The sequence below is a fragment of the Etheostoma cragini genome, chromosome 8 (genome assembly GCF_013103735.1).
Source record: "Etheostoma cragini isolate CJK2018 chromosome 8, CSU_Ecrag_1.0, whole genome shotgun sequence".
In the NCBI taxonomy this organism is placed as follows: Eukaryota; Metazoa; Chordata; class Actinopteri; order Perciformes; family Percidae; genus Etheostoma; species Etheostoma cragini.
The window spans coordinates 9398339-9468212 of NC_048414.1; the positions used below are offsets into that span (position 1 = coordinate 9398339).

A 69874-nucleotide genomic window follows, 5' to 3' on the forward strand; every position below is an offset into this window, starting at 1 on the left:
GTATATTCTTTTTAAATGTTCCATGAAGAAAATGGCAGATTAGAGCAACCACAAAAGTGTAAATGTATAAGAAAGCCTCTCCACGTTTCTGTGTCACTCAGATACACACACACACACACACACACACACACACACACACACACACACACACACCACACACACAAACAACTACTACAATATAACACAATATAAAAGATAAAAAGGAAACACCTACCCAGAAGGAAAAGTTGAATACAAACATGAGATATTTCACACACTTGATTCCACCAGCGACAGCCATGTTGATTCACTCTAAACAATGCACCGCTTTGAGTATTTAATAACTAAACTCTTCCCAAGAGGAAGTGAAACATAATGGTGTCAGTTGAAAAAGGTGGTGCAAAGAGAATGCCTTTTCCTTACCACGCCTTCGTACAATCACATGATTATTCAGTTAGGGAGTGGCAAGAGTTACCTTAAAAACTGACCTCCATTGTGTTATGCTATTTGAATTCCTGGCAGTGTTCCTGCCTCTTTTCTCCCATTCTCATGGATGTACAGTTTGTGTCTGTAACTACTGCATTTGTGCAGGTTGTGGGTTAGAGGGTTTTATGAACTGGGTGGTAGCAGCACAGAGGTCTCTGTCGAGGCATGTTGACATAAAATGCTGCCTAGCAGCATATTTACTGCTCTGGTGTCTGAACTGTGTAATTACAATCAATGGACTGCTTCCACATATGACCACTTCCCATTTCTACTCCCAGAAGCTGTTTTTACTGAAAGCAAGGTCCATGGACTCTGCTCTTGATGCACTGACAAAAAGCTGCACATGGGGTGAGATCAGATATCTGTGTCATGTAGTGTGTGGCTGCATGAACAGGGTTATGACCAGATTACTGTGTGTATTGACTCTTAATGACAGACATGTTACAGAGTTACATGTTATAGTCATCTTCCTGCTTGCTTAAATTGATGTTCCGCACTGACACTGTTGATTTTCTACAAATCAACTTAGTGAGATTCTGCATCTTTCAATCTTTTGAATACCCAACATTGGTTCTGTTGCTTGGATAATTTTGTATCTCTCTCTTTCTCTCTCTCTCTCTCTCTCTCTCTCTCTCTCTCTCTCTCTCTTTAACACACACACACACACACACACATTGGGAAAGCCCTGTAGTTGAGGGTTATCCTTGGCTCTATCTATAGCTGCACATATTTTAAACGTTTATAGAAGGTCAAAGCACTCATCTGAAACCACACACACGGCAAACAAACGGACACAACAAGACACACCCTGCAGGCTTAGGAGGACAGAAATAGCCAATGGGATATCCAGGATTCACTCACACATACACACAGTATGGCTCGCCGACATCCGCAACTTTTCACATCACGTGAGGGAGCAGAAGTCTTAATTATTATCAGTCCCAAGCTCCACCACAATAAAGCGTACCCTCCCCCTCTCCCCCATTACAATTATTAGAATGCCGTGCGCGCAAACTCCAAAGTGTAGTCTGCTCTGTGGATCTGGGTCACTTGGCCACTGGGGATTATTCTTCCTGCCCGCTTGCTCTCTGCGCGTGCACTTTGTGTTTAGTGGTGGCCATGCAGTGCCACAAATAATTCTGGGGGTTCCTTAGAATATACAGTAATAAGTAACCGAGGCTGTGAACGCTTGGAAAGATTCTGCATCTGGGACTCCGTATAATTTCATTCACTATCCTGCTCACACACGAATGCGCATGCACGCAAAGCTCTCTTACTCACTCACTCCCTCACACACACACACACACACACACACACACACACACACACACACACACACAACACACACGTACATATGTAGTTATCTATGAAACACAGACAGGATGTATATTTTTCTATGATAACAATACCTTGTCTCGCTTCAAACTCACCCAGAATACCAGGTTGAAGGCAAACATCAGGTATTTGATGCACATCTCTCCTCCCGACAGTGCAGCCATGGCGGTACTTCAGCTTTAGATCTCACTATTTCTGGTATCACCTCAAACCCACGGTGGAATAGAAGACCTTCTAAATAACAGCCAGTATGCAGAATGAGGTTATTTGCAGACGCGCCGGCACTGATACGCGCGCCGTGCTGTGCGCGCCTGTAGTGGACCGCCCCCACACATAACTGCAAAGGCAAGACCTCCTGTAGATTTTCTCTTTATTTCTTACAAATTCTTACTTTATTTAGTTTCCCCTCCGCTTTCAAAAATATCTCTAAATTTAAAAAACAAATATGTAGCCTGCTATTCCTTCAGATAAGGTTACAAAGTACTTTCATTTATTGGTAGCTCTCATCGGGAACCTCTTTCCATCATCTGTGCTCAGCGTGTGTCTTTTTCCTGCATACAACGGTACAACAATGCCCTGAAAAGCAACCTGAGGTGGATTTTTCGACCGCGAATTCCTGCAGCACCCCGGGCTGTGCGATGACGTAATTTTGCCAGTATAAGAACGGCGCGTTCACGGATTGAATCTACTGTACATGAATGAACACGGTGCACGAGCTTCTCTCTCCCAGACAGGCAGCACACACAGACATACAAACACAAAGTGGCCAACCTCTTATTATTCAAAACATCATTTTGACTATTTGTTTATTTGAAGATATTTTAGTATGTGTATTGTGTGCATGTTGTCTGAATCAAGCTTTCTATCCATTACTGCTGAAGTGTGGGCTACATCACATTTTACATCCACAGACAATCTAAATGAACTGGCACTACTTTCTGATAATATTACCTATAATAAAGGCTTTATAAGTTGTAACCAATAGCTTTATTAATTATGAAAACAAGATTATTAATAGTTCAGGTCAATATTAAGAATTTCACCAGAAAGAACAGTCCTTTGACCACTTATCTCTTGAAAAAGAGTTGCAGAGGATCTGGACCAAATATTCATTATCCAAAATGTATTAAAATTTAAAACTGCCATCTTGATAGAATTGTAAATTTAAAAAATTAGACTTATTAGTACTAGAGCCTTGTTGGGTGTAAAGTGGTTGTGCCAGTGGCCCCTTCCCTACTGCCTACCCCCTAACTTCTTCGCCCTTGCTTGGACCCCGCCCATCTTCGAGTTCAGCCTTCATTTTGGTCTAAACTACACACCTGTAAAATTTCTTAACTGTATCTTGCACAGTTATCGGACCAGGGGCGTAAAGTTCCCTACTCTACCTCCCTACTTCCAGGGCCCTTGCTTGGACCCCACCCAACTTTTAATTCAACCTTCGTTTTAATCTTAACGACACACCTGTGAAGTTTTGTCTTCACAGTGCCTTCTTTCACGGTTGTGGTGTTATTGCGGTGAGAAAATCGGGTCACAGAGAGACAAAGAAACACCTTTGAGTACTCAAAACTGGCTCTGTGGTAGTCCTGCTACTGTAGGTGTCTCCAGGAACACGTTGTTCCATAGCGACACACACAGTCTCGCAAGGTAAAAACAATACCATTGCACTGTTGCTGTAAAAAAACGATTAGGTGAGCTAGTTCCAGGGTCTTGGTATCTTGCGTACTTGCTCACTGGCATCTGCTACTGGGACATTTAATGGAACTGAGCCATCGTCACCTTTTCAAGTCAAATTTCGGTTGTAAAAAAGGTCTACACATAGACTGTATTTATATTGATATTAACGGTCTATGGGTCTACAAGGCTTTTAATAGAAGATATTGTGACACGTCACAGTAAAACTGCTGAATTCATATACATAGCTGCTTCAGTTCCAGGGACCTGGTATTGTGCATGCTGACTCACTGTCAAACTGTCATGGCTTATTGGGTACACCTGAATACAGTGTTAATGTTACTAATAACACCTACACACAAGCACCTATACACCCGTAGCCCACCCCCACAGGTGTTTCCATGTAAGATGCCTGACTAGACCCTCAGGACTATGTGGACTTGTACAGTGTGCTGGCCTGACAGCTTAGTTATCAGAATACCAAGTCCATTTCCAGCACAGCCGCTGCATTCAACATCAACCTGAAGAAAGGTCCAATGAAAACACCTGTAAGGGTATACAAGGCTTTAAAAAACATTTAAAAACAGAGTACAGTGTTGCAGAGTGGTACCAGCATTGGATAGGCGTATGTTTAGATGCACAATACTGTCTTTTTGCCAGATGATGGGGGAAGTTTGCACCTGGGAGTGTTGATTCATACACGTTCCCAGAGTGTGTGTGTGTGTGTGTGTGTGTTTTTTGTGTGTGTTTGATTTGGGGCAGCTTAGTCTTATGTTATTGCGTGTGATAGCTCCAGTAAATGTGTTTTCCACAAAAGTTGTTTGGGTTGGCGCCGATACAGATACGTTTGTGTAGACCTATCACTCAGCCAGGCCATCAGTGGGCATATCCTGGTATTGTCCTGCTGAGTGTGTTTGACGGTGTTAGTCTGCTGGCACTGAGCTTTGGACAGAGTGATATTCTATCGTTTTTGACATAACCTGGCGAGGGGAGGGGTCTCAAAGAAAAGCCAGTGGCAGCGAGGTGGGGTTACGTTCTTTGCTATAAAATAGATTCCAGGGTGGTTGAGCATTTTACCAACTTTCAGTTGAGCCTATGTTTGACACAGACCATCACACTGCATCATTATGCCTTGACTGTGTGAGGTCTAAAATTGCAACATTTGGATTTTCTGACTTTGGTTTGTGTTTGCCTTTTCCTTGCAACTCTTTGGATTAACTGGAGCCATGGAGGTAGGACTAACTGGAGTTTTTGAACTAAATAAAGATTTGTTTTTTAAATAGGCAGTGGACAGCAGACATCAATGTGATATTTAGATATGAGAGAATGATGCTGGCATAGGTTATAGTGATGATAATGGAGGGAATATTAATCTGTTTCAGGTGTGTATGGGGAAGTACTTGCGAGAAATTTGGGTTCTCCTGTATCTGACAGGTGAGGGGGACATCAGAGGATGTGCAAATTATTTTTAGTCCTCAAAAGTATGTCAAATGTTTTGCATAAGATCACTACTTCTCCTACGGTCAATCTTATAAGTGTAATATGCGTGTGTCCAGCTTGTGTGGCAGGTATGACCGGGAGATGCAGTCTATTTGGACGACACCACGTACACACGTTTGACGGTGTTCTGTATGAGTTTCCTGGAGACTGCAGCTACCTGCTGGCTGGAGACTGCAGCCATCACTCCTTCACACTGATGGGTGAGTCACACTCAGACAATTCTATAAAGAAACATAAAGATTTGAATTCTAATTACATCTAATGCTCATCCAGTGCAGCTCAGTGGCTTGTGCCTAGCCACTGCCTTGGGTTTGATCAAAAAAAATAACAGTGTATGTACTTGTACTGATGTTTGAAATAGCTTACTCATTTATCCTCCCTTTTAATTTCTTTTAAGATTCAATGATCGTTGTTGTTAATTCAGACATATTAGCCAGTCTAAGATTTGATAATAAAATAAATGTGTGATTCTATCCCCAGCGGATTTTGTCAATGGCAAAAGAACTGGAGTCACTCTGTTTCTGGGGGACGCCTTTGAGCTGCACCTGTCTGTGGACGGACGGCTTTCACAAGGAGGAAATAGGTTGAGTAATACAAATAAGATGGCATGCAATAATCATAATGTATGTGTGAATTAATGTTGACTTATTGTAGAAAAACTGACACCGTAGTTTGATTATGATGACGAGGAGGCTTGATGTGTATCTTATCTCCATTTCTGCAGACTATCTGTTCCCTACGCATCTCATGCTGTGTTTGTGGGCTCAGAGCTTGGCTTTTATAAGCTCTGGAGTGAGGAGTTTGGCTTTACTGTTACCATTGATAATGCTGCCAACATCGCCTTGACACTGACCAAACACCATGCAAACTGCACCTGTGGCCTCTGTGGCAACTTCAACTCTGTTACGGCAGATGAATATACTGCTCAAGAGGGTAAGCTCAGGCGGGCGAATGGTGTCAAAGTCTATTACTGTGTGCGTATGTGGGATATGTGTATGTTGGAGAGTGAAACAAGGGAGAGTTCATTATGAGTGGAATCTAGGAAATGATTGGAGTCACCAGCACTCACAACAGGAAGAGTAGCAGGTCAGTACAGGAAAAGATAACAAGGTAAAAGAAATCAAGAGGAACAGTAGTGGTAGGATGAGATTAAGGAGAAATCCTTCAACTCGTTTATGTGTGTGTTTTCAGGATTTCCGACAGAAGACAGTTATGATTTTGCAAATTCGTGGGCAGTGAAGGGAGCTGATCAGTCATGTCGACGTGTCTCAAGTCCCAACCAGTCCTGTAACAGCACGAAAGAGACTACAGCGGTGAGAGGACACTTTACACACACATATGCATGCTCACATACATGTATGAGGACATCTGTAAGGATTTCACACATACATAAATAGTATATTATGACATATTTCCTCTGTCTCTGAAGGAAATGCTTTTTCAGTGTGTAGCTGGGCTTTGTGCAGTAACACCCAAAGTCTGACTGAGTTAGAATATTAGTTTAAGAGTTTAATATTTCCTCTTCAATATGTTGCATAAGTAATTTGTAATTTCAACTGGTACTTAGTGACTTTAATCTCTTTCTGTGCCTAGGACCCCCCTTTTGTAATATTTAAAATATTTGTAGTCATGATAACACTAGTAGCTCATCTGAAAACGCACCCAGTGTCATTGTTAGAAGCCATTGCCCCTTTTTTTACTGCTTACAAGACAACAACGCACGCATGACAAGACAAGAATACTAATGTTTTAAGTCACAAAAAACTGGGGTCTTGGAACTATTCTTAATTTAACCACGTCAATCGTTTGAACTTAATTTTGCGCGTGTGGGTGTGTGAAGATTTTGTCCAGTTGCAGCGTGTTGCGGACATCTGGCGTGTTTCTGCACTGCGCCCACCTGGTCTCTCCTGAGGCGTTCCTTTTGCTGTGTCAGAAGGAGGCATGCCATTGTGACCAGAGGGAGGAGGAGGACTGTTACTGTCCTTTCCTGTTGGAATATGCTCGCACGTGCCACGCCCATGGGATACTCCTTCGTGGCTGGCTGGAGGAGAGTCAGTGCTGTAAGTTTTTGTCAGGACAGCACAACTCATTTTACATACGTGAAGAAGGTTTGGGAGACTTTGATGAATAACAGAGGAGAATAAAATGAATTCTCAATTGAGGAGAGTTTAGGATTACACAGTATAGTGTAGGTGCCATCCTTACTTTTGAAGTTCCTGTTTTCCTGAAGGTGTTTTTTTTTTTAGATTCTTTTTGGCCACTTTTAGGCTTTTATTTGACAGGATAGCTGTAGACATGAAGGAGGAAAGAGAGAGAGAGAGAGAGTGTAATGACATGCAGCAATGGGCCACAGGTTAGAGTCAAACCCCGGCCTGCTGCGTCGAGGAGTAAACCTCAGAATTTTGATGCCGGCTCTACCTACTGAGCTATCCAGGCGCCCCCGGGAGGCATTAAGTTTAGCTGAACCTTCAATGTAAACAAACATATTGCAGGCACCTAAAACAAAGATGCTAAAGCCTAGTTAAGTCTACCTCTCTCGGTTATGGAAGTATCCAAAAGTGTGGCAGTCCCACCGACCTCCATAAGGATATCTGAAACAAAACATTAATTCATCTTTTATGAATCTCTGCCTGCATAGGTTATGAGATTATATGTTGGACACTGACCTGAATGAGACCTGGGGTACTACTGTCTCAATTTACAGAGCATGAGGTCATAAGCTGGAGATTCTACCACAAGAAAGTAGTTGCAAGCTATGAAGTCACATTAATGATTTCAATGTGTGTGCTTGTGTTTTCAGTCCCCAGATGTCCAATTGGGATGCAGTACAGTGAATGCACCAAGTCCTGCTCTACAACATGCCATAGTCTTAACATCCAGGAGATCTGCAAGGAAGAGTGTGTGGATGGCTGTACATGTCCTGGTAACGTCCCACTCACTGTATCGCCTTCTTTCACTCTCTGTTGCTCTATTACTAGTAGTTTTAACATGCTGTGTGTTTGTTTCTAAGTCGGTAAGGTTTTGGATGGTATTCGCTGTGTGGAGGTATCTCAGTGTTCCTGTGTGCACATGGGACGACATTTTCCACCAGGATCCACTATCTCTCAGGACTGCAACACCTGGTGAGGGAACAATATGCATGCTGGAACACGTAAACAGTTGATACACCAATACAGAAATATTGCTATATAAAAAAAAAAAAAGGCTCCCTGACTAAATTGTCTCTTTCCTGCAGTGTGTGCCGTCACGGTTCCTGGGAATGCACCAATGAAGGCTGCCCTGGTGAGAGAGATGTACAGTAGCAGTCAATGCACTGACTTACACATTTGTTGCTAATTTCTGGTGTTATGTCTTCATTGTTTGTGTGTAGGTGAGTGCTTGGTGGTGGGCCAATCTCACTTCAAGACCTTTGACAACAAGTTCTTCACTTTCACTGGTCACTGTCAGTATCTGCTGGCAAGAGATTGCACAGATAACGGGTTTTCTATCATTATTGAGAACGTACAGGTAATGGATGTTTGGGCTTTATTTTCTGTCACTTTCATGCCTCTAGATGCTTATAATCTACAGTATTTGTGTTTTTTGTATTGTGTTTCAGTGTGCAGATGATCAGGATGCTGTTTGCACACGCTCAGTGACGCTTAGCCTGTCCTCTCTGGAGGACATGACAGTGAAGCTGAAGCACGGAGGAATTGTCTCTGTCAACAGCATGGACATCCAGACCCCAATGCATCATGGTATGCTGCTTTGGCACAATAGTGGATAAGATCTACTTTGCATAGAACCTCTAAGTATTATTCTGTGTATGATATCATACTTATTATAAGGCCTGAAGTAGATCAGAGAAAGTACTGAAAATATTGCACTTTAAGCTGTTATATTCTGAAGAGAACAAAACCTTGGCTCAAATATGCAACAAAAACTACAATTTACATTCTGAAGAGAGAGAAGACATCCGGTCAACACCAGCATATAAACATCAAATCGCAATTAATTAATCTTTGTTGACCTGATTTCTTGCGATCATTATTATCAGCAAAATAATTTTTAGTTATTGAAAGGATTGTTAATTATTTATCATCATATTGATTTCAACTAGTCACGTCCCTGTGTATGCAATTTTACAGGCCGTCTGCATATCCAGAGATCCGTGCAGTCTTCCGTGCGTGTACAGTTTGGAGATGACCTTCACCTGGACTGGGATGGGCGAGGCCGTGTGCTTTTAAAGGTAGAGCAATTTAAATGGAAACTTTTTTTTTGTTTTTTTTTTGGTAATGGTACATATGGAACAAAAACATAAGCAAACAACTTAACTGAATTCTGTCCACCTCCCCCCAGCTGGGACCACGATGGGCAGGCCAGACTTGCGGTCTCTGTGGTAACTTTAATGGTAACCAAGGTGATGACTTCTTGTCTGGATCTGGTCTAGTCGAGGCAGGTCCTCAAGCATTTGGCCAGTCATGGAGGATTAACGGAGACTGTGAATCTACCCACAAACATCAGACTGATCCATGTGCCATTAACCCCAAAAGAGGTACACACTTCGGTATAGATGCACACATACACACATCAGCACAAAAGCCACAAAATCATTAACCTCTAATCCCTCCGACACCTTTTAGTCCGTTTTGCAGAAGAGGCATGTTCGGTGATGATGTCAGACGTGTTCAGTCCATGCCACTATCTGGTGAACCCAGGTCCGTTCCAGCGGTTCTGTCGGTATGATGTGTGTGCGTGTGTGAACGGGGAGGAGTGCCTTTGCTCTGCTCTGTCTGCCTACGCAGCTGCCTGCACGGCCAGAGGAGTGCTGCTCAACTGGAGGTCTCCTTCACTCTGTGGTAACTCTCACACTCAACCCATTCACAGCTCATCATTCATATGCACAAACACTAGTAACACACTAGTAACTATATATACACTTAATTCTATTTTTAGACCAAAAACAGCATTGTAGAGCTTAGGATGTCAGCACCACATTTGAATATTTGTATCACCAAGAGGCAACAGTCATTACAAACAACAAAGATCTATCACAATTCTGGGAAGAACAGTTTTACTGAGACTATATCCCTAACCTTACCCGGATTTTACGTTGTCAGAGCTGGAGTGCACTGGAGGCCAGGTTTATAAGGCCTGTGGGAGTGTGTGCGACCGGACCTGCCGCGCTCTGTCTGGCGCTGAGGCTGGATGTGACGGGGAGAGGGTGTGTGAGGAGGGCTGCTTTTGTCCTGCTGGAAAGTACCTAAGCGACTCCGGAGAATGTGTGACAGCTGACCTGTGCACCTGTCTGCATGATGGACAGCTTTACCAGCCTAGTGATGTCTACGCGGATCACAGCAGCATCTGGTCAGTGACTGTCAATGTGTGTGTTCACAGACTATGCCAATTATGATGTGCTAATGATTATTGTGGTTAATAGATCCACGTTTACTTTTTGTGTTGTTCTTGTGTGCCTGTGTGTGTGTAGCTACTGTGAGAATGGCACCATGCGTTGTAGCTCCCCTGAATTAAGTACTTCACTGTCTGACCTCTTCTATGATGATGACACGGCACCATCCAGAGGTACAATTTCAATATTTTACAGGGGCTCTGTTAATGTCCATGTGTTTTGTCACTTGTGTTATTCACTATCAATATGGTGTCTGTCATTCGACCATTTGTTTTTAACCATCATACTTTGCCGCCCTTACATGCAGCAAACTGGGTCAATGTAGTAGCTCTCTGGTCGGATCACTATAAATAATCCTGCTAGTTTTATTTGGCAATAAAGTTGAACTGCTTTAATATCTTTCATCAGTTTCTCATTCATTTTACATTTTACTGAACTGATCTGTAACATTGATGTTTATTTTTGTGTATACAGAGCGCCGGTCAGCCCAGTGCACTCCTCCCTTAGTCCGTACAGAGTGTGATGCAGGAAAAAAAGGCCTTGAGTGTGCCAGAACATGCCAGAATCTGGATCTGCCTTGTTTCAGCCTCGCCTGCATCCCCGGCTGCCTCTGTCCTCCCGGCACAGTAGGTGGTGGTGTCTTATCATTGTGTGTGTGTTTGAGATAAAGCACCAAACCTCTAAAATAGAACATGCTGATTGATAAGCGGATTGATTTTAGGTACGTCACCGCAGAGACTGCATTGCACCGGAAAAGTGTCCCTGTTACCATAACAACAGGCCATATGCATCAGGACAAGCCATCTCTGTTGACTGCAACACCTGGTATAATACTTGTTTGCATACAAGGTTATGAAGGAGAATACCTGCAATGTGCTAGCTTAACAGATCTTCTCGTTTACAGTGTGTGTGAGAACAGGAAGTGGCGCTGCACAGAGAAGGCGTGCAATGGTGTGTGCCGCACTGTGGGGGAAGGGCATTACATCACTTTTGATGGCTTCAAATATTCTTTTCCCGGCCTCTGCCAATATGTCCTGGTCCAGGTAAGAGACAGAGATTCGAAAATAACTCCAGGGTTTATTGAACAATATACTGCTGTCAAACATGCAACATACATTTATTTCCTTTAATCTCGCTATCCTTTCCCTACTTTTGTCTTTTTCTTCTTTCACTAACAATAGGATATGTGTAATGGAGAAGAGGGCTCATTCAGAGTGCTTGTGGAGAATGAGGCCTGTGGAATTGTGGGACATCGCTGTGCAAAAGCTATCACGATCTTCTACCAGGGAAGTTTGATCGTAATGCAACATGGAGAGGTAACACACTCAAAAACACACACACACACACACACACACACATACACACACACACACACATATACACAAGTAGTCAGTTATGTGATTTAGTGTGTCATGCAAACAAAGTGCCTATAGGAACTTCAAAAAATAATCCCAAATTATCCCCAATAACATCTGTCACAATACGTTTTTTTGGAATCATACAACCACAAGGACTCATAAAAAATGAAAAACATTTTACTAAAATGTGTAGTCCTTAAATCATCGTATTAAAAAAAAAAATGACATCAAATGGACTTTGACTTTAATCACAGCTAGATCACACAGCAAACAACATATTTTCTTCTTAAGCAGAGCATTACACCTGCCTGTTCCTATCGCGCTATTTTTGTTTCACATGAAACAATACATTTGTAATTTAGGTTTGTATATATTATTATACACGCATAGTAGCAATGCTCCATTAACATGTTCGCAACATAAACTAGGTATCTGATTAGTCACTTAAAAGCAATAAGCACATAAGATTTATATATAATAGTGTTTACAGATGAGAGGAATTTGTGTCTTAAATAATGCCCTTGGTCATAACCAAATATCAGTTTGTCGACACATTCAAAACCTTATATTTAGCTTTACTCAGTCTCAGTCAACTAAACCTTTTAGATGCGACCTGTGAGTTTCCATGGCTGGAATCTTTCTCTCTCGTAGGTGAAGATGAAGAGGCCGGTTCTACAGAGCTCACAGGTGGAGATTTTGCAATCTGGTCAGTTTTACACCGTGCTGCTGGGGAAACACATTTCCCTCAGCTGGGACAAGGGAACGCGCCTCCTGGTTCACATCTCAGCCACATACAGGGTACTTATGTAGTATACCACTTTTGACTAGTTGGACCTTGATGGTTTTGTAAACATTCATTATTGGTTTTATTTTATTTATTTTAAACATGTTCTTTTTGCTATACATACATTTTATTACGAGTAGGGCCGGGTGTGTGGCCTGTGTGGTAACTTTGATGGGAATGTCAACAACGACTTGGTGAGCAGTAACAACCAACTGGAGGTGGACTCCTCACACTTTGGGAACTCGTGGAAGGTCATTCCCAGCTGTGCCGATGTAAGAGAGGTAAAGTCTGGTCTTAGATTAAAGTGTCAGTTTGCTCAAATTACAGAATAACATACTTCCTCTCTAGCTTTTGTTTCAGGACAATTTAGAAACAACGCTTTTAATATGAGTGGCTTAGAAGTTGCTGTATAGAATAAAGATCCATACATGGTCCTGTTTTCGCAACCAGATCTAGGGCACTTTAGGTCCATGGAATTTTGTTTGTTTGTTTGTGGGCAAGTATAAGGACCGTATACCAGATGGACTGTCAACGGGCAGACTACATGTTTACCGTGATAGATGACTAACTTTAGGCAAGTCTGTGCGAGCGGAGTTTTGTACCATGCTGACTGACTAAAATGAAATGGTTGCCTGGATGGTTTGAAATGCATGATTTGTAGTTAATGTTCTGAAAAATACAAAAACACTAGTTTGATTCTTTAATGACTAACTACTACATTTCTAGTATAGGATAAGATATATAGATACTGTTACACTAACGTTGTGTGTTCTTCTGTCTATAGATACCTGTGCCTTGCAGCGACAACATTGTCAGGCTGGTAACGGTGGAGCAGTCATGTCGTGTGATCACTGGTCCTCTCTTCAGAGAATGTAACAGCCAGGTGAGTGTATTTACAGACACAATAGATGTCCCACGACACCACGTACGTTGGTCGGTTCATGCACATCTTTCTTAACATTTGTATTGTTTACATGTGTTTCTAGGTGGATGCAGAGCCCTATGTAGAGATGTGTGTGGAGGCAGCATGCTCTTGTCCCTCAGTGGGCAACTGTGCGTGTTTCTGTGATGTCATCGCGGCCTACGCTCAGGCCTGTTCAGAGATGGGTGTATCCATCAGCTGGAGATCCAATGATCTTTGCCGTGAGTGTGAAGAATTTCTCCATTGCTCCAGATGTTTCTCATTTCATCAGTTATTTACTGTCTGAATTATACTTTGTTGTCAGGAAAATACATCATGGTTTCTTGCGCAAGCTTACAAATTAGCAGTGTCTTCTAAGCTGTCAAAATAAAGTGGCAGAAAAACAAAACAAAATAGTAATTTAAGAATTCTGTCTAAGACACAAGCTAACTCCCATGCAGCTCTTCTCCCTTTTTAGATCAACTTAACAACATACCACAGTCACAACACCCCCACTTTTCAGCACAGCTATTATTCCCCCACAACACCTTTTGTGTTATTTTTTTAAAGATTATTTTTCGTTTTTTTTTTCCATTTTTAATGGACAGGACAGCTTGGTGAGAAAGGGGAAAAAGAGGGGAAAACCTGCACCTGCTTTTATAGTTATTTCATCTGAATGGGGACTTAACCTGAATTTCTTTAGGAATTTTGTCAGAAATTTGTCAGATGTGATGTCATTATCTTGTTTTTCTACATTACCGAATACTTTGTTATGCTGGTCAGAGATCATGTTTATCTTGAAGATAGAGACCTATGTAGTTAGGAATGGTCAAAAGCAGAGGCCACATTATGTCGCATTGTTAATAAAACTCTATAATTTAATTATTTGTCATTTTAGCCTTAAGCTGTGAGGAGCTGAACCCCAAGAGCCCAGGAGTAGGGGAGGAGTTATGCCAGTGGAGGTATAACACTTGTGGCCCTGCCTGTCCGATCACCTGCCAGCACCCAGATCCCCTGCACTGTTCACTCTCATGTGTGGAAGGTTGCCATGCCTACTGCCCCCCAGGTGCCAAAATACTCACTGGACATACAACTCTTACAAATGCAAATCCATTTTAAGCATGCAAAATGTTAATACAATATACAAATAATTGGATATATTCTGGTACAAATATTCAAATAGTGTTGGTGAGTTTCAGCCTTTTTTTCTTGTAGGCCAACTACTGGATGAGGTGGCCATGCGTTGTGTAGATCCCTCTCAGTGTCAGGTGTGTATCCATGAGGGTCAGAGAATTTCCCACGGCAACAAGGTCATCCTGAACCACAATGACCCCGACCACTGCAAGATATGGTAATCCTGCGATAGGACACTCTGCAACAAGTCTGCCTATTTTCTGCTAATTATTGCTTTGTAATTTGATTCTTTGTGCATTTTAAGATGCTTTGTTTTCTTTTTCTAAAGTCACTGTGACAACAACACACTGAGCTGTGAAGTTTGTGCCTCCTCTGCCATCTTCACGACTCCCACTCCAACACCTGCCTATGCCACCCACACAACCCTGCCTTTCACCACCGTGATGCCCGAGGGCACGTGTGATCGCGCCATGGATCTGGCATTCCTATTGGATGGTTCAGAAGCCCTGAGTGAAGATGAATTTCAGGCAACTAAAGAGTTTATACTGGGAGTGGTTGAACGATTCCGCATGGGCTCAGCTCACACCCGAGCCACAGTGTTGCTATACCACTCTGGAGTCAAAACATATGACCTGCAGGTAGATAAACATGTATTGGACATGTGTAAGACAGCAAAAAAGTGTATACCTGCATAAATATTCAATGCTGGATTAAGAATTCTGGATTAAGAATTCTGTGGAATAACTTTCACAACATTTCAATTTTACCCAGAAATCAACTGCTTTGCTGACTCACGTAAACAGAATGTCATCATAAATATCTACGCCTGATTGCTTGATCTTCCTATTTTTTTCATTTTTTTTCATTTATACCCGTAGGTTCAGAAGTGGCTGTTTAAGAAGACTGTGCATGATCTGCATTACACAGGGGGAGATGTAGCCTTCTTGGATGAGGCTGTCAAGTACCTGGTTATCAATATCTATGACAAAAACAAGCGTGACAATGCTGGCCGCATTGCCATCATCTTGACTGCTAGTGCCAACCCTCGCCCCGTCCGTGCTATTGTCAAGATGCTCCGCAGGACAGCTATCACCACCCTGACAGTGGCGCTGGGTCCGGGGGTAAATATGGGGCAGATTAATGACATCACCAATGCCAACCCAGAAAACAGGGCCTATGTGCTGAGCAGCACAGGTGAGCTGCCTGATCGTCTCTTAGATTTGACTGATTACCTCTGCACCTTGGGGATGGAGCCTGAGGTGGTGAAACCTCCAACGCCAAAGTCCCCTTCGGGTAAAGCTCGACAGGGCACCACCATCACAACACTGGCTCCTCGCCTGGAGCCCAACCCCACACAACATCTCCCCAACGCTCCTACATCCACCTCCCACTCTGGCCTGTCTCCGCTCACTACATTACCATCTTCCATCTATCCAGCCAAAGATGTGACTTTCATTCTGGAAGGCTCTGATGCAGTCGGCGAGGTCAACTTTACCAAGTCTCTCCTCTTCCTGGAGGAAGTCATCTCACAGCTGACGGAGGACAAGGAGGTCATTCGTATTACTGTGATCCAGTACTCAGTAACGGTCACTGTGGAGATCCATCAGTGGGAGTTGAGGGGGCAGAGGACCCTGCTGCGGCAAAGACTGAGGGAGATCCGTTGGAGGGGTGGAAGTAAGACGAACACAGGCGCAGCTATTACTACAACTTTTCAAGAAATGGCTACGGTCCAGCCTTCAGCTGGCCCCACCCCTCCTCAGCTGGTCTTCCTTGTGACAGAAAACCCGCCAACTGACACAGTAACTCGCCCGCCATCTACGAGCACCCACACACAAGTGTATCCAATTGGTGTTGGATCAAAAATACGGGAGATTGACCTGCTACCGTTAAGCTTCCCTCAACGCCCGCTGTTTATTGATGTCTACGACAATCTGCCGACCCTGGTACATCGTGTAGTCAATATCACACGCACCACAGTCAGGCCCCACTCTCCTACACTGCCACCCTTGGTCCTCCCCACACTCTCTAGCCTTCCAACCTCAGGTACAAATGACACATTTGTTTCAATCATTCACACCATAAAGAGTACTTAGCTTTTGTTAATTTGTGAGCATATCTTTACACAGTGCCATGTAAGAAGCCAGTGGATGTGTTGTTCCTGTTGAAGGCTGGAGAGCAGTTTGAGGACATGAAGACATTCGTCAAAGCTTTCATCAATAATGCTGACTTAGGTAAGTGTGACTCAGCCCCCAAATACCCTACTACATTTTTTTATGTGATGTGCACTGCATTTCACTGATGTTTAGTTTTGTTATTATAACTACTTGTTTTTAATTTTGTCTGTCTTATCTAAATCTTGCAAGTTTTCATGACCTTTAGAGAGAAGATAAGCTTTGGGAAAAGAACGCTGCATTTAAATTTGGATAATTTTCAAATGTTATGTGGTCACCCAGTGTTTTCCAGTTATTTATTTAGACAGTGGGTAACCAATGTGGGACACATAGAAGAGGAGACATGTTTATGTGGGCTAACATGTTTTAAATGTGTGCACTTGAGAACATTTTGAGGATTTCTATAAAACTACAACCAACCATTAAGGTGCATGTCAATCACTAATGTGTATGTAAGTAACCAGGTTGTAGCGCTCCCTCCAGTGCATTTCTACCGTGACTTAACTTTTTTATTTATGCAGGGCTGAATGGCACTCAGGTGAGTGTGATACAGTATGGAGACACCAACAAAGCAGATCTCACCTGGAAGGATGAACAGAGCAAATCCCACCTGATGAACCTGGTGGAGAATATACCAAGCAGGACCACCGCTGCCTCTGCACTAGGTATTGGATATATAAACTAATGTTCGCAGACACATTAAAGCAGACACACACACACACACACGCTGACTGTTCTGTCTGTCTACAGGGTCTGCACTGCGATTCGCTGTGCAGACGGCCATCTCGCCAGTCAGTGGTGGAAGAGTCGGTGTAGCCAAGGCTGTGGTGATGCTGGTGACTGACAAATCAGCTGATGATGTCAAAGAAGCAGCTAACGAGGCACTGGCAGCAGGTAATTAAATCACTGTTTCTATTCTTTATCTTCCTCTGTCACAGATCTGGTTTAGTTTCACTGATCAGAGTCTCTTCCCGCAGGTGTGTCAGTGTTCCCCATCGGGGTGGGACCAGGCTATGACAGGAGTGAGCTTAGCGTGCTTGGTCACCACGGAAACCAAGACAACACTCTGCACTTGAGCAGCATGGATCAATTACTGATGGTGCTGACTCTAGATCATGGTTACACAGAGAGAATCTGCAGAGGTGCTTACACACAAACAAACACACACACACACACACACAAATTTGTTAAATTTTCCAGGTTAAAAAAAATACTACTAAATACTAAAGAACAGTATAGTTTCATTAATACATTTTAATGATAATTGATCCTAATGATGATATCGGTTATTTTCTTTGGTTCTCAGCTGGTCCACCAGGACTGTGTGTTGATGATAATGGAAATGAGAGAAAGGTGAGTAGTGTCTGCCGAGGTTGAAAATAAATTATAACAATACAGCAACCTTTTACAGCCATTACAGCACTACTAGTAATGTGTTTCAGCCTGGAGAGTCATGGCTGCTGGAGGACGGCTGCCACTCTCTCCTGTGCCACCCCAGCGGTGCAGTGACAGTACAAAACCACAAAGTCAGTTGTGACAGACTGGAGCCGCCGGCCTGCAGAAACAACATGCCACCTGTCCGAGTTCAGGAAACCTGTGGCTGCCACTGGGAATGCCCTTGTATGTGCATCACATGTAACCCATCTATTTAAAGTGCACTTTATTTTCCACATGGGCTGTTAACAATGAGTGCTGGAGACTTGCATTCCAGTCTATTTATACTGACTGTTAAAGGATCACGTGTCTGGCTACCATACAATCACTCTTCCTCCTGCGTGTGTGTGTGTGTCTGTGTGTGTGTGTGTGTGTGTGTGTGTGTGTATGTTGACAGGCATGTGTATGGGCAGCTCCACCAATCATGTGGTTAGGTTCGACGGCTTGGCACTGAGGCTGGATGGGGAGGGTTTGTGCTCCTATACACTTCTCACTGTCAGCACAGGCACAAAGGAAGGGTCAGAGGTCAAACTCCACACTGGGCCTTGTCAAGACTCAGTGAATTACAACCAGGTCTGCATGAAAGCCATGGAGGTTAACCACGGAGCTCATAAAGTGCTGCTGAAGGATGATATGACTGTAAGTTCTGTGATTGTTGCCTCTACTCTGAAAGTGATGATTATATGTGAGTTTATGAAGGGTTATTTATTAACTATGTGTTTGTTCGAGCAGGCAGTGATTGATAGGGAAGAACTTGCACTGCCGTGGCGGTTCGCTGGCCTAGAGCTGGTGCGTTATGGAGGAGTGATGCTTCAGCTTAAGTCAGACCAAGGCTACGTCTTGACGTTCACTCCTCAGAGCAATGAGTTCACCATTAGACTGCTCAGCTCCACCACCACAGGCCACACCGCTGGACTCTGCGGTAACAGAAATTTATTTAAAAGTGTAAAAAAACGTCAGCCCTGTTTGTCTCTCTCTATTAGCTTCTAGCGCAACTGTAACACATTGTTCTGACCACTGTTTTTTCTCTGTACAGGTGCCTGTGGGGAGGAAAAGTTTAACGTACTATCTTTGCGTAATGGTAGCTCAACTGCTGACCAGCCGGCCTTCATCTCAGACTGGACTGTGGCTGTAGATGATGCCGTGTGTCTGCCAAAGCGAAAGGCAGTGTGTGTGTCTGGAGCAGCGATGGGATGTCAGGCCCTACGTTCTGAGGTCTTTGAACCGTGCCATGAGCATATTCCTGTCCAGGTCTTCCTTGCCAAGTGTGAGGAGCAGACATGTGAGGAGTCAGATGTGTGTGAGCTCATTTCTGCCTATGCACGCCTCTGTAGACAGAGAGGTGTGTGTGTGGACTGGAGGAGCCCCCATCTCTGCCGTAAGTTAGCTTTTAGTATGTGGAAGTGTACACGTTCTAATATAGAGGATGAAGTTTAATACCCAGTCTGAGCCTTAGCCTAAACTTCAGCTTGATCTGTGTGTCACAGCGTTACAGTGTCCCAACTCCATGGAGTATGATGCATGTCGGACAGGGTGTGTAGAGGATTGTGGTAGCAGAAAGATGTTGCGAGGGGACTGGTCGGTTGCCAGGGGTAACGAATCATCCTGTATGGACACACCAACAGAGGGCTGTTTCTGTTCTGGAGGGACAGTTTTGAATCACGGACGGTGTGTATCACCAGAAGCATGCAGTCAGTGTGTTGACCATCATGGACACACGTATACGGTAAGACACATGGGAAGATAAGAAAAATATGAGTAAAAGTGTGAGGGAATGATACAAACCCCAGTTTTACTTCTCAATGACAGATACACATGCTGATAGAATTGGATTCAACAATCAAGTATTCGGTGGGCGCCCTCTAGTGTTTATGTCTGATACAACCAATAAAAATGAACATGTTTTGGTTTGTTTGTACAGTACATGCAGAGTTGGGTACCGGATGAGAACCCATGTTTGATTTGCATGTGTTTGGACCAACAACACATCAACTGCACTGCCAGGCCCTGCAATGACATCAAAGGCAAGCACCACTTCTGTAAATGTAGTTTATGCTTATACTGTAGAATCTGGTTTTGCTAAAAGAAAAAAACATATTACGTTATATTACATACATATATTATATACAGTATTACCAGTAGTGCATGGCTGGTTTAGATGTAACACTTTAATAATGATTAATCTATTTGTGTTTGAAGCTCCAGTGTGTGGCCCCTGTGAGATCCTGAGAGAGAAGAGAGAGTCTAAGTGCTGCCCAGAGTACGAGTGTGGTATGTTAAAAACTACAAGTAGCAAAACATTTCTATTTTGACATCCAGTATTATAGTAGCCTCATCAAATGAGATTGGGCAGAACAGACTTGTCTGTGTTTAATATAATATAATATAATATAATATAGATAGATAGATAGATACCAGAATATAAGAATATATTGTTCACACAGCAGAGCCCTAATGCAACATTAAATTCAATGTAATTTGTTGCGACAAACGAATAAACCTCCACCACCTGTATGTTAAAAAGCTAACAAAATAAACATCATAAATCATTAATTCAAATTTGGCTAAACATTTTGTCTGTGTTTATCAGGCACTTGCATTTCAGAGTGTATATCTTGCCTGACTTTAACAGACTCCCTCACTCTGTGACTTTCAGTGTGTGACCTGGTGACTTGCGACCTGCCTGAAGTGCCCCGCTGTGAGGACGGTCAGACTGTGGTTCTGAAAAATCCCGGGGAATGTCAACCTAATCACCAGTGTGGTATGTCACGTATATATTCTTTGTTATGTTCAAGCTCATGCTTTTCTCTGGCACACATAGATACATGAAACAAGAGCACACATACGTACATTGGATCTCTTTTACATGTTTTTCTTAATCTCTTTTACCACTTGCAGTCTGCAAAAAGGAAGAGTGTGCTCTTCAAGCTCCCCCCGCTTGTCCCTCACATCGGAAACTGTTAGTGAAAGACACTAAGTGTTGCGACGGGTTTGAATGTGTGTGCAACTGCCACAACTCCACCCACACCTGCCCAGCTGGGTTCATCACATCTTCCTCTACCAACGACTGTGGTTGCACAGAAATCATCTGCCTGCCAGACAAGGTGTGTTTGTTTAAATGCATAATTTTCCATTTCTGTGAGTGTTTAAACCATCCTGTGTTAATAATGGGTATCTCTCCAGGTGTGTGTGGTTGGTGGCGTGGTTCACCCAGTGGGGAGTGAATGGGAGGAAAGATGCGAGAAGTGTAGTTGTACTCAGCTACAGGACAAAGACACATCACTGCACATTGCTCAATGTACGCCGTCTGTGTGTGATCGAACCTGCCCTCAGGTGGGACACACACACGCACACACTCACCAAACATACACATTTGCATTATGCTTCTAAATCCATTCATCTACATACATGTCTTATTAAATCTTTCAGGGCTCCTCATACACTCCATCAAAAGGAGAGTGCTGTGGAAAGTGCACACCAAACAGCTGTGTGGAATCAACAGAAGAGATGCGAGGGGACACACTGATAAGAGGAAACCTCAGACGTGTATGTGTGTAGAGAAATCATCAATAGCACTCTTTTTAGGGTATAATGTGTAGAAATGTTTAATTTTTTATAACCTCTTGCTTATGAAGTACATTTCTGGCTTTATGTACAGAAAAGGTGCATATTGTTTATGCAGCTCTTTCTCTCCCCTCTTATATGATTTTCAGTCTAATCTCTGTGTTTTTACAGGTGGGAGAGGTATGGCAGTCTCCACATGATAAATGTGTCTTACATCAGTGTTTGAAAGTGAAAGACGAGGTGTTCGTCTCTGCAACAAATGTAAGCTGCTCTGTTATGGACACTCCATCCTGCCCGCTGGGAACCGAGTTACGCTGCAACACCCAGGATTGCTGCCCCCGCTGCCACTGTGGTAAACACACATTCATACGCAATTACACACTTGAAACATAAACAGACAAACCATTTGTAACAGCGGAGGGACATCATGAATTAAGACACCACCCTTCAACAAGCAGGCATGATTTAAAATGCTTGAATTCTCAAGCTTGTCACCCCTACAACAGTACATACTAAGTTGCAGTCGCAGTACATGTCCAGCAGATGGCTCTCTCACATTGGTGTCCTCCCAGACCTTACTCAAAGACTTCTGTTAAATTAATGCCAATTACATTTTTTGTGCTTTTCTCTCCACAGCGCCAATGGATGTCTGTGTCATCAACAACACTGTGATAGGAGTAAGTCGGCCAAAAAAGTAGCACTCTTTTATCATATTAGAATGCTTAGAATAGTTCCTTCAGTACTCCGTCTGTGTGCTTGTGCAGGCAGGAGAGAGGCTGATGGTGGACGTGTGTACACACTGTGAGTGTATGGTGGAGGACGGTGCTGTGAGGAAATACAGACTGTCCTGCAGGAGAATCAGCTGCCCCACTTGCCCAATGGTAATTGTCATTCCATTATTATTTTTTTTATTATCACCACTATCATTTGCCATCATTATCATCATCATCATGACTAACCAATAACTTCCAACGTCCATCATTGTCATCAAAGATGTTCTAATCCACTGACCGCATTCCATCCCTACTCATTCAATTGTGGCCACATCGTTTTCAGTGATTCATTTCTGTTTCTGAAGTAAGTACGGTAGTGCAATATTTATTTCCACAAAAGGGTCCAAGCAAATTTTACGTCTTTGACATACTGTCCTTCTGATGATTTCCTAAAAGAACTGACATGCAGTAATATTAACCACAATGTTTTCAGGGATACACTTTGCAGAAGGAGGAAGATGCTTGCTGTGGTCGATGTGTTCCCACTGCCTGCTTTATGCAAAGGCCAGATGGAAAACTGATCAGTCTGCAGGTAGGGGTTTAGCAGAAAAGACAATGCTTTGCTCATAAACCCTGTCACACACACATTTACTGTTGCAGAGAAACTTAGTAATGATGTTATTTATATAATTTCACTTTAAACTATTTTATACTATTTTATACTGTTTTATGTAATGATATAATATGCTATGCCAAACAAATCTGCAAAAATAAATTCAGTTCTCACTCCTCTGTATATAGATGAGGTGTTTACAGTGTACATATGACTATTATTACTCTTATTCTTATTTTTCAGTTCCTATTTTAGTTTTACTACATACCTTACTATATTACTTACTAATTATAATAAACTTAAGTATATTATGCTATGTTATGTCACACTATACTATACTATTTTATCCTATAATTTACTAAGGTGTGCCAAAATAAAAGAACAGACTAATAAAGTTTGTCTACATTAGAAATGTAATATGTTGTCTTCATTTGTTCAATAAAGTACATTTTTATGGAGAAAACGTTTTTTTCAGCAGCATAAACACTGTATGTACACTGTACGTGTGTCCCTCTCTCCCTTTAGGTGAACACCACTAGCGAGGATGGTTGCAACCTGTATACCTGTGGTGTAAACAACAAAGGGGATCTTGTCCTGCAAACCAAAGTGACCACCTGCCCTCCTTTTAACCGCCAAACTTGTCTGGACCATGGGGTACGGCCGCTACACAATCTGCTTTTCATCCGTCTCTTAGTATTCCTACTCCTGTGTCTGCCATAAATTTGTATTGAATGTTTCTCTCCTGATTGCTTTAAGGGAAAAGTCAGCCGGATTGGAAAAACCTGCTGTGAGATGTGTAAGTAGAGTTATGCCATCTGCAAGATTGTTACACTATTTTGAAAAATGTGGATGCTTTGATTTTAATAAGAGTGCGATGTGTGAAGGTACGGAGCCAGAGTGTCGGAGGACAGTAGGGACGCTTAACTTCATCAAAGTGGATGATTGCCAATCAGAAAACCAGATAGAATTGCACTACTGTGAAGTAAGAGACCACACACACACACACACACACACAGGATGATTAATACTTTCCCATCCTAGGATTAGCCTGCAAAGTTTAATGAAATCACACTGTAACACCGTCCCTCACCATTCCAACCTTTCTGTCTCTCCCCGTGGTGCTGTCCATCTGTCTGTCTGTCTGTCTGCCTGTCTGTCTGTCTGTCTGTCTGTCTGTCTGTCTGCCTGTCTGTCTGTCTGTCTGTCTGTCTGTCTGTCTGCCTCCCAGGGAAAATGTCGCAGTAAGTCCATGTACTCACTGGAGAGGGATGCTGTGGAGCAGGAGTGTGTGTGCTGTGCGGCTGTGGAGACGGAGCCTCTCAGTGTTCCAATCCTGTGTGCCAACGGCACTCGCAGCCACCAGACTGTCCTGTCTGTCACTGCATGCGACTGTCTGTCCAAACATTGTACCTAGAGAAAATGAGAGAGTGAGAGAGAACGAGAGAGAGAGAGAGTTTATAAATGTAGATGGTATGTGTGTATTCAAGTAAAATGTACCCATTTAAAAAATAACAACACAAATAACAATAAAACAAACCTGCTAGTCTCTGTAAGCCCTACTTTTTTTTATTCTGCGTTTTGGTATAATGTGAATAGTCTTATTGAAATGAATGGGTTTGTTGAGATTGATGCATGTTGTTTAGATGTTTGAATAATTTAAAAGTGATAACAGATTTTCTTCAGGGTTTAAAGATTGCTAACAATTATTAAAAAAGCTTGAGAAATGTTAAATCAATTTTTCACATTTGTATCAAGTAAATCATCAGAAATACCAGTGGTGGAATGGAACTAGGTATAGTTTCTCAAACCTTAGTACAACTTTAAAGTACATGTACTTAAGTATTTTCATTTCATAGTATTTTTTTACTTCAAATCCACTAAATTTCTGATGGAAATGTTGTACCTTAACTTACCTAAATTTTGCATATTACATAAAACATTGGAGAATTTAGATGCTTTTTAAGGGGGCTCAAGGCCCGCAAAATGTATTCTCAGCCCCCCTAAACATGATAATAATAAAAACTTCTTTTTTTAAATCAATTTTAGGGCTTTAATTTTGCAAATGTGTCTGTTAGTGACAGAGGACAAATAATTACAGTTTGAAAGGGCTAGAAACCAAGTAGGATTAATATCCTGTGTTGCTGTCGGCGGTGCCATGCACCTGTAACCTGTAGTTTTGGCCAATTAGTGGCTCCTGCCTTAGGCTGAGTCTTGGTCTATCTAATCTGTCAGAAAAAGAGCAAGAGTGCGGTTGTGAAGTTTAACGTTGGTAGTCCCCAGAGAATAAAGTAGTAATTTCATGGCGCAGATTAGAACCCAAATTGAAACGTACATTGTGCAGAACATTGGGTAAAATTGGTTGTTATTACTGTGACTTCATAAAGTGTCAGGTTTAGTTCCATCATAGTGTAAATAAAAAGTCAAAAACGTTATCTTACATTGTTGTTCAGGAGCTAGCTCAGCGATTATCTGATAATGAAATTACTGATTTAGCAGGGGGGGAAACAACTTTGTAAGGAACTGTATCTGTGTCACATTCTCATAAGGGGCTCGAGCCCCCCTAAAAGTCTGAATCTTGCCCCTGTCGACGTAATACATAGGCCTACTACAGTTGCACAAAATCAAAGGGTTGCTGATACAAACAGCAGTTCAATATTTTAAGTAATTATAATTAAAAGCTTTGTAATTGTTGTTGTTTTTGCTGTCATCTGAGATGCGTGCCTGCAGAGCGTGGGCGAGATTTAATATCACGCCTAGTCACCTGTAAACTCTTTCTTCCCTCATTAACACACACACACACACACACACACCTTCCATCGGTAATGTCTCACAGCTTCTTTCCCACCCGCACGAAACGGTTAGGGAATTAGCTGCCCTGTGTGCGCGCGCGTGTTAAGCCAGGGGTTCCGAGAACGCGCGCGGATTGTCCGCCATCTCAGCCCATCGTCAGGCTGTGCACCTCGCGCGTCTTATCATCCACCTCCACAGCGAAGCTTTGATCCTCCACGAGCACTGGTGAGTCCACTTTTTCACTTTTCTTTTGTCAAGTGTGATAAATAGGGCGCACTTGACCTTCATCATTTTTACTGTCATACATATCCCATGTTGTCGGCTTTGACAGGGTCTTTTTTCAAACTTGTTCACTCATTTGTTTGAACTCTAGCTAGCTGCTTGTGTGTAAAGGGCCTAGTCCTTAAAAAAAAAGCTTGACCTGAACGTATTTCAATCCCACTGGTGCTTCAGGGGCGCGTGCCAAGGTGCTGAGACTGTTGTTTTCTCTCTCCATCTGACCATCTGTGTGCCAACTGTTGCGTTCATGACCGTTTAATTAAATATGTGTCGAATAAGCAGCTCCTGACAACTGCTCGTGGATTAATTAGTCAAAATGGAAATGAATTACGTTGGGGTTTTGTAGGCTACTCTGCATTACAGCTTCTTCAGCTGTAGCCTACTGGTTAAAGTAAAAGTTTGATGCAACATGCGATTTCCACTTCAAATTATCACATAATTTCGAACTAAAGTCTTTGTTTGAGTTGTTTGTTTCCTGTTGCATTAGAAAGGAAGCAAGCAGCTGTTAAATTTAGCCAATTGTAATCTGCTGTATTACAGGAGAGGCCGTATTAGACCGCTCCCCTGTTGCTCTTTGCCACATGAGGGTGCAGCCGACTCTCTTGCCTCAGCTGTCGGAGAGCTTACAGGCCTTTAAGCCCCACGCACACTTGCATGCAGTTGCGTATTCGTCTTTTAGGTTACTTTTTAGAGGGTGAACAGGCAGGAAGGATATACAAAATGCCATAAAACAGGCCTTAAAAAAGTTAGGGTAGTACATCTAAGTAAAAAGTATTAACAAGAAAATTGAATTATACGATATTGTCTATTTATTACCACAGACTAATATGGGACCTCTTGTAAACTTATATTACAAGGAAGCCAGTTTGGTAGTATTGAATGGAAAAACTCATATCTGTCTTGCCATGCAAACTCCTGCCCTCAAATACTGTAATAAATGTTGTTTTTCCCTTCACATAATGACTACATTGAAGAATTTGTTTGGGGCAGCGGTTATTTCCACTTTAACTACAATTCTCTCCTTACTTATCAGAATCAGAATCAGCTTTATTGACCAGGTATGAAGACACATATGAGGAATTTTCCTTTGGAGCATAGTTGCTCACAATGTACTTACACATTCAAAACAAACCAACAAACAAACAATTAAAAATTACTTAAATGTGGAACATAGTGCAAAGGGTACTGGGATAAATAATATTAAGTTATTATATTATAATATGAACAGTATGAACATTATGAACAGTTCTGAAATAGGAAATGAGAATGAGGACTAAATAATGAATAATAAGTGAGATGTGAGAATGATGAATAAATACTAAATAAATTGAATAATAGTGGAACCAGTGAACAGGTGCTGTAGAGACAGTGTTACTGGGTTGTTGGCCAGAATCACACCTGACATTGTGGGTCAGTAGTCAGCTGTTCATCAGAGAGATGGCCTGTGGCTAAAAACTGTTCCTGAATCTGTTGGTTTTGGCAGAGGGGAGAAGCTGGAACAGATTGTGTCCGGGGTGAAATGGGTCTGCAGTGATGGTTCCTGCACGTTTCCTGACTCTGGATGTGTATAAGTCATGAAAAATATGTCCACTAAAAGTAACAGAAAATAGAAACATCATTGTAAGCTGCACAACTGGGAGAAAAGGTATCATGACTAATCCTTGAGTGACTAATGACCACACACGTAGCATGTGGCTAACAGCATATGAGATAAACAAACTCAGTCCAATCAAAGCTTCTCCAAAAACAACCACAGTGGCACTTATGCACTAACAGAACTATAACGCTGTCATCTTGGGATGAACGATAAATCTGAACAATTATTTAATTGATAAGAAACAAAAATGCATCCTTTTGTGAGCACAGAAGAACTTTTAATTTTTTTGTGTAAAGTAATTGACACTTTTACCTCCTCAGGTCTTTAAAAATATTCAATTAAAGCAATATGACAATCCCAAATTCTTTGGTTAAATTTTTGAAAAATGATGTCTATATTAAGTCCATAACATGTGAAGATGGATTGCAAGTATCGCACTTTGTTTTACAAGGGATACAAGTCAAAAAAGATTGGAACCACCAATCGAAGTGTCCAGATGGATTTATTACCTGACATCTTTTTGACCTGCTGAACTGTGAGAGAAATGTTCTCCATTTCCATTTTAGCTCTGTGTTTGCTTACTCTCGGTCAAACTGGGATTATCGTAGATGTAAGGGGATTGACGAATGAAGCCTGCTGTATGTCTGTGTACCCTGGGCATTTTCATGTCTCATGCCTTTCCCACTAGTGTCTCGGGCGGTTAGAACATGTAGTTCAAACTGTCCTGAAACCACTGCTGAATGCATCACACTTTCTCTTTCACCTGGAACACAACAGAATGTTGGAATCTGTATGGCACGTTCACCACCAGTTATTAAGATAGTCGGTAGGCTAGCTGCGCTAAAAAAGGTGTGAAGCTGTCAAATACTACGTGTAGCTTTCACTTCTTACCACCTGATCCCAATTAACTCAGACCTCAAACTGTATGATTACTAAGATTGACAACACTGCATAAATTAATATACTGTAATTCAACCATAGCAGCGTACATGTCCACTACTTGTTTCAAGTGAAAGTCACCAGACGCCACAATCTTCGGAACAAAGCCGCACTGAGAAATACAGAGAGAGTTGTGTGGAGCTGATAGTCTTAATTAGCTTTGTAGGAACTCATTTGGCAATGGCTTGAATGTAACAGTCAAAGGTGAGAGGTGTGGATGTCAGTGTCACTGATGACAGCCTGTGATGAACATTAGAGAGACAATAGACAATTTCACAAAAGATGAATGTGTGTGTCATTAGAGAAAATATGCAGCCTTTGAATGATTGAGGCTCAATAAAAACATGTCACAAAGCTCTCCCACATCAAATGGGACCATTTATGTCTGTGGATTCTAGCCTGCGGATGTGCTTCTATTCGTGTGAGACTTAACTACTCGGTTTCCTCTTAACACTTCCCTCTTTATCTCAAAAGAATGAGCCCTGCGACAAAATTACCCCAACAGATTGTAAACTGTGCCGCTTGGATTGCAGTGTGAGCTTAATCTGAGCCTACAGCTTCAATTGGGTAAAAAAGAAATGAGACAGCTTAACTTTGGCTCTCAGTCAGTCAGTCTCCAACAGCTACTACTGTGTGTGATTTCAAACACAATATTTGAAAGCAAAATGAAACTAAAAATGCAACTTTACTTCTTTTCTCCTTCACCGGTAAGCAAACACCTAAAATGATCATACCAAATGTTTAAAACAAACATGACTACTGTTAGCAATGCGGCAACAACACGCATTAGGCTCAGGCTGGAACACAGGAGGGGTAGAGTATGCGCAGCAGAGCAAGAAGGCATTTCATTGGTTCTTTTCAAGCGGGCCATGAGGCAGTGATTGGTGGGCGTTTTTACAGGATTGAAGCAGCTATAGATTAAATATCTTTTTTGCTCTTTCTTCATTAATTGCTGTCTGGGTGAAAAGCCACTTTCAAACAATTTATAAGAAAGTTGATATGGGACTGAGTTCCAATCTTCCCTCTAATGGAACAGTTTATTTTGTTTTTTTATCAGTTACAGCCAGAGCTGCCAGGTCATCCCAACTAATAAATACTGAACTCTTGTTTTTCTTCTCATGTACCAACAGTGATGAAACGGAAAAGAACGTATGCCTGTCATCAAAGAAATGAGTGAGTCGTCGTCCTTTCACTCAGCGACGCTTGTGTCATTGGCCCGATCGCTGTCTGGGCTCGGGCTTGATGCCGCCAATGGAGGCCCCATCACCCCTCTTGACAATGATGAGCCCCCTCCTCCGGTAATGGTCTCCTCAGAATGCTAACACTCACATCCTGAAGCCTTAACAACCTGCAGCAATATGGCAGCACACGTTTCCACTCCCTGAGCTAACACACACAGAGCTTTACCTAGTTGTTATGCTCTTTTATTATAGTACCCCAAAATTCCCTACTTGTAACCCTCATCATTCATCTCAATAGTTACTAGAATGTGCTTTTGTGTGTTTGTGCAGGAGTCTGGCATCGATCTAGGCCCTGGGCTTTTTTTTGACGATGGAAAGAGAAAAGTGGATTACGTCCTCTGCTACAAATTCAAAAAAAGGCGGGCATCAAAGGCACGCCTTTCCATTGCATCCAATGGAAGTATACCCTTTTCTATGCCGGGCCGTTGGGAATCGGAAGTAGAGTCTGGGGAGCCTGGTGCACCTGCCGGAGATGAGGAGTCAAAGCTGTCCGAGGAGGAAAAGGCTATAATGAGAGAGGAGTTTGAAGCGGGTCTACTGGAAGCTGGACTACAGCTAGAGCATCATAAAATTGTGTGTATCTGCTTTTACAGTTCTTTCACAATGATTATTTTCCTGCTGTACCGTCCTGTAGATATCTATGAGTCAGAGCTGTCCTTAAGTGATTTTGCTGACCACAAATCCTATGATTGGACGGCTGCCTAACGGACAAGACTCTTTCCCAGGAGGCTATGCCTGCACTCTAATAAAAAGAGAAAACATATTGATTATCAGTGGTATAATATAGAATGATATAGTTATAACAAACACAATTATATGTTGCATGTATTTTGTCATGTACAGCAGGGGTATTCAACCTTTTCTAAGCCAAGGGCCCCCTAACTGAAAGAGAGATTTCATACTACATAATGTTTCAATGTTAAACATTGAATTGAAAGCACAGTGAATCCTTAGGATGAACTGTATCTGTGGATGACTACCTTAGTGGCTATTTTACCAATACACCAGTAAGATATCGCAGATAGACTGATATATATTTGCTAATAATATGTTGGATTCATGGTAAGTTGAAAAAAGTTTATAATATGGAGGCCCCCTGCAGTAACTCTGAGAACCTCCTAAGGGTCCCGAGGGTGTGAGATGTTTGTGCGTTAATCAGATGCTGTTTTGGATGAGGATTACGAACGCTGACAGTAAGTGTGAAGCCAAAGGCCAGATTATAGGGCCTTATTAGAGAGGGATCTATTACTCGGAGGTGTGTGTGCTCCTGGCACTTGGAGTTGAATTAGTGGGTTTCATTTTGATTGTGCTGTACTGTACCAGTGTGTCAAACTGAACAGTGAAGGATTCATTTAAGTACAGTATAAAGTGTTGTGGATCAAGGTATGAAAAGGCCCCGTTGTGTTGTTGTTTGGGCTTCAACGTGAGTAAATTGAGTGAGTACAGTTACTTTAAAACATATCTGTTTATTTTGTAAAATCTCATGTTGAAGCCAAACTTTTGAAATCCTCTTCTTTATAGTGGTAAAAACTACGCATCTTTTAATCAAAAGTCATCTTCTCAAGGATCTTGATCTGATTTTGTTTTTATTTATGTTTTCCATATACTTTTAATAAATTCTGATCAGAATAAGAGTTGCTCCACAGAGTCTGGTGATAGATTGTAATGGTACCACCAGAAAATAGCTGGAAAACACACAGCCTTAGAGGTGTGACAGTTGTTGTTTTAGCCCGTAGTTGTATCTGCCTTCCACAAAAATCATTACACTAATTGTAATGGGCAGGTTGAGAAGCTTTAGAAGCTAACTGGTAGCTTGTCACTTTTCACATGATCAAAATTGATGACATCAGGTACCATTCCTAACATAATCTGTGCTAAGTTTCAGTACTTTGGAGGATTTGTAGGTTCTGGTCTTGAACTAATGGGATTCCCTACAAAACAGCCTCATTATAACACAAAGTAGCATACTTACAGGTTTAGGAAAGGCTCATCTGGCTGCCTCAGGACAATTAGCAGGAGCACTTGCGTGCAAAGACAAATAGAAGTGAAGAAGACAGATACAGTTTATCAATCCATAGACCTGTAATCCAATGCTAATTTGACAGGTTGTGTTATGAAGTTACGGATGTATTTTTTCTGTTCAAATTTCACATTAATCTGTGCGTTAACGTTTGTGTTTATGTGCAGAGGGCAAATTGCATGGGGGTTATTCGGCTGCACATCCCATGGCCAACACTCAGTCGAGAAGCTGAGCTTCAGAAGATCAAAGTTGCTGTGAAAAAGGTCAGCAGCAATAAACACACCCTGGTCCTTAATATTCTAGTTTTATGTAACATGTTTGCAGAAGATTAATTTGGATACACATCACAATCCCATTTTAAGTCTAAGGAGTTCAACAGAATGTGATGCGATAGCTGGGTAGATATATAGTGATATGACAGATATGCGTAAGGTTTTGGTTACAACCTAGTGTATTTTATTTGATTTGATTGTTGCCCTGTATGTTTTCATCAAACAGAAGTGTGAATTGCGAAAACGGATGGGCATTGCTGGGATGTGGGATTCCATTATTGGCAAAGTCAACATACCGTTTCAACCAGGCGTCCCTGACTTTGACATCCACAGAGACTCAAAGACACGCGTCCACTTCAAAACCCTTAAACATCCTTTTATCAGAGACAAGCTCCACCTGTGAGTACCCAGACTGTCACGCTCACATGCACACATGTACTGTTGTGGAATGGTATCAAAAAACTAACCCACTTTAGAAGTCGCCCTTGGCTGGGGACACACATCCCTTTCAGACATGGTCGGTGATTTAGATAACACCCTACTATCTAAATCACCTGCAGGCTGTCTGCTTTCATCATCCTTATCATAACATGGTGGAGCTTTCACATAAATTACATTTTTAATGTTAACACTATTGAAATTCTACTGGGAAATTCTACTGAGAAGATAAGCTCACCAGTAACAGTAACTTCTTTAGGTTGACCGAATGATTTGATCCAACAATCAAAAAAAGACTTTAATTTGTAAAATAGTGTGTGAACACTGATTCCACTACTCATTCATCTATAACTTTGGTGAACAAGTCTATTGTTAAGATTAAATGCTCACATTAGGTCTGTGACTTCTTCTTACCATTAACTGCAGGTACGACATCAAGTCAACAGACACCGTGTTCGACAACGCAACTCGTAGCAGAATAGTGAGTCCAGAATAAAAATATCTTCTAAACGTATGTTGAGAGGAATATTTTTGATATGTATTGAGCTCCCGCAACATTTGGACTATGCTTTGTTTGTGTCTAGGTGGCTGAGATTATATCACGCACTACCTGCAAACAAACTTGCCAAACCACTGGTGAGGTCTAACTTTTCCATTGGTTTTATTCTCCTTTTTCATACAGTTCATAAGCGTGCTATTAGTCAAATTTCATGCTGCCGGTTTCCGTATGCTATCAGTCACAAAACTATATGTGTCCATGACACTGTGTTGCACTTTGTGTCATAAGGCATCAGCTCATTATTGGCTCGGGGTGTCTACGACTCTGCCTTCCCTCTGCATGATGTGAGTATTACAGAAATAACACTGGATAATGTGAAAACATTTTTGTGTGTGCTATATCTACTGTAAACAAAGGACTTTCTTGTATCATAGAGGACAGTCAAGTCACTATATTTACAGTATGAACATTTATGGAAATGTGGAAAATTGGACTTCTGAACAATTTTATTGGAACAATACTTTTCCAAGCCCTAAGCTGCCATTATGATTATGCATTAAATGTGGCTAACTGTTAGGCAGTGTATCTCTATAGAAAGAGCTGGTAACCTTTTTTCTTTAGGGGTCGTTCACAAGGAGAGGACGAAAGGATCAGAGAAATGACAGACAGGTGAGTTGATTGGCTTCAAATGGGTCTTTGACAAAGTGATAGCAAACTGCCAAGCGATCAGGTCACAACTATTCTGTATTTCATGACCTTTAATTTGTCATCTACTAGCATGACCTTTGTGAGTTGATTCTGAAAGCACTCTGGCACGAAGCAGGGTTCAGTTCAACAATGTTCTGAAGTTTAATGAAACTTTTATTAGGGGTGGGAATCACCAGACGCCTCCTGATACGATATCGTCACGATACTTATACCATGATACAATATTATTGCAATGTTAAACATATTACAAGATTCTGCGATATATTGGAGTTTATAACCTTTTTTCCAACTTCAGAATTTTCAAATATGTCCCCAAAAGGAAACTTTGTCAACATCTGTTCTATCTAAAAAAAAAAAAAAGATACATTTCTCTGTTTGTTCATCTCACTTCAGTTTTATTGCTGCAAAATGGTATTTTCAAGCAGACAAACTGACCAACACATTTAAAATAACAGATCGATACTTGGTGCCTGTCTATCGATGATACAGTACTTCCACTGAAAATATCACGATACAATGCTGTATTGATTTTACACGCACCCCTAAAGAGTGTATATTGTCAGTCACATATTGCTCCAGTCATTTTGATGATGTGAGAGTAGATATACCATATGAAGAAAGGGGAATGGTTTAAGGGTAGGTTCACACAGATCAATTGTGCCAGGTAGTAAAGCAGGTGCTACAAAGTTTGAGACAAAGTCCGATGAAAAACGGTAGGTTCAGCACATCATCTTGTAGTATATTTGACGGTTTTGGATACCAACCTCTGGCATGACAGTTGAGCCTTAGACCTGTCACACTGTGCATTGTGCTTCTTGGGAAGTGTAATCTGCAGACATAAGGGAGTACTACTAAATGTGTGACAAAAGTTGTTTAAAGTCTTTTGTGGCTCCTAGGGGGAGCTGCTGAAAATCTGAAAGAAATGCCTTAAGTGATTCACTTGTGCATTGTCAAATCCAATGTAATTGTAGAACTGGTGTACATTTATGTGAATAAATCAACCTAGCTCCTATAGTATATTAAAAATCTAAAGTACTTGTCATTCACTTGTGTTACTCTTGTGGCGTGTGCTCGGATGTCTTTCAGCTCCTCCATGAAGAATGGGCTAACTATGGAGTCATGCATAAATACCAGCCTGTGGACCTGATCAGGTATATAGTTTGAGACTGCAGTGTTCCTTACAGCCACTAACACCACACTGACCAGACTGAACAAATACCACTGTGGCTAAATATGTAAAAAATATGTCCTGATGGTGATGCCTGAGAAAATGCTATGGTGTTATTACAACACTTTGGCCTGAGAGTAGTTAAAGATGAAAGCTGATAGAGGGTCTAAAACGGAAAGAATCAACAAGCCACTATTTTGGCAAGGCCATATAATTGACTAAAAAGTTAGTTAGGTGAAGGTTTTGACATGATGGTGACACTAGACATTATTGGGATAATGCGGCCTGTAGCTGGGAACCACCTGAATTGGACTGTAGAACCTGTAGCTAGTGGGGCAAAAATGTAAATCTGTAAACCTGCAAACCCAGGCAGCTAGTTGATACATTGGCCTTTTCTTAACAGGAAGTACTTTGGAGAGCAAATTGGTTTGTATTTTGCCTGGCTGGGTGTTTATACTCAGCTCCTCATCCCTCCCTCAGTACTGGGCATCATTGTCTTCCTGTACGGCATATTCACTGTGGATGACAATGTGCCAAGGTAGGCAGATATAAAAACCTCTTCAAACTAATGTATGCTCATCAAAAGCACATTATAGTATTACCATACATGTGCTTCTCTTTACTGTGTTCAGCAAGGAGACATGTGATGACAACCTGAACATCACCATGTGTCCACTGTGTGATGTAGTGTGTGACTACTGGCGTCTGAGTACAGTGTGCTCACTGGCCCGAGCGTCATACCTGTTCGACAATGGAGCCACTGTTCTCTTTGCCATTTTCATGTCTCTGTGGGGTAGGTATGCATTCTAATGCGCTTTTCTGATCACGTTACGGCGGTTTTATGTCAGTAGACCAGCTTCTAGACACTCACAGGGGAAGTGACAGGAGAGTATGTATGATTGGAGTGAGTGAAACTATTTACGTACATGTATTCTTGCAGTTTCCTGTGTGTTTTCCAGTGTTTATTTTTTATTTTTCTAAAGCCAACTATTTTAGGAATATTTGAATATTCCTTCTGTGTGTCTTCTTGTAGCTGCTTGTTTCCTTGAGCACTGGAAAAGGCGACAGATGTGTCTGAAACATACGTGGGACCTGACAAGCTTGGAGGATGAAGAGGTACAAAAATACATTGAGTAATTCTGTACTGTGCATTATATTAGAATAAACTCAGAGCCTTTTACTGCTTTGCCATTACAAGTATGAATCTTTGAGTCTATCTTTTTAACTTTCTGTTGTCATGACTCCTGTGTGAGTTAATAAGAAGGAAGGTGTCTCGCGGCCAAGGTCAATCATGACGACAGTTGTGGTTTGCCTTGCAGATTATCATTTGTTTCAGAACAGTGTCCTCCCCTTAATACACACATGCACCTACACACATGCCCACCAATGCATCAACGCCGCTCTTTACCCTGTAAAATGCTGTAATGGGATTGGTCTCTTCTTAAAACAGTGCACTTGCGGATGACACAGCAGTGAAACAACATAAACAATCACATGACTCTCCCTCTCACTCTCTCTCTCTTTCTCCCTCCCTCTCTATCTCTCTCTCTGTCTCTCTCTCTCTCTTTTTCTCTTTTTCTCTTTCTTTCATGTATTTCTGTCTCTGCTGCCTGAAGGAGCGAGTTCAGGTGGGCAAGTTTCTATGCGTATTAAACGTACCTGTAATCTGGTTTAAAAAGCTGTATTATTAATGTCTTTCATTTCATTAATTCAAAAATGTCTTGGCTATTTATTGGAATAAATACAGTATAAGCAGTTGAAAATCAGTTACATTCTGTAGTTGTAACTGCTGTCTGAAGCTACCATACTGTTAAGTTGTGATACAAGGATTTTGTCTCTGCAGTTGGGATCCTTTATTTTTTATGCTGTCCCCTGTGTTTAACAAGTGCATGTGTGTGCTGCAGGAGGAGCTGAGGCCTGAATATGAAGAAGCTGTACAGGAAAAAAAAGCTAAGGTTAAAGCAGCGTCTAAGAAGAAGGTATTGTACCTGGGTCTGTGTTGTTGTGTGTTTCAGATACAATTTCTATGACTTTTGACACTAAATTGACAATTTTTTTAATTATAAAGTTTTCTTATTTTGTTTTTTTTACTCTGTTGCAGTTAATTCATGCTGGGGAGGGCGTAGATGGAGAAAAAGACCAGATGCTGGCCTCGCAGGTAGGTTTAACTTCACCAACCCATCCTCATACCTAATGAAAGAACATTATGTGGACAAAGTTGATTGGAGGAGAGGGCGGGGCTGTTACACTGAGGAGATTTACACTTGCTTCATCTGAATGCTAACACAGATCTCACTTATTCGATTCTTTTACACTCAGTGAAGGTAAACAATGTTATAAATAAAAGAAAATATTACTGCCCGTTTACATTTTTTATCTCCAGTAATGTTATTACAAACTAACTCTGTCTGTATGAGTTTATGTCAGTGCACATAAAGGAAACTCAACGTCACCTACAGTGGGTGGTTGAGTCCAAAGCTGCTTACCTGCCTGAGATTAGCCCAGATTACTGATGGAGAGAAAAAAATGGAGGAGGGAGAGGAAGAAGGGGAGGGGATTTCTGCACCTGCCAGACAGAAAACGTAGTTCTGTGTGCAGAACATTTATTATTGCATATATCAAACAACTTTAAAGGCCGTTTGAGGGTTAAGATTGGATTTTAGGATTATTGTTAGAAATAGGTTATGGTTAAGGTGAGGGTAAGGGTAAGGGTTAGGCATTTAGTTGTGATGGTTATGGTAAGGATAAGGGGCTAGGGAATTATGTCAATTGTTATTATGTCAATTACGGGTCCCCACAAAGATAGTGAGACGCACCTAAGTGTGTGTGTGTTTGTGTTTGTGTGTGTGTGGTTGTGTGTGTGTGTGTGTGTGTGTGTGTGTGTGTGTGTGTGATTTGGGGCAGCTTAGTCTTATGTTATTGCTAGCGATGTAATATGCATGTTTTTCTTGGCAGCAGGAACCAGACTCACTTGACATTGAGGATCACCTGTCAGGTTTTCTCATCAATGTGTCTACCTTACTACTACTGGTACTGCTTTTACATCCCACAATATTCTATGATCACTGTCCATTTTTGTGCGGCATCATTTCATTGTCATGAAAGAAAACATATTCTTCAGAACCAGAGTCTTGTCATCTAACTTTTTAATGTTGTGGGCGTGTGTTTTGTGTGTGTTCAGATCTTTGTAACCTTCTCGGCAGTGTTTGGGGTGGCTGTTTATCGCATCTGCATGTTAAGTGTGTGGTCCATGAACCCTGATGCTGAAGCCAAGGCCAGTGTGAGGATGACCGTTACCACCACAGGCATAATTCTAAATATGTTGGTCGTTCTGGTGTTGGAAGAAGTCTATGGAGCCATCGCTGTCTGGCTGACTGAACTGGGTATTGAATATATTGCTGTTACAGAGTAAAGGGTTAAATATGGAAAGCCTTACAACTCACAGCTAGCTTAGTTCTGCAGCGTTATAGCTGGAAAATCAATTTGTAGAGTAGAAAGATTTCAGCTTGTAACCCCATGTTTCTAATTTAGGAAGCACGCTTACTACACTTGAAACATAGCATTATGAGCAAGTGTGCCTAACATGATGTCTTTACATTGCGTCTCCTATCCAATAGAACTTCCTAAGACAAAGGAAGAGTTTGAAGAGAAGCTGATCTTTAAGTCTTTCTTCCTCAAGTCCATGAATGCCTTTGCACCTATTTTCTATGTGGCCTTCTTTAAGGGCAGGTGTGTAAATCATAAAATCTTACTTCTCTTACTTACCATTGTCTTTCTTTTTTACTGATCATGTGACTTGGTCCTCTCTTTACACAGGTTTGGTGGGCGTCCCGGTGATTATGTTTACGTCTTTGGAGACTATCGCATGGAGGAGGTATGTTCATTAACACACATAAGTGGTAAGGGTTTATTTGTAAGAATATGTTCTGTAAATGTGTATCTGTGTCTTGAGTAAATGTGTGGTTTTTCCCACAGTGTGCTCCACCAGGCTGCCTCATCGAGTTGTGCATTCAGCTAAGCATGATCATGCTCGGAAAGCAGCTTATCCAAAACAATGTGTTTGAGGTTCTCATACCGTATGTATATCCAGAATTTTTTTTTACTTCTGCATACATACAGTCTTTACATTTACTGAATTTCTAATCTTTGCTATCTTTGTTCTGACTCTATCCTCTGTTTTCTTTTGCAGTAAGCTCAAAAAGATGTACAGAACAATACAGGAGGAAAAAGTAAAAAAGAGAGCAGCGGAAAATGAAGAGAACGACACAAAAGAGAAGAGACCAAAGCAACAATATGAGAAAGATTACACCCTTGAACCCTTTGAAGGGGTGACCCCAGAGTACATGGAAATGAGTGAGTCTCTTGCTTACTCTCTTAATCATCAAATCACTTGTTGCTGTAAACTAATTATTTAACTGTGTGTGTGTGTGTTTGTGTGTGTGTGGGTGTGTATTATTATTTACAGTAATCCAGTATGGGTTTGTGTCTCTATTCGTGGCCTCCTTCCCGCTGGCGCCAGCATTCGCTCTGCTTAACAACGTCATTGAGATTCGCCTCGATGCTGCAAAATTTGTCACTGAGATCCGACGGCCTGATGCTGTGAGGTGTAAAGACATAGGTACAGATGATGCATGAGAGCATGTCCACACTGTCAGGCACTGCGTGAATGAGAAACAAGCTATCCTGGAACTTTTAATCACTTTCTTTTCCTTTACTCCATTCTGCCCCTCCATGTCTGTCTGTCACTTTTACACAATAACACACACCATACACACACGCACACTTCCCGTTACCTCTTTGTCTCTTTTCATGCACATGCTATCTCCAGGGATTTGGTACAACATTCTCTGTGGAATCAGCAAGTTCTCTGTCATTACCAATGTAAGTGAGTGTGTGCGTGTGTGTGTGTATGTGTCTACTGTGCCCATAAAATTTGACCACTGGTGGAGAGTGTCTTACTAAAGTAAACTACTCACTAAAGTGATGTTTTGTATAAAAATTTAAGCAGCTTTTTGAATAGTTTGTGTGAGTGCATTTATGGGGTTTTTCCATTGGCCCTTTTGGTTGAGCCATAAGGGTTGAGGCCATGCCTTAGTGATTTGTGATTCCATTACTCATGTTAGCGTGTCAAGCCATACCTGAGATGGACCTTCTCGGAGTTTCAAAACTCACTATACTCAGAAAACACACCTGCGGGTGGCCCTGTTATTTGGAAATACAAATCCAAGTCGTGCTGTGCTAATGCACCAACCTAAGTTAAGCAAAGCCAAGCTGAGCCAGCACATGTGTAAAGAAAACCTATTTCTTTCATGTTTGCTGGCTGTCAGTCTTCTTCTTGCCTTGACTTTGTTGGTTCATTGCAAAACATCTTTACACAGTACCGCTGCCAACTGTCTATCACTGGAGTAGCAGAAAACAGGTGGGAGGAATGTGAATTGCATCACAAAACTGTACCTACTCATTAAAAAACTACTCTGTAGCACTACTAGTGGTCAGAAATCTCATAGGGTAACTTTAAGGCTATGTCTGAGTCTGCCTCAATGATTCTGGGTACTGGGCTGAGGCAGTGAGCGGTTTCCTGTTCCTGTACAAAACAGGTCTTTTGGTTTGATCTCTCAGTTGTACAGCTCAATTGAGGGAATTCACAAGAAATATTCAAATTAATGTAGGTGTTGTGGGTAGATAATATCATTGGTGTAAAAAAAATGTTATATTATAAAATATTTCATTTTTATGAAGTTTTAATCTATTCTGTTGAATGTAGCTGATAACTACTCGGTGTACCAGCAGTAACTGGTACATGATGACATATCATAATACAGTATTGTCATCACCCTCTTTTGTCTTCTCAGGCATTTGTCATCTCCTTCACGTCAGAGTTTGTTCCACGAATGGTTTACCAGTACATGTACAGTGGAAACGGCACCATGAATGGCTACACAGAGCACTCCCTGTCCTACTTTAATGTCAGTAACTTCCCACCGGGCAGTGCGCCCACCACCACCCTGATCACCGGAGTCTCTATGTGCAGGTTAGACTCTTTTAACCTTGACCTGTATGGATCGCTTCCCTTCAAATCCTTGAGCCCCGCAGCTTAACTCTTACTTTACCTGACTCCCAAACTTATCTTGAGTTTTCAGAAACTGTAAACTGTGGGTTTTGCAGAGGAACATTTCTTCCAGAATACCAAACATTTTTCTCTTATTTTTAACTATGTTTACTCATGTTGCTCTAGGTTCCTCCTTGTAATCACACTGTCTGTGTTTTTCAGATATAAGGACTACAGAGACCCACCGTGGGACCCAGATGCCTACACCTTTTCTAAACAGTATTGGTCTATCCTGGCAGCAAAATTGGCCTTTGTAATATTCTTCCAGGTATGACAATATTAAATTTCAGTCCAAAAATGATTGTCTGATTTTCAAATCATTCTTTCTCAAATTCATTGCACCTTATAGCAGAAGACTTTTTTCTTGCTTTTCTAATTTTTCACCATTATTTTGTCTTTATTGCTTGCACATACATAATATTGTAGATAATTAGTGATGTGCCAAACCAACTTTTCTCTCCTCATACTGATTCTGATACGTCAACTATTGTAAGAACTCATTGAGAACATTTTTATAAGTTAACACAAGGCCAGAGATTGCCAGGGCGCTAGTCTGAAGCCCACTGGTACTGTATGTAATCAGCCTATTTCAGTCAGTATCACCCATACCAAGCCAACGGACCGGCCTATATCTGTAGATTGTCTGATTGTAAAGACCATGGAACTTTCTTCATGCAGTCAATTAAACCTTTAAAATCTAGAAATATTTTATAATAAAGAAGATTATTTAGTAAGAATAGTTAAGCCGCATTAACTTCAAGCATAAATTTAAAAATGTGTTCTTTTCTTCTCCCCAACAGAACCTTGCCATGTTCCTCAGCATGTTGGTGGCTTGGATGATCCCAGATGTACCACGATCTCTGCGGGAACAGCTGAAGAAAGAAAACATGATGCTGATGGAGTTTCTGCTAAATCAAGACCAAGAAGCACGTGCCAAATTTCACCCCTCAAAACGCTCCAATTCCTGCTTCCCCGCCATCATTGTGATGGAAGCACCACAGGAAGAACAAGAAGATGAGCAGATAAAGGAAGAGGAAGAAAGAGTTGAGCTCAATCTGGATGGACCAAGAAGGAGCTGTGACAGTGATCCAGACCTTGTGAAGTCATTCGAAGAAGTTGAAGAAAAAAGACAGTTAGAGCGAGGAGGTGAAGAACAAGATGAGGGTGGAGTGGTAGAAAAGGGAGAAAAGGAAAAGGATGTAGAAGTGAATGAAGAGGTTGGACTGGGGGATATTGAGCAAGATGTAGGAGAAGAAAAAGATGAAGCAGAACAAATAAAAGAAGAAGAAAAAGTTGAAGAGAAGGCAGTTGAGAATGAGAACTTTACTGTTGATCTGGATGCCTTCATGAGCGAGCTGGGCCTGTTAGGTGAGAAGAGATTATGTAATGTTTACGTCATCTATTTTAGTTTTTGGCTTTTGGTTCTTCAGTTTGCACTACGTATTTTATCATGTGTCACCTTTCCTCCAAGTAAAGTAATGTTATCTTGTTTGTGTTATGTGATACATTGTTCTGTTTCTTGTCACGTAGATGAGGAATCCTCATCGAGCACAGCTAGAGATTCAGAGCTTCCCCGCTCAAAGTCCGAACAGGAGTACCAGGAGCCTCATTCTCATAGATCATCTAATGGAGGCTCATCCCAGAATCTGAAAGGCTCCAGAGCAGAAATGACGACGTCAGATACTGACACTAGGCCCTTCTCACTAATTGCTCCTCCACCCAGAGAGCCAGGCTCAAGGGCAAAGGCCCGCTGCTCCACCCTGCCTTCTTGCCACAAAGGGGCTGAGGCTTGTTACAGTCTGCCACGGCCCAGCCACTCCACCAGCCTCACCAGGTTCCAGCAGGCGGCCACACTTATCCCCCTGCTTCCACTGGGCTCTTCATTATCAACCTCATCCAATCCACTCTCTGCCCCTCACACACCTGTGTCACCATCCTCTCCGCATCCCACAGAGTCCCCACCAGCCCAGGAGCCCATAGCCCCCAGTGAACTATTTGCGCTAAAAGGCCCTCCGGCCCAACAGCCCCGCTCCAGGGTCAAAGCACGGTGCTCCACGCTGCCTCCACGACAAAGACCCCCTGGCCCTGAAGAGCACTCCACCAAGCCTAGCCATTCCACTAGCTTTACTAAGCTGGAGGATGGCATCCCTCCTTCCCCCAGTGAACTGAAGCGCAACATGCCAAATTGAGGGGAGCTGGGTGGCAAGGAAAAGGGACAGAGTTTGGCAGAGGGAGGGGGAGGACTATCCAGATTAGCCTCTCCTGTCTGTGCCTGGAACCTCATCTCCATCTGTCCTCCCTGTCTGGATATATAATACCTGGGGTCTGAAGGAGACCAACTAGATAAACCGAATGTCCTTTTTATCCTCTTAATCTTCATTGCGATGTTTTTACCACTGGGGGGTTTAGGACTGACCCTGACAAGGGGAGTGCTGGACAATTCAGAGAAAGACTGTTCTGAAACTCTCCCTGCCATGCAGGTAAACAATACCCAAGGAACTTGAACTTGTTATATTCCTGATTTCTTTGTTTTTGATTGTTTTTTGGGGGGTTTGTTTTTACAGCTCAATAGCCATTGCTCCTTTGTTATTTTCAGTCCCACACATGTACATGTATATACAGCACAGCTAGGATCAACACTAGTATCAACACTTATAGATCTACTGTTTTTTTTGGAAGTTTTGATATATGTCTATATATATATATATATATATATATATACTGTATATAAAATGTTTTATTTATATTCAAATAAATTATAATAAAAGGACTTGTTTTGGATATATGTTTTTCCTTCTGAATTCTCAAAGGTTGTTTTATGTTGCATTTCAATCTTGTTATATTTGCCACAATACGATTAATGAAAGCAAAGGTATTGTATTATATTATATTAGTTGTATTAAGTATTACATTTAAGTTTCTGTGAATAAATGACACATATATTCAGCTTATATAAGATCAAATGACATCATCTCTTTTTTAGAGATAGCAAGCTGAACAATGTTGTTAACACCAGACTAACAACACATGACACAACATTCACAACATGTCACTAGTAAATCCTAAATGGAAGCTGATGACAGTATCAACACTGATAGGCCTGTTGTGCTGTCTCTGTTGCTCCCTGCTGGTGTATAATGAAACACTGGAGAAAATATTCAATGTCTTGTATTTTAATAAGGATGCTCAGTGTTGCTTTACTTTCATATCACTCTGAAACCTTACATTTTTTATGTTGTGCTGCAAAAGTCAACAAAAAAAAAAACGTTCTAAATTGAAATTCTATTTTTCCTCATGGAAAATGTGAAGGGAAAAAGTGAGTTGTAAGGTCTCTTAATTTGTATTAATATGTTTGTCATTAACAAAGGCGGTTATTTATGCAGAGTGATGTTTTACTCTCTTATTTTGTGTGTGAAAGTTCCTTTTTAACCTGCACTGACTCCTCCTCGTCTGCCCCACCACTGAATAGAGCCTTTGTGGGGGCTTTGCAGCATTCCACTGGAATTCTTGCAGGTTAGGGTACGCAAACTATTTCACACTGAAATGACTGCTGCAGGTTAACATCTACAGCTAGGGTTCGGGGTGTCCAGTGCCGAGCTAACATTACTGAGCTAACAAGGACTTGCTGCAACTTCCAGGGTGTGATAAGAAGAGCAGACAGAGTGGAAGGGAAGGATCCCATTGTTTCTACTCAGGTGAGCAAATTCACGCATGTTCAAAAAAAAAAAACATGCTCACCAGAGCCTTGGCATTCCACACACAATTAGGTGCATTGTACAGATTAGGGACAACATCTACTCATAAGTAAATGTCTTTGGTTTGTTGATGTTTGTTTTTTTACTTTTTATACTGTCTTTGAAGAATGGGTCCACAAAGAGTGTACATATAGGATCTATTTAAGCCTGTTATCTGATTTGGATAAGTGCAGTACACGCACCTTATAAGTAACAGACTGGCTCCACACAGACAGCTCTCTGTACTTCTCACAGTCGGCATACTGAAGATTACAGTGTGTGTGCATTTGCGTGTGTGTGTAGGTATGTGCATTTAACGGATGTATTCTGTAAAGATGCAGCAAAGGACTGAAAATGCAAGCACTTTGTAGGCATGGAAATGGTTTTGGTTTTACACAATATTTTACTTTATTGGTATAAAATGCAAACTGCCTGCAAGAATATGCGCTTGTTTGGCCATGCTGAGTTATTAACTAACATTGAGGTTCAAGCCAGGGACACTAATATGAGTTATACTATGTCCCGGTGAGTAAATAAGGTTGCCACAAAATATATTTATAATTGTTTGTGACCTTAATTTTACATGATGAAGGTAGTTTTTTTACTGCTTTAATAACATGTTTTTCCAGTATATTAAATATGGTCTGGCTGCTATAGAACTACATTGAATGCGTAAAACTTTGGCCAGCTGACATTGTTTTGCGCTATAGTTAATCCCATAGTCTTAATAAAAATAAAAAGTCTAAAATTAGTCTTAAAATCAAAAGTTTGTTTAAGGCAGATGACCTTTTATTACAGACACTAATTTGTTTGTATAAAGTGTCAAATATAATTTCTTTGATATCAGGGAACTCATAACAGTGGAAACAAGGAGACACTGCTTGCTTTCATAATTTTAGATTTAAGAATAAACCTGAATATGAAACTAAATGTATTGCATTATGTTTTTCCCCCATGGATGTATTCTGTGTTTCCCCGCAGCATGTTGCAGACAGTCAGTGAGTGGCTGTGGTGGGAGTGTCTCTGGCTGCCAGCAAATGTCTCCTGGTCCGATCTGGAGGACAGTGATGGTCGTGTCTATGCTAAAGCCTCTCAGCTTTACACTGCTCTGCCCTGCGCCCTCGGCCTGCTCCTCGTCAGGTACTTGTTTGAAAGGTGAGAATATCCAGTTGTCTGTTGACTACTGACATGTTGCACAAGCTGCGTGGAGCAACATTATATATGGAGCCCACTTTTGTTTAGAAAGAAGAGAGTTGTGCTGTGCCAGATAATGTGTTACACAGTATGATACACTGACACACATTTACTGTAATGTTGCTTGTGTGCTGTTGCAGGTTCCTGGCCACACCACTGGCTAATGTTTGGGGAGTCAGAAACAGTGTACGTCTCACTGCAGAACCAAGCCCCATCCTAGAAAACTACTTCTCCAGCCAAGCACGGGCTCCATCACAGGTACTGTATGTTAAAATGGGAATTTCACAGAAAGGCTAAGGTGATTGTCGTTAACATACAGTAATCTCAATCAACAGTTACACATATGGCATATGGCATAACATAGTATAGTGTGTGTGTGTGTGTGTGTGTGTGTGTTTTTGTGGTATTATTGAGAATTAAGTTCTCTTGGTGAGGAAACAAGCGTTGCTCATCAGATATTACGTAAAACGTAATTTAGAGGGTTTGTTTGCATCCTGGGGTGGAAAAAGTGTAACAACGTGATTGTTTTCATCAGGCTGATGTGAGGTATTTGTGTAAGAAGACCAGCTGGCCAGAAAGGAGAGTTCAAGTGTGGTTCAAGAGGAGGAGGAATCAGGAGCGTCCAGGGCTTCGCAAGAGGTTCTGCGAGGCCAGGTGTGTGTGTGTGTGTGTGTGTGTGTGTGTGTGTGTGTGTGTGTGTGTGTTTGTGAATATGCACGGATGAGTGTACATTTAAATATGTGACATTACTGTTCTTGTCTGTCAACAGTTGGAGATGTGTGTTTTATCTTTTTGCATTTGTCTGTGGAGTCCTAGCTCTCTATGATGTAAGTAGGTTTGGCTTGTTGGCATGTTTTATCACTGTTTTTAATACAGGATTTATATTTAGTGTCTGTGTCTGTATCTTTAGATTTATTTTTCATTGCACAAATATGCTCTTCTGCATGCTGTGGGGCATTTCTCCTGCTTTATTATCTCTTTCTCGCTCTCTGTCTCCCTTTGTTGGTGTACCACTCTGATTTCATTGTAATATGCTGTATGTGTAGCTTATTGTATCTCTTCCTACACACACACACACACACACACACACACACACACACACACAAACACACACACACACACACACACACACACACCTCTCCCTCTCTGTTTTTGTTGGCTTTAGAAACCTTGGCTTTATAATATGAAGGAGGTTTGGGCAGGCTTCCCTAAACAGGTAAGTCTTTTTGCCATTGCTATCAGGACGTCTTGTACAATATTACAGCATGCAGTATGATGTACATTTGTATGTATGTGCTATGTGCCCATGCAGTCCATGCTGCCATCTCAGTACTGGTATTATCTGTTGGAAATGGGCTTCTACCTTTCTCTGCTCCTCAGCCTCACATTTGATGTAAAACGGAAGGTGAGTGTGCTGGTGTGTGCAAAGGTGCAGTATAAAATCAAGGTTTTTCAATAATTTATTTTAAAACCAAACCTGTATTTTCCCTTTGTGTTATAAAAGTCGGAATATATTGGAGATGTCTTTGTGTCACATACACACACCTGTCATGTGTATGTGTGTAGGACTTCAAAGAGCAGGTGATTCATCACATAGCCACACTGACTCTTCTAAGTTTCTCCTGGATTTCAAACTACATCCGTATCGGAACCCTTGTGATGGCAGTCCATGACTCCGCTGACATACTGCTAGAGGTCATTGCTGTTTTTTACATCAGTGCATGTCCAAGCTAATCTACGTAATACCTGTTGCAACAGACTGACTTAAAGGTCCCAAATGTAAAAAGTGAGATACACGGGATTTTTATTGTTGTTACAAAGCAGGTTGAGGTGTCAGCCTCCTAGTTAAGCATAGGAAAACATATCCCTTGTATATGGGAAATATTACATGATTCAAACTATTGTTGTAACTAAAAATGCTTGTAGCCAGCAACTTTATGAAGGACTATGAACTATTCCTTTAAAAAAAAGAAGACGATTGTTTTCTCTCTTTTTAACCCACAGGGTGCAAAGGTATTCAACTATGCAAAGTGGCACCAGACTGCTAAAGTCATGTTTGTGGTGTTTGCGGTTCTCTTTATGGTGACAAGACTTGTCATTTTTCCTTTCTGGTAAGTGTGTAAAGTAGAAGTAGGGAACAAGATGCATGATGCGGATATTGCTAAAACGTGGGGTAAAAACATCATGAGTCCATATGTCCTGCAGGTTGATTCACTGTACATGGGTGTACCCAGTGCAGAAGTTTGCTCCCTTCTTTGGCTACTACTTCTTCAATGTGATGTTATTGGTTCTTCAGATACTCCACCTCTACTGGGCTGTTCTTATATCACGAATGGTTTGCAAGGTTATCTTCAGCAAGGTTTGTTTGCATGTGTTTCTATGTGTACATTTATTTAGGTGAAGGAAAGAAATATATATGCAAACAATGCAAATTCTAAAAGTTTTGAGGTCACCCTCATTTTCTACCTCTTCTCTTGGGCTCATTTTCACCCTGCAGCTGGAAGGCGACGACCGGAGCGATGAAGAGGAAAATGACAGTGACTCACCAAAGGAAGGTTACCACAAATTGAGTCACACAAACAGCTCTGGAGCCAGAGGCCGGGCCAGTGGCCACTGACACATGGCAACACATTCAGCCTCAATTGCTGAATCTAATTACATTTAAAAAAAAAAAAAAAAAAAGTAAATACCCTAATATTATTTTTTAAAGGAATGGGAATTGTGAATGACTATTTTTTGTGATTGAAGCTGCAGGGATTTTGGCATTCATTAAATTCAGAAATTTTAACAACTCATCTTATACTACTGCTCCTAATTAAAAATAGAGGAACACCACTTTAGTATGTTGTTTTTGTATTTTTGTATGTTGTGAATAATTAAGATGATAATGACATAATAATCCCGCATGAATGGGGGATGTATGTGCTTCTGCGTGTGTGCTGGCTGGGGCACATAATGCAAAGCTAAATTACTACAGCAAATGTTTTTAGACTGACTTAGGTTACTGCATGTGTGTTGTATTTAAAACTGTATGTGTCAGTATTTTTTCAGCTCGTTCTGTACGCGTGGGAGGCCGAATGAGCAGATATATCAAGAGATCTGACTGACTCTGCATATCAGGTCCTACTGCCAGCTAGACAGATCGGGGCTGACCAGCACGCCCTCGTGACAATCAGCTGACAGAAGATGAGCCGTCAGTAGGTCCTTCAACAACAGTTACCATAGAAACCACCCCACAAACCATGCTTAAGCTACGTTTCTAACATTGTAGTTAAATGCGTTTATCAGGGCACCGCCAAAAGTAGTCTAACGTATTAGCTAGATAGATATATCATTAGTACACACTTTAGCAGTAGTATTGCCAGAATGGCTCATACGAGAACTTATCGCACAAATGTGAGAATCGGAAACTGGAACGAGGACCTGCACTTAGAGGAGGTTTGTTTCAAAATAAAGCTCTCAACTTTTACGGTTAGCGATAGCTAATTTATAATGGAAATTGGACAGACAGCTTACTAAGATGTAGCTAAACACAAGTTTACAAGTGAACTTGTTTGCACATGCTTAGCTTACATCTGTTAGTTAGCTAGATTTGTAATCTTATCAAGGTAACGTTTACATTAATGTTAACAATCTCGGTTATTAAAACACTAAAATAGCAAGTTGGCAAACGTTACTGGCTATTACTGTAAAGTCTTCATTAACTTTAGCTAGTTAGCTAGCTAGCTATTAAGTCTAGTAACAGCCTACAATAATAAACAATAGAAGGGGTGCTAATAAGGCAGTTTAATAATTAACTAAACTGTTTTTGTTTTTTGCAACATTGTATCAGACTTTTTAGGAACAGTTAACAGGAAGAGTCGCCAAAGGCCAAACGTAGTCTAGTTTACATCGTTCAAGTAACAACAAAATAGATATGACGTTGACTTGGAATAAAGTTGTTCACTAAACTAATTTAAATAACTTTGATGTAGGCTAGTAAACTGCTGTTGCTGTGTTACTCTATCTTAGCTTGCTACATGTCTCTGGGGGGTAGCTTCAGTGAAGTGAAGCATAATTTAATGTACAATAAATTGCAGCTTAGTTCACTCTGTACACTTTCCAAATAGCGTGCCTTACACTGCTTAGATACATTGGTTTACTCGATTTGTGTGTACTGCTTTGTTTTTGTGAAGAAGGCGCCATCTCATGGTGAAACCCTACAAGTGAATGTATGTGTGGTTGTGTGTGTGTTTTCCTTGCCTGGAAGATGGCTGGAGATTGGGAGGGGGCATTCTAGGTGGCTTTATCTGTAAATTGTACATTTCTGTTTACACATGCAATAAACAAGACAAAAGAAGATTCAGCGTTCATCATAGTGCTATATTTAAGGAGTTTAGAGCAAGAGCAATGAATGAAAATGAACCTAACTATGATACCATGACATTGTTTACATTCAAAGATTTAGCCGCGTCCCCCTTTTATGTTTTAACTCTCGTGCCGTCTTTCCCGTAGACCAACATTTAGTTTTGCTGGGTCAAGATAGACACTTTTGTCACTTTTCCCAAAGTTATTTGTTGATTTTTTGGACATTTTTGTTTTTGTTTTACCAGGTTTTTAAATCTTTCTTCGACATTTCCTTGTCACTTTTTGACACTTTTTTCTAACTTTTGGCGAAGTTCTTTCTCACTTTTTACAATGTCTTGTGTCGATTATTTATGCGTTTTTTTGACGTCTTTGGGGAGTTTTTCCTATACATTTCTATCACTTTTTTCAGTGTTCTTAAATCTATTTTTTCTTAAAAAGCTATGAAATTAAATAAACCACCCAAATTCAATGAAATAGTGAACTGATCAGTTATTAAACTTGTGAGGAGCATTGTATAGAACCATCCACATTCTTAATATTATTGATTACAATTTGGTTGAAGGAGACCCAAATTTCTGATTTAGAAACTTTTAGAATAGGGGTCAAATTTGACCCCGAGGACAATAGGAGGGTTAGGTTGAAATGTATTCTTATTTCACATTGTCTGCCAGTAGCCTATCATGTATTGGCTTGTTACAACTCTTTATCAAAGACAGTTTTTACTTATAGCCAGCTGTGGTTTGGTTTTGGGGACATATTCAAGAATAAATATTGTATCTGTTGATGTTTTTTCAGGATGCAATGAAAGAGTATCTGGAGAAAAAAGAGAGGGGTGAGCTTACTGCCCAGAAAGTAGACTTCCTCAAACAGAACATTTTGACACCGGTAAAAAAGAGTTTAAACAAATGAATGACACCATTAATAACAATAATATCACAATGATGATAGGGATAGCAATAATAATGACAACAGTGTTTTGTTACCATTGTGCAGGTGAATCTTACTGTGACAAATGATGGAATATTGCACTTTGGGGATGTTGTGATGTTGGTGAACATGGGAGGAAAAAAGATGGAGTGCAGTGCACTGAGCATTAACGCAGACATTAACAGTTTGACGAGGATTCCTGCGCCCAGCATTCAAGCCCCCTGTGGAGTCAGTGCAGGGAAAGGCATTCAGGCCAGCAAGCGCACTGCCTTCGTCATTACCAGGTACATACACAAACACGCTTAACTACATCAACATACAGCTCAACACACATGGTAACCCTTCCAGATGTAGAAGTGTAATGCTGCTTGTGTGACTACAGTGTAGATGGCAGTCCTGAAGGATCAGCTCTGCATTTTGAGCAGAGTTTTGCCCTGAAAACAACAAGTGGCGTTGCTGGGGGGGTAAGTAAACGTACACACACACACACACACACACACACACACACACACACACACACACACACACACACACACAAACCACTATAAATATATATGCAGTTAAGTTTGTATGTTTGTTGAGTACTACGCAGCCAGTGAAAACATTTGAGTAACATCCTGAGGGGAGCTTTTTAAAGTTTAATACAATATCTCTAATTATAAAACTTGTTTATCATGGATTAGGGTTATCTTTGTCTGGATTTTGAGGCTATGTTTTACTAATTTAGTTTTTTGAACACGTGTTCTACTCATTCAGTCAAACACAACAAGCTGGCTTGATTCTGTGAGATTTCGTTTTTAAACAGCAAATATGGTTTACGTTACATTGTGCCTTTCTAATGAAAAAAACATAAACCTCATCTTTAGCGTGTCGCTCGTGTTTACATATTTTCTCTTCCTTTCTTTCCTCAGCTTTACTTGACAAGTGACCTGCGAAGTTTTCAAAAGGTAGATCCAGTTTTAACATTAAGTATTTATTAGCTACTAAGACCATCAAGACATTATACAGAACAACCACAAACAGACTTTAAATAAAGCAGAGTTGTGCATAGCTTTATAAATTACAGAATGCAGCAGTTATGTTAGTCCTTTCCTCCGAATTTCTAAAGTTATTAGTTTCATGTTATTGTGACTTCATTTGAAGTGTGCAAAGATGTCCCGGTTACAAGAAGTAAACCTGGACAACGGCAGTTCCTTCCTGTCGTGGTGGAAGATAATTCACTTTGACCCCCAGGAGAGGCTTGAATATGAGGGTCAGCCTGTCCCTGTAAGTCTTTATTATATCTTCATGGTTAACTATTACAGCACAACATCAGTATTTCCTGTGTTCTGTTAAATCTGTAACCGTAACTTTCCTTCACCAATGTTGCACTAAGAATTTCCATGCAATCATTACCATTTTTATTTTATTTATATATTTTTTTACAGGCTAATGTGAGTGTGTTGATAATACACTGCAAGACAAACCAGGCTCTTGCTGTTCTGGGTGATCACGTCCTTTGGTATTTTCCATTTTCCTTTCTAAAGTAACCACAAACCATAAGCTGCTGTGTTAAATGCAATATTAAGGCTTTTCATGTTAATGTCTGATGGCAACTTAGAGGTCCACTGCTGAGTTGGCAAAAATAATAGCCAAATATGTGATTAAAAAAGATATATATCCAAAGAAGAAAAAGACAATGTGGACTTAAGTGAGCTAATTATAAGTGCAAGTGAACAGACAAACAAGGCTTTTGTCTTTACAGTGACAATAAAAAACCCATTTCTACTCCCTTCACTGTGGGTTTTAGCTTGAGACAAATCAGCGTTCCTAACCCAAAAGATCTGATGTACAGTATCTTAAAAAAAAATAAGCAATGTCCTGTCAAAATGTGGCAGAATAACTCCATGTAGATTCACTTCTGTTGACACAGTCAAGTAGAAGTCAGCTCCTTACAGCCACTCAAAAGATAAAGGACTACAATATGGCAGCTAAAAGTCATGTTACAACGCCTGCATGCCCACTGTTCTGTATGTAACAGTTGTTTCCCTGCAGGACCACTTATGGCAAAGAGTACGAGATAACGGCTCACACTTTCCTGGACTCCCACAAAGCCGAGCAGGAGAACAACCACTGGACACTGTGCACCTGTGACCCTGCAGGCAACGGGATCCTACTTCCCAACCAACCACAGTCAGCATTCAACAACAAGGAGCTCACACAGGCAAACCCTGGCATCTAAATCTAACACTATCCACTCTCATGCTATAACATGTACAATTAGGGCAGAAAGATACCACATCATTTACAACACCTAACCTTTGTTTTTTTAAATAAAGTTTTTTTTTCTTCTTCTGTTTGGGTCACTGAGTTTTCTTCTTGTGCAAAGAGATTCCAGGATGGACTCCAACAAGGACATTAGGTTATATGATACAGCCAGCAAAGCCACCAGGAGGCTCTGCAGAAAGAAGCATTTGATATATTTCTCTAAACAACATTTCCATTGTTTTAGTTGGGCAGTAGCACATATTGGGTAGTTGGATGAATTGGGACAATTTCCCATGCATTTGGAAATTTCACTGAAATAAATTTGGGAGAGACATTGATGAGATAAGGGGATAAACTAGGGCTCTCTCATGAAAGGAGCAACACATTCAAATAAATAATATCCAAACTGTCCTTTTAATAATATAACTTAGTGCAACCCCCTTTCAACATGTTAGTATGTTAAAAAAAAAAAACTATAAAGGGTGAAAGGATAGATGTTTCTCTACTTGTGCTACATCGTGTCACATGTACACTATGGTTTAATTACAAAAGTAAAACAGGAAGGGTGCCCATAGCACACCACTATCCAATGTTTGATGGTTCCTGCTTGTGGTCCCATCTCTGACTTGCACTTGACATAAAACCCTTTTCACATTATCTTGAGTTAAAGATTTTTACTCAAAACTTTTTTACCTTTCTGGATGTCGCCGTATTTCCACTCTTTGTTTTGGAGTGAAACATTTGATCGCAAGGAAGGATTGTGGAAAAGGTGCCCTGTGCCTTCTTCGGTGTCTGTAATGTACTTTGCTTGATGTTGTCTTCTGGACCAATAGTGGCCTTTTTGTTTGGCTGTTTAAATAAAAAATATTTGATCACAGAAAAAAAAAAATGAGTGCTGTGCTTGAAGTGTGACCTTACTGGCTCCATGTTTCTGCATCCTAGTAAACACAAATAACTTGTAGGGTTTAAACTATAGACTGACGGTGACCATGTTGGACATTCTAGCATCGCTGTGGCAACATGTTCACAGCAACACTACTTCCTGCTTTGGTCATGATATTTTGTGGGTTGTCTTCATCTTTGTTGCTCTGGGTAAGTAACACTTTGTCATAATGCATCAGATTGCATTTTTCTATACCGTCTCTGATTTCTGATGTCATGTGTTGTCACCTACAACACTGAATTACACCCCGTAACAGTATTTACTTTTAGAGGACCGATTTGACAGTACCACATGTTCCAGTAGTGTTGTTAAAACTACAATACATACATGTCACTTTCACAGCAGCAGAGGGCGACACGTAAACACTGAAAGAACCTAACCAAATGGTGCTTCCCAAAACAAATCCCTAAAAACGGAGTTTTACAAAAAGCCATATTTGGCACGTGCAGCATTTACGTCCATTTTTTTAGTTTTTACAACGAGGGGAGATTTTATTTGTTTTTTATGCTTTCACCACTCACTTCACCCCAACACCATATAGCTTATCTATCAGAGTAGCACGTGTTCGCTGTTTTATGACTTTATAAAGTAAATGTGGGAAAGTACCGAACCCAACGTAAACTAAAATGATTGTATTTTTACCAAATGTTGTCTCAAGTAACGGATATTCGCTCCTCGTACACGCTACTCCCGTCTTTGCACAAATTAGACTTAGTGTCAAAAGTGTTATACTGTATGAAGTAGACTATAACAATGTTTAAAAATATTAATATTCTGGTAATAAACAAAAGCAATAAATTAACACATCTCAACACTTCTTATTAAATGTTTTTAAATGCATTAGTTTACTAATGTAGGGGATGTTAGGAGTATTCCCCAAGTGATTCGTTTTTTAATTATATTTTTAATTATAGCCTACTATATTTCTAATATTTTTAAATATTATTATTATTATTTTAAATGGCCATTAAAGGGGTAGTCTGATAATCAGACTACATCTTTAATTCCCAGTTTTAAATTACAATGATTAAAATCTGTTAATAATAAAACTGTAAAGGGAAATTCACACAATAGGCCTATAGGAAATATTCATGTGAGTTGCAGTCTACCAAACAGCAACTGATGTTTTGTGAAATGGAGGGGGGGGGGGGGGGCTTGGCAGAGTCAAGAGGTTTAAATAATTAAAAAAAAAACAAAAAAACATATAACCACTCACTATATTCTTTAAATTGATAAAAAGAAATAATCCTCTGTGGAATAAAAACAAAGCAATCACTTAGCTATACACTGCACAACTAAATAAGAAGGGAACAATTCATCCAATTCTTTGTGGTTGTTAAACATTGGCTGATAATGGTTGTTATCATTTTCTTAATACTGCAGTAACTCAATAGTTATGTTATTGTTGGAGAAAACAACATTAAGTTAATAGAATACTACAAAATATCTTTCTGTTGACCCTAGATTAATAAACTATTTGACAATTTGTGTCGATGAATAGTCTGATCAACCAGTCCTGAGTTTAGATGATGTAAACACTGATTTCTTAATCCCATGCATGTTCAACTTAAAGACTATTAATTATTTGTAACAAGACAAATCTTTTATTTTAAAAATAATCTTAACCGCCCAGTCCTTACATATTTTGTGGAAAAAATCTTAATAGATTCTGACCGTGCTGTTGCCCCAGAAACACACACATGACATACACATACAGTAGGAAATCCAAATTGCCATCACCACCTGAAACCAACTTTTTTTTTAATTTATTCTTTTTACAAAACAAATTGGTCAATGATGATTATTCAGTCCAGACCACACTGACACTGTATAATTGATCCCCCTGAGAACCACCAGAGGTAAATATTACTCTCTAAAATAATAACAACAAAGATAAATGCTAATAGTCTTTCTTCTTTCAAAGGATTCATTAACCCACAGGCTTTGTCACCTTGTCACTTTTATGGCCAGTCATCTGCATAAAGTCTCATAAAATATTGTCATATGCCACACTTTGGGCATTTGTGTTTCTTGATGGTTACCTTGCACATCAATTTCTTGACAAAAAGGTTAACAAAACTGAGCCCGTTTGAATGAGTAAAACTGTATGTGGACAACAAATCGAGCAGAAAGTAAAACTCTCACTTGCAAAATCATTTCATTGTGAACAATGAGCTCAGCTGTATTTTGCAAGCACATTACATTACATGGTGAACAGAAATTATACACTTGCAAAATAAGAATTGCGTTTGAGCAACTAAAAAACCTTTGCTGTGCTCAATAAATGTATTTGCGGATGTGTGCTGGATAGCATGGTCTGGGCACAGCTGACCCAGTTACAGATGAAATAACACTGTTATATTTTAACTCAACGAGCCTTGCTACAGCAGGACGGGATGTAACATCTCTCCTTCTTTGACGAATACATGAGTCCTGATAAGCAAACCTCTAAGACAGTTTTGTAAGATCCTGGACAAATTAACGCAGGTTTAATAAATGACAATACATGAAGTCTTGTCCCACCACTGTCCAGAGACACCCAGTGGGGGGTGTACGGTCCATCCACCCGGCCCTGTGCGTCTTGTTTGGGGTGTAGAGGGGAATTTTGGAAATCCCTGGGTCCTGATCCACCCCGGGTTTTCCGCCATGCTCCCGGCCACCTTATCCGTAGCACTAGTGTTTCTGCGTGAGAGAAGCCGACTGTTGTTTACAGCAGAGATTCCACGGAGCAGCGGAGACCCGCAGCCTACGCTAACCGAGGGCGAACCGTAGGATTTCAGCCTCTGGATATACATGCAACGGGAATCTTTCTTTTCTCCCTTTTATGAGGATCAAGGCAAAACACGAAACCCTCGCAAAAGGGCAACTCCTTGTGGACACATTCTCCCTCCCACCCTAGCCGAGGTCGTCTAGCTGGAGACCCATTCTCTTGCGTGGCACAAGTCTGGTATTTTCTTTCCGCTGCAAATCCCGACTGACGACAGAGATAAGTCTGGTTTTAAAAAGCGATTTCTCACAGCGGGCCAGGACTGCTTGGTGGCGATCGAGAGCCTGTGCGGGTTGAATGGCATAAACAAAAAGAGGGTTTTCATTCATTTTCAACCTCGCAGCCACCACCCCTGTGGATCTGGACGTGTTTTCTGGCCCACTCCTCCCCTCGAACACAGTCATTCACACGGGGGTTCTTGTGAGCAACACTGGCGTTAATTTATTATGATGGTGAAGGCTTCTAATAACATTTAGTCTGTTTTTTTTTAATTGTTATTAGCAGGCCTGATCGCACTGTAGGTCTACGCGCACTGCTGTTTTCAAGAGATGGAGACTGAAGATGGGGATTACCATCATTTATCCAGTCAAATCACTGGCTTGTGTGCCATACCAACCGACGTCAACGTATCCTGTGATTGGCAAAAATAGCAGACTGTTTTTTTTTCTTCAAAGGAATTCCCTGTTATAACGATTTGTACACATTTATATATTATATATATATATTTTTTTTTTTCTTAGAGCAAATCCTGGAAGCCACGCATTTTCAGGCTACAGAGTAGCGTTTTTTGGGCTCCAGACACATTCAGTCACCCCTCCCCTCTTTTCATATTCTTCTATGAGGAGCTGGTGTGTGTGCAGCCTTCATCGTTTTATTTCAATTTTATCCCTGCCTTAAGGGTGTTGAAAGGTGAATAATGTCAAGGAACATGAGGACTGGCACACTCATGGGCAGCCCGACCTTGTTTTGGGGTCTGATGCTGTTTGTCTCCACTATCTGCATCTGGTCCACACATGGAGAAAGTAAGTATTTTTTTATTATTATTAATATTTAGTAAGTTGTTTTTGTTAAAATAGTGGATAGCCTAAATACATACGTTTTGTAGCCAATTTAACCTCTTGTAAAGCAGTAGATGCTACATGGTGGGATATAAATGTGTTAATGTAGGCTATTTCGGAAAAGAAAAAAAAGGAGAACACATTGTATATTAGGACTTAGTCGATAGAACAAACCTAGTCAGCCTATAGCTCACCGAGGTGTGCCTTTTGCTCACATAGGGCTATTAGCTGTGGACCATGTGGTAGGCTGGAGTTGCCCGTCAGTGGGTGAACATATTTAAGCAGAATCATCTGGGTTTTTTTGTGTGCGCAATGATCAGCACCTATAACGAAGCGGTTTTGTTCATTTAGAAACAGGCAGAGCTATTAGTAGGCTACACGTCGCCGTAATGTTCACGCAAAACATCCAGAGAGCAGAGGATGAATCTAGGGACCAGAGCTGAAGGTTACTACGACAATGTGGCCATTTTGCATTTCGTGGTGTGGCGTCGCTGCGCATGGAAAACCTGAATCAGACACAAACCTTTGCTTCTTTAAAGACTACATAACCCAAAACATACTTACACAATGATATATTTCACCCCACTTCCTTAATAAACAGTCATGATGGGGGAAAAAAAAGATTATCGGAAGTAGGCCTATCATGTTTTTTTTTTTTTATCTCCAGACCCCATTCTCGACTGCTTAAACTACTGTGTAAAGCTATGTAGTGTTAATTAATGCGAGCCGTGACATAGAGGAGCACCTGAGTTCAGGCGTGTTTCCAATCCAGTCCCGTAACACCGCTTTCACACTGATGAAACACAACAGATCTTAGATGGCACTTTGCGTAAGAAACGTGTAAACACTTTACATTTTAGTCTGGGAACAATTGCAAAAAAACAACAACAACAACAACTGAGGATCAAGTGGAGTTTTTTAATTTCAATTTAAAAAATAGCATTTTTCTGTGGTGTCATTTTGGGTGCTTTAGCAAAAAATACGATTGTCATAAAATTAGCTTTAAAAAAATGTAGGCCCTTTTCATAGTAGCCTATACTCACTGTCATGTAAAAGGTATTGAGCTTAACCCATTTCAGTGCCCTTGCTGCGATTTCAATGTTTTGTTTTGTTGTTTAAAATGTAGAATGCACAATGAGGGAGCACATTGTTACATTTTCTCATCTAATCTAAAGTAATCTTATCTAGGTTCTGTGTATATAGCAGCTGGAGTCAAGGCTGATTTTTGCTGGGAATGTCAATGAGGGTTACTTCTCTTTTCATTGCTTAGTATATATACTAAGCATATATATATATATATATATATATATATATATATATATATATATATATATATATATATATATATATATATATATATATATGTATATTTATATATTTTCAACCGTTATTGTATATATAATTTTCTGTAAATGCTTGCTGATGATACACTATTGGGAATTTCAGTGGAATCTCTTTCATGGTTGGCAAAGCTAATACCTAATCTGTCTAGAATAATCTTTGTGCCAAAACTAATGATTATAGAGAAGATTTAACCAACTCTGGCAGAAACAGCTATTTTGTCTTTTTTGTCTCTTCATTTTGTTTGTGAACTACATATTTATCATAAAAAAGCAGTATTGAGTTGCATTAAGTTTAAGACTATAAACAGGGACAAGTGTGGGATTTGTGTAACTAAAAAAGTGAGTTTAAAAAACATGTTCATGATTTATCTGGTTGCATTTCTGTCAATCAACTTTTTGACATTTACATTCATTGTAATTTGGCTCATACAATTGACAGCACAGTGTAGTGAAATTCAATTACTGCATTTAACCCTTCCTAAGCATCAGGAGCAGTGGACAGCTATACATACAGTGTCCGGGGAGCAACTATGGGTTCAGTGTCTTGCTCAGGGACTTTCATGGCATCGAACAGCCAGTCTTGTGGTTCAGGGGCAAACATTTTACCCTTACAACGGCTATGCTTAAAAAAAAAACTTGGGTGGCATGGCATTGTTTTTGTGTTTGTTTATGGTATTACATCCCTTCCATACTAATTTGTCTGTTTCCTGAGAGGATATGTGGGATGGTGGAGGAAACTTGCCATGGGGAGGAGACATGTAGACGGACCTTTATTAGCATTCAAATCGAAAATAACAACTTTTTTAGTCTTATTGACTAGTGATTTGACCACAACCGTATGGGGGTGCGTTTCTGTGCACCCTCATGAGCCAGAGAGACACCCATGAACGCAGCAAGGAGCTGGGAAACAAGTGGTTGCTCTCAGACCTTAACGCTCTGTGGTGTATAATACATCAGGCCTTCCAGAACAAATCGTTCAGAGACAAGGACTATGGTGAATATCAAGACAGGGATGGAACTTACCAGTTTATTGCTCAGGGTCGGTGTTTACTTCACTGGGCTGCAGATGGTCAGAATTTCCTGCTTCTATCATCACTTAGTGGAAAATCACAGCTATCCCAGAGTTTTCTTTTTTCTCTGTTCATTTTGATAATCTGTCCACACCAATAAAATGTAATTAAGATCCTTTTTAACTCTCAACACAGTAAACTTTCCATGCAATGGTATCCAAGTATGCAGCAAACAAGTCTCTAAAAGGGCGAGAGAGCGTGAGGGAGATAGAGACTTGGTGTTTGGAAATAGAGTGTGCAAAAATACATTGCAAGAGAAACAGACTTGGTTTTGTTGATTGGAAAAGCAGAGAGTTTGTGAACTGTTTTATTGGCTTTTGCTGTTCACACGGAGTGGTCCCCTGTATAGACCAATGTGCTTAACTTCATCACATGGCACTACTACTATTAGGATTATAAATGGATATGTCACCATCAACATTGGCCCAGGGGTTGTGTGAGTACAGGCACCCTCTGTCCCGTTTCATGAGGGCGCACCAGTGTTCTCGTTCAGTTATTTATGAAGGAACATGTTGCTTCGAAAAACTTGAAATGGCGGCATAAATAATCAAATGTCAGCAAGCATTGTGTTTGACAGGCACCCCTCCCACCACTTCTTCTGGGTATGTTGCAGTACAGCTCTACTTGTCGTGATGGGGCAAGTGGCTTAGATATGACTGCTGCCACTTTAGTTCAAGGTACCCCACTCCATCTTGTGATCGGGGCTACATGGTTACATACACTCCCCCCACTCCTCCAACATATGTTCCCTTCCCCCACTCTTGGCTTTGCTGGATGCAGGAATGCCTTGTCCCGACCCCCGCGAGAAGGTGTAGTGAGCGTTCATAGCCCCACGGTGTGTGTACGAGTGTGTTTGTGTGCGTGCATGCATGTAAGTTTATTGTTAAGCTCTCTGTGTGTACTGCAGCAGGACTCAGCGTGACAGCCTGAGTCAGTGGCGCGCCCCTGTGTAAGGATGTGAAAGTGTGTCACTGGGCTAGTTTGTGAGTGTGCAGTCAAATGCTGTCCTGCAGATCCTCCAGGCTGCCAGCTGAGGTTTACAATGCTTAATTAAACACTTTATATCCATTGGATTTGCTCAAACGCAGTCTCTGGCCAACCGCACATACATCATCATGGGCTGGCGGTTTAATGGCCCGTGGAGTATTGTACCATTTGTGAGATGATTGCAAATGTTAGCGCTTCTAATTGATGACACTCGCTGTATCAGTTGAAAGCTGTTCATCAAGAACATCAGCCAAAGATTATTCTCAGAGCTGTTTTCAGAATCTCAGTGAGAAACCTTTTCAATGTTTCATGTTAATTGTAACTACTGATTTGTTGCAATGAAGAATAAAGGTAGCTGTAAACACCGACGTGCAAGTTGCATATGCATGTGACTTTACAGCACAGGTGCATACAATATGCAGTTAACTGTCATAAAAGGCTACAGTTTCAGATTAAATCTGATGTGAAGCTCACAATCAGTGCAGTAGAACACCTACACCTACACAATTATGCTTGATTATTTACTTTGTTTTTATTTTTCACTATTTTATGGATTTCACTGCACCAGAGAGACCATGGAGTAAACTTGATAGAAGCTTGTGTTTCTATTCACAGCTGCATCTCAAGCAGTGGTTAAATTACACACTAATAAAGCCCATTTACGTATCTGTGTCTGATTCTGTAAGTTTCCTGTAGGCTTCCACACATCCTTACAAATGTTTACCATTTTTAAAAAATCACAGAAAAACAAAACATTTTACTATAATTGATCAGTAAATTAAATGTGGTGGTTTATGATCAAGTTAAAGTGTGCATGTAAACAGAGTACTTTTACCTCCTGCCCTTTCCCCTCATTTTGGACGAAGGTCTTTGTGCAAAAAGTTGTTATGATGGAGAGTGTAGTGTTACTGTTTGGGGTTTTGGTGTAATCTGAGCCCCCGGTGTTTGAAGTAAGGTCCACTGAGGGGAAGTGACCCAACGGACCGCTGGTCAGATGACTTCCAGTATGCTGGGGATTAGGGCCAGTTGATATGGCAGGTGTGAGGAGATATGACACAGTAACCAGCGTGCTGCATGAATTACAACAGCATTTTAGTGTGGAAATGTTGATGCTGGGAGTTCATTCTTTGCTGTGTAACATTTGTTAATGCCCTTGTATGCATCTATATGCACCTCCTATAAATAAAAGATTGTGATTGCTGAACTAGAGCTAAATGTTAAATTGAAAAAAATCAATCAAATTTAATATAAATAAAAACAATGTATTTATATTTTGACACTTTTATTGTGCATATAATAATCATAATGCCACAATATTAAGCATTGTCCTGCATACATTGTTTAAGGAGGATGATACCAAACCAAATAGGCCTATATCACATTTTAACTCTTTCTTTTTTCCTAATGCATACTTTCACACTACTACTTACATACGTTTTCAGATACATATCTACAATAATCCTAAACAACAAATCCATCTTGGGTAAATTTTCAGTCAAGCTGAAGGAAAATTAGTTTGATATGTTTTAACTGAATAAAAATGGTTAAAACACACAATTTAAATATACACAAATGGGCGGAGCTCTCAAAATGCTTCAGAATACAACTTTAACCCACTCAAATTTAGGGCTAAAAATATTAGAAACATTAGTGGTTTTACTAATTTGTAAAATAAACAGTGTGATACTTTATTGTTTTTCTAATCAAAAATGAATATAATTGCAGCACTGCTTATTGTAGATTCACATAACACCTCTTCAGATGAATCTTCCTAATTACCTTCCTGAAGTTTACAGCTGGATATCTGAAAAAATACACAATCGTGTGCGTTTCCCACAATGCATGCCTGTGGCCTTTTGATAAACAGCGCAACATGTGGTCTGAAAGTCCTGTTTCTGTCAGCCAAACTAAGATTAAGTTTATTTACATATAGGATATGTTTACTGAATCAGAATCACAGTTTATGTGACGGTACGATAAACAATGACCAGAAGATTTGGCTTAATTTGACGGACTTAAAAAGGCGTGTGTGTGTGTTTGTGTGCTGACATTTTCATGGAGGGCTAGGGCAAGGTTTATCAATCATAAACATGAGCCGATGGATCCCATTACACTGTGGAGATAGGTGTGTTTACTCAGTAGTGTGAAGAGCAAAGAGAGACAGGAGGCAGACAGACATGCATATTCCTCTCTGTGGACACTGGTGCTAAAATATCCACATCGCTCTGTGGTCATTATTACATGTCTGCGCTTTCATCCCCCCCTCCCCAATCCCCCACCCCCACCCCCCCCACCACCACACATCCACATTTTATTTAAGTATTGTTGTCTTCACAACACACGGATTGACTGGCAAGAATAAGAGAAGCCTGGAGGCTTAGTTTGAGGCAACATCCTACTCAATCCTTTTCAAAGGAAATGATTGGAATTCCTCGTACTTAACATGCCAAATGAATACAACAAGAGAAGCACAAAGAGGAGGTTTTTATTTCATTCTTCATTCTTTTTTTCTATTCTTCTCTCTTTTTATTCAACATTTTCTTTTAGTACAAGTCGATTTAAAGTAATGATAAAAGACTATCTGACCCCCAGAAATAAATTGAATGCATTTAGCGGCTTCTGCCGGTTGTGTTTTTACACCACGAGGATCGCCTCCTATAGCTACGCCTGACGGGATCCTTATCTCTCCTTTGTCACAGTATCTCTTCACTCCCCCTCCCATTCTCTGGCCAGACGCCCCCTGGTTTTATTAATGCCCTCATCAGGAAGTGGAGCCTAGAGTTTCTCTTTACTAACAAACAAATTAGTCTTTGTATTTGAATGGCTCCACCCCTCCTCCCTCTCTCTCTGGCTGCTGGAGAAGCTGGAAGAAAATTCTCAATGAAACAAAGAAGACATGCAGCTTGATGGCTCACAAGTGGATCCCAGGGGCATTGGTGATGATTGGAGAAAGCAAATACTATTTTCTTGTAGAGTAATTGTTTCCGCTCTAAATTTTGAGAATTGAAACACTGGCAGGAACAAATCTAGCCCATTCATCCCCATAAACAACGTGGCTTCTATTTTTGGCAGAATAGTTCGAACAAAGAACATCAAACACAGCCTTTTTGTCTCTACTGAAGTGAAGTGAATTTACTCAGAGGGACATTTTGAAAGCATGTAAACATCATATGGTTGAATATACAGTGTATGCCAACTAGAGGTCTCATAAGTCATTTGTGAATGATTACCACAACCATTTTACCACTTTAGAAAGGCAATCTGGTGACACCGTGTTTGTTTTGGAACCAGAAACAGTTAAGCTTGCTTTATCCCGACTGTTTTGAGAAGAATCAAAGACTCTTATTGAAAACATTGCTGTTTGTTTCTTTGGACAGGCGCTGTGACAGTGTCGCACACTGCGACCCGAGTCCTAAGCCTCTGTAAGAACATAACAGGTTTAACCAAGGAGCTCATGTGGCAAGGCATTTCCTGTGCTGACTGTTGAACCTTCTTTTAGACCTCCTTTTAAAATATTATGCAACCTGTTACCTGCAGCATGTGCCAATTCTGTAATTTTTGTTTCGTAAATATTTAACACAGTGCATTGTTAGGGAGTTCAGAGGTTTTAACCTGTTTTAAAAATTAACTTTAGGGTGTTATCTTTTTTTTTTATAATGGACGTTTGTTACATTTAAGCCATTTCCAAACCTGTTGCTACAAAGCTAATTAAGACTATCAGCTCCACACAACTCTCTCTCTATCTCTCAGTTTGGCTATGTTTAGAAAATGTTGTTGTTTGGCGACTTTTGCGTGCAGAACCTCGAATGAAGATAATTACCTCTTCTAAAGAGTCCATTATGCTTTTAATCCTCAGTGTCCTCCTTGGTTACAAGTAACTGCGTGGAGGAGGGGCCGGAGTGGTGGGTGATCATGGAAGGCTTGAGGAAGGCCTGCGGCATGTGGACGCCACGACTGTTGTTACTTAGAATTCCTCATTAGGGAAACAAAAAGTATGCACTATAGCTTTAAATTGTTGGTAGATAGCGAAATGGTTGAAAGAGATATCTAACAGAATAAATGCATCTTTTTAAATATCCAAAAGTATGGATACATGTTTAAAATTTTAATGTTAGCCAAGCAATGAATACATTGTTTAAATAATTAGTTAAAAGTAACATAATGGTTAAATAGCTCAAAGTAAATAGTTAGCCTATTTCAATAATAATGGCTAAATGGTTAAAATGGTGAGCTAAAAGTAATGTAGAAACTTCAAAACTGGAAACTGGAAACTTCTACCACTCCAAGTAGTCAAATGCAAACTTGACCAGAGTGACCTAAACATTGTTCTTTCACTTGTATGAAAAAGATAAAAATATATATACTTTTACATCATTAATAGTGTAAAATAAGATACGAAATTGGGACATGACGGGTGGTGTTGATAAAGGCACACTTGAGCTCATTTTATTTGACAGTGCTGTGAGTACATTAGGTAAAGAAGGTAATGAAACCACTGCATCAGAGCACAATAACATTATGAGAATATCATCTACCATCAATTCCCAGGTGTAGTAACTGATAGGCATAATTAAAGAGAGAGCTGATTGTCATCAATAATAAATGGTGTCTTTGTTGTGTGTTTGTGTGTATGTGTGTGTGTGTGTGTTCAGGCACTGTGGTTTCAAGTGTTGATTTCTCAGCACAGAGGAATGGCTTATTCAAACACTGAGGTTATCTGAGGTAACAGGAAATTGTTAGCATCCCATTTAATGGATACAGAAGGTGTATCAACACATTGTCTTTTTTCAGAGCTCTGTATTATTTGTATGCATGACATGTTGCCAGCAAAGCACCAGCCCTACCATCACGACTAACAGGATTATATGCTTTAAGAAGATTATTACGATTAAAATTATTACGATTAAAACTTTTGGCAAAAGTAGTCAACATGCTAATCTATATGTAGCATTGCAGTATTCCCCACCAAACACTTTTGTTACATTCATTTCTGATACAAAAATAAATCTGTAATATTCTCTATTGAATATGCCTTCTTGATGACGTTTCTTGGTTAACGGAATAAATATGCACCTTCATGTGTCATCTGTTTTATGTATTCCAGTCTGTGGTCCAAGTATCGACATCCGGAATGAGATCGGCGAGTTCAAGCGGCTGGAAAACTGTACGGTGGTGGAGGGCTACCTGCGGATCCTCCTCATTAACGACAAGACCAACAACATCCACCAGGAGGCCTTCCGCTCCCTCAGCTTCCCAAAGCTGACCGTCATCACCGACTACCTGCTGCTGTTTCGCGTCTCGGGCCTGGACAGCCTCAGCACGCTCTTCCCTAACCTGAGTGTCATCCGGGGACGCAATCTCTTCTACAACTACGCCCTTGTGATCTACGAGATGACCAGCCTGAAGGACATCGGACTGTACAACCTGAGGAACATCACCCGCGGAGCCGTGCGGTTTGAAAAGAACCCTGAGCTCTGCTACCTGGACTCGGTAGACTGGTCTCTTATTACGGATGCTGGAACCAACAACATTATCAATGGGAATAAGAAGCCAAAGGAGTGTGACAATGTCTGCCCTGGAATCATGGAGGATAACCCTCTTTGTCAGCGGACAAAGTTAAAAGACAAGTACAACTACCGCTGTTGGACCTCCAACCAGTGCCAGAAAGGTAATCTCATTTCTATGGTGTTTTACTTTTTACACTTTATCCCAGCAGATAATGTCGAGAAAGAATCCAGTAAAGCAGCTTCAGATGGAAGGTTTGCTATATACGTTTTGATAACGGCAGTGTGCAACATTTCATGATACAAGTACGGTTAATGCAGATGAGACTTTGATCTATTTAGGAGGTTTCCCATCTTATAAACATTCTTAAATTGTGCATTCTTTAACCTCGGAACAAATCCAATGAATCTATGCAGTGTTTTTCCTTCATTTCCGTCAGGCTGCAGGATTGTCCACGGGCCAGTGCAAACATTTCCTCTCTGTTCATTATAGAGACCTTGTCTTCAGATCAGGCTATTTGTGGAGTGAAGGATGGCTGTAATATAGAGCACCAGGTATTAGAAAGGCATGCTCAGTTGAGGTTAAAGTTGCTCTGCCAAGAAATGAGCTAGTCTACCTGTCTGGACCATGTCAGTTAAATATTTGCCTTAGGGATTTTTTTGCAATTTATGAAAAGGGGTATATTGAAGAATTTGTTGGAGGGTCATTCTTGTTTAACTTTGGCCCCACGGTAGGGTCATGCGTTTTTAAAAACAGTTCAGAGGAGGGTCATATAATTTATATGTATATATATATATATATAGATGAATTTAAATTTCTCTCGATCTGCAGGTTTGAATTAATTCAGCTATGTGTATTTGTTTGTGCAGGTTGTCTCACTGAGTTACACAGCTCTCAAGGGTGTAGCAGCTTGCAGCAACATTACATATTGTCACCTCTTTTTCTCTCTCCGATGTCAGAGTGAGGGACAGATTGTGCTTTTTTGTTTAGACATTGGGAGAACCAGATTAGCTGTCTCATGCCTCTTCAAAACTATTGTAAAAGATCGTTTAAGCCTTTGTAATATACTCCTGCAGCCTGTTTGACACACAGACTAAGCTGAGCTGTTGATGAAAGGTTCCGTTCTTTCTGACATAAAATCTGAATTGTTTGATTGACGTTATTTTTAAGATATAAAGCTCTAGTTGTTTCCTTCGGCCATCTATGCTTTTAGTTTTTTTTTAAATATTTTCCGAGGGTGCAGAGAGTTTGCAGAGGTTGTTTTCCTCACAGGTTAGAATTCCTTCACAGACTGAACTTAAAAATAACACACAATGCCCTATCTCAACAGTTGGTAAATGGTAGTCACAAAATTATTATTATTGCATGATGTGTAGACACAGTTACTGAAAGACCTTTTCTGATGGTAATAACAACATATAATAGGAAAAGTTACGGCCTTCCATTTTTCTGCTGCTTTGCTTTGATAGACGATGTTGTTTATGTGTGGTTTAGAGGGTATATCAATACCACAGCGTGTTGGGTACTATTTCCCTTTTATTTGCTTATTTTACATAGACTATTAATGCATTTGTTAGGGAAGACTGGTCACTGGTATTTTCCTCACTCTGGAGTCTGAAGATCCAAACTGTACCAAAACTCAGTAGAGTAAGTAAAAGATTTACAGATAAATGTTTATTTCTTGTTAAAAAGGATTATGTACTTTAACTTTTGTTTTGCCGTAAAAAACTCTGTGCCAAACTGTCTCATCTTTGTTAAATAATGGTGGGAAATTTCCTCCAGGCCTTTTCTTTTTAAAGACCTGTGTACAGCTCCCATGGTCAGTTGGGAGTCTCAAACACCACCCTCCTTCGCCCCCGGAGACCCTCAGAACAAATAGTGGAAATCAAGGGTGCGTCCTTTCCCTAGTGACCACGTCTGTCTCTATAGAAAAGCTATGGCGTTTATTGTTGTGCCTCTGTTTACTCTTGCATGCACTTTCCTGTCGGAGCTCGCTGCATCTTGTTATCCATTCCATATCCATATACAGTTGGCTATGTGAATTTAAAAAAAATATTTTTGGGTTTTATATGCATATCTTTGTTTAAAGAAAAGAAGCCTCCTAAATTTACTTTATTTACAAAATGCTAAATTGTGATTGACCTTCAAGTCACCTCTGCTCTTCCCACAGTAGATGCTGTGTAGTGTTTTTGTGGTGAAACTCCCCTTTGTTCTCTCATGTCCAACTGAAAGGCAGAGCAGAAGTATTGTTTCAACCAGTTCACTTCTGTGTGAGGCCCAGGCCGATGTCAGGGTAAATGCATTCATCTAGAGGACCCTGAGGTCTCAAGGCTGTAGATAAAAGCTCTGGGGAGCTACACAGGGGAGAAAAAAGGAGGAGTTAATGAAGTAATAATAGGACAGAATAAAGCTAGAGCAGGTCTATGGGATCTGTTAATATTCAAGGCTTCATGCACAGATAACATTTCTCACCATCTTTTAAGAGGCTAGGCTTTATGTGTCTACCTCTCTCCTTCCTGTTTAAGATTCCTCCCGCCATCCCTCCACATACAGTAATTGTCTTGTTTTTCTCCAGTACAGATGTTCCTTCAAGGGCATTCAGTGGTTTTGTAGTCAATATGGCCCGGTCTCCTCTTTAATTACACTACATGAGGAGGGAG

The 69874-nt window shown here is 40.7% G+C and overlaps 6 protein-coding genes across 10 annotated transcripts in view; 5 read left to right on the forward strand and 1 right to left on the reverse strand.

Moving 5' to 3' along the window:
- Positions 1–2137, reverse strand: part of cd9a (CD9 molecule a) — a 6450-nt gene extending 4313 nt beyond the window's left edge. The window contains exon 1 of one of the 2 annotated variants that reach the window (XM_034878817.1): positions 1896–2137. In XM_034878817.1, coding sequence (XP_034734708.1) covers positions 1896–1964 — 69 coding nt within the window. In that variant the 5' untranslated portion in view covers positions 1965–2137. Of the gene's footprint in view, positions 1–214; positions 380–1895 lie in introns of those variants that run through there. The other variant, XM_034878818.1, reaches the window with a different exon arrangement.
- A 2287-nt stretch (positions 2138–4424) lies between these two features.
- vwf (von Willebrand factor) lies at positions 4425–24591 on the forward strand. Of its 2 annotated transcripts, XM_034878790.1 has the most exons (53): positions 4425–4703; positions 4854–4905; positions 5028–5171; positions 5452–5554; positions 5696–5904; positions 6163–6284; positions 6812–7031; positions 7772–7894; positions 7982–8093; positions 8207–8253; positions 8342–8478; positions 8570–8708; positions 9099–9199; positions 9310–9505; positions 9594–9809; positions 10071–10317; positions 10439–10533; positions 10835–10986; positions 11082–11185; positions 11265–11403; positions 11542–11676; positions 12370–12516; positions 12643–12783; positions 13287–13385; positions 13489–13645; positions 14302–14469; positions 14619–14754; positions 14866–15175; positions 15416–16580; positions 16664–16768; positions 17230–17373; positions 17459–17602; positions 17686–17850; positions 18015–18061; positions 18151–18328; positions 18540–18781; positions 18875–19064; positions 19179–19520; positions 19630–19868; positions 20064–20166; positions 20342–20413; positions 20799–20903; positions 21041–21246; positions 21326–21475; positions 21572–21688; positions 21878–22058; positions 22343–22383; positions 22471–22587; positions 22913–23011; positions 23558–23686; positions 23789–23828; positions 23917–24014; positions 24261–24591. In XM_034878790.1, exons 1-53 carry the CDS (start codon positions 4698–4700, stop codon positions 24444–24446), a joined length of 8562 nt encoding a protein of 2853 aa, XP_034734681.1. In that variant the 5' UTR covers positions 4425–4697; the 3' UTR covers positions 24447–24591. The 2 variants fall into 2 exon arrangements, with proteins under 2 accessions (XP_034734681.1, XP_034734682.1); XM_034878791.1 differs by lacking the exons at positions 8207–8253; positions 8342–8478; positions 8570–8708; ... (5 more) ...; positions 10835–10986; positions 11082–11185 and having other exon boundaries at positions 5028–5173; positions 5454–5554.
- Positions 24592–25881: 1290 nt separating this feature from the next.
- Positions 25882–43776, forward strand: LOC117948867 (anoctamin-2). 2 transcript variants are annotated; one of them, XM_034878796.1, is made up of 28 exons: positions 25882–26047; positions 29768–29935; positions 30149–30451; positions 32066–32161; positions 32397–32569; positions 33035–33089; positions 33193–33244; positions 33396–33451; positions 33729–33776; positions 34902–34966; positions 35387–35521; positions 35616–35776; positions 36017–36099; positions 36600–36611; positions 36888–36962; positions 37085–37141; positions 37939–38013; positions 38165–38366; positions 38601–38712; positions 38800–38857; positions 38959–39059; positions 39173–39336; positions 39449–39601; positions 39812–39864; positions 40836–41014; positions 41255–41360; positions 41893–42460; positions 42623–43776. In XM_034878796.1, exons 2-28 carry the CDS (start codon positions 29789–29791, stop codon positions 43279–43281), a joined length of 3948 nt encoding a protein of 1315 aa, XP_034734687.1. In that variant the 5' UTR covers positions 25882–26047; positions 29768–29788; the 3' UTR covers positions 43282–43776. The 2 variants fall into 2 exon arrangements, with proteins under 2 accessions (XP_034734687.1, XP_034734688.1); XM_034878797.1 differs by having other exon boundaries at positions 37942–38013.
- Positions 43777–44490: 714 nt separating this feature from the next.
- On the forward strand, positions 44491–48677 carry cers3b (ceramide synthase 3b). The gene is made up of 11 exons (XM_034878815.1): positions 44491–44787; positions 45808–45981; positions 46161–46278; positions 46556–46674; positions 46790–46847; positions 47186–47236; positions 47333–47425; positions 47587–47715; positions 48025–48131; positions 48226–48379; positions 48518–48677. Exons 2-11 carry the CDS (start codon positions 45809–45811, stop codon positions 48635–48637), a joined length of 1122 nt encoding a protein of 373 aa, XP_034734706.1. The 5' UTR covers positions 44491–44787; position 45808; the 3' UTR covers positions 48638–48677.
- Positions 48678–49162: 485 nt separating this feature from the next.
- cfap161 (cilia and flagella associated protein 161) lies at positions 49163–53626 on the forward strand. Its single transcript, XM_034878816.1, has 8 exons — positions 49163–49458; positions 51163–51252; positions 51361–51578; positions 51677–51758; positions 52206–52241; positions 52438–52560; positions 52722–52795; positions 53329–53626. The coding sequence occupies exons 1-8, from the start codon at positions 49387–49389 to the stop codon at positions 53513–53515; spliced, it is 882 nt and encodes a 293-aa protein (XP_034734707.1). The 5' UTR covers positions 49163–49386; the 3' UTR covers positions 53516–53626.
- Positions 53627–57144: 3518 nt separating this feature from the next.
- igf1ra (insulin-like growth factor 1a receptor) overlaps positions 57145–69874 on the forward strand; it is a 73523-nt gene continuing 60793 nt past the window's right edge. For both annotated transcript variants that reach the window (XM_034878794.1, XM_034878795.1), the window contains exons 1-2: positions 57145–58273; positions 66814–67377. In XM_034878794.1, coding sequence (XP_034734685.1) covers positions 58168–58273; positions 66814–67377 — 670 coding nt within the window. In that variant the 5' untranslated portion in view covers positions 57145–58167. The remainder of the gene's footprint in view (positions 58274–66813; positions 67378–69874) is intronic.

Excerpts from the sequence above, each read along its gene's own strand:
- vwf (XM_034878790.1), top strand. Across the intron at positions 15,176-15,415 it reads TCAAAACATATGACCTGCAG|GTTCAGAAGTGGCTGTTTAA; the intron begins GTAGATAAACAT and ends TTATACCCGTAG. Across the intron at positions 17,851-18,014 it reads CACAGAGAGAATCTGCAGAG|CTGGTCCACCAGGACTGTGT; the intron begins GTGCTTACACAC and ends TTTGGTTCTCAG.
- LOC117948867 (XM_034878796.1), top strand. The coding sequence starts at position 29,789 with ATGCCTGTCATCAAAGAAATGAGTGAGTCGTCGTCCTTTCACTCAGCG. Across the intron at positions 32,570-33,034 it reads ATCAGAGACAAGCTCCACCT|GTACGACATCAAGTCAACAG; the intron begins GTGAGTACCCAG and ends CATTAACTGCAG. Across the intron at positions 33,245-33,395 it reads ACAAACTTGCCAAACCACTG|GCATCAGCTCATTATTGGCT; the intron begins GTGAGGTCTAAC and ends TTGTGTCATAAG.
- cfap161 (XM_034878816.1), top strand. The coding sequence starts at position 49,387 with ATGGCTCATACGAGAACTTATCGCACAAATGTGAGAATCGGAAACTGG. Across the intron at positions 51,253-51,360 it reads AACAGAACATTTTGACACCG|GTGAATCTTACTGTGACAAA; the intron begins GTAAAAAAGAGT and ends ACCATTGTGCAG. Across the intron at positions 52,796-53,328 it reads CTGGGTGATCACGTCCTTTG|GACCACTTATGGCAAAGAGT; the intron begins GTATTTTCCATT and ends GTTTCCCTGCAG.
- cers3b (XM_034878815.1), top strand. The coding sequence starts at position 45,809 with ATGTTGCAGACAGTCAGTGAGTGGCTGTGGTGGGAGTGTCTCTGGCTG. Across the intron at positions 45,982-46,160 it reads GTCAGGTACTTGTTTGAAAG|GTTCCTGGCCACACCACTGG; the intron begins GTGAGAATATCC and ends GTGCTGTTGCAG. Across the intron at positions 47,716-48,024 it reads CCGCTGACATACTGCTAGAG|GGTGCAAAGGTATTCAACTA; the intron begins GTCATTGCTGTT and ends TTTAACCCACAG.